The following is a 72089-nucleotide window of genomic DNA, read 5'->3' as shown; positions in this document are numbered from 1 at the left end:
GGGTTGTCAGAGACCCGACACACTTAGGCCGGTTTCGGCCCATTGTGATACCGCATGTTTCGTTCCCTTCTCCCTCGTGAGACCCTATTTTATTCATTATCCCATCCGGATGCCCTTATGAAGCCTGCGATCCGTCTGGGACTTTTTGTAGACATGTCCGAAATGTCATTTAGAAAAGGAGCGCCCAAGTATTGGAGTCTCCTTCTACTGAGAGCCGGGCAGGAGCAGAACAGGTGTTCCACAGTCTCCTCCTCGTCCTCGTCTCTACAGCTTCGACAGAAGTCGTTGTATGGGGCGCCCAGCCTGTTTGCATGTGTGCCTATTAGCCAGTGTCCCGTAAGGGAGCGTGTGATTGAGCTGCACCTACTCCTACTGAGTTTGCAGAGCTCATCGGTGCGCTTCCTATTAATGTTAGGCCATGTTTGCCGAGTTATGCGACATAGTGGCACAGTTTGCCATCTGTCATTTATTAGTTGCTTAAAATGTTCTTTTATTTTGAGCTTGCAGGTGGCCATTGGCATACGAATATCCTCCTTATCATTGAAAAGGGGGATTGTTTTTCCAGCTCTGGCCAGCTCGTCTGCTATACAGTTGCCTTCAATGTCCTGGTGGCCCGGGAACCATATTAGGCTGATGACGAACTGATAAGCCATCTCATGAAGAGATTTGCGACAGTTTGCCACGGTAGCCGAGCTTGTTGTTATTGCATTCAGTGATTTGATTGCAGCTTGGCTATCACTATAGATATTTATGTGAGTTGCCGCAGGGGTTAGTTCCTGAAGACAGCTCAAAGCTTCCTTGATCGCTACGACCTCCGCTTGGAAGACACTGCAGTGATCCGGGAGCCTGAAGGAGTAACTTATGTTCAGCTGTTCGCAGTAGATTCCTCCTCCGACCTTGTTGTCCAGCTTTGAGCCATCAGTAAAGATTCGAATGGCTCCCTTTGGACCAGGTGGTCCCTCAAGCCAGTTGTTTCTGTGAGGGATGATTGTTTCAAAGGGGGTATCTGTATACTCCCTCGGAACGCAGTAGTCCGTTTTTGAGGGGACGATTTTGTTTCCATTTAGGATGGACGCATGGCCGGTGTGATGTGACACCCATTGGTCAGAGTCTCTAAGACGGATTGCTGCCATTTCTGCCTGCTCCTTACCTGCAAGGTCAAGGCTCTGCAGGCATAGTATAGCATTTAGCGCATCCGTTGGTGTTGTGGTCAGAGCTCCACTGATGCTTAGGGCTGCAGTACGCTGCACCTTGCCTAGTTGTTTAGTGATGGTCCCCTTCGATAGGGCAGTCCACCAAACTGCGACTCCTTCCCTAAGGAATGGCGTTTTTATACCCGGTACTCGAAGAGTAAATAGGGTATATTGTATTTGTGCACAAAGTGAATGTATGTAACGCACAGAAGGAAACGTTTCCGACCCCATAAAGTATATACATATATTCTTGATCAGCATCAATAGACGAGTCGATTGAGCCTGTCTGTCTGTCCGTCTGTCTGTCCGTCCGTCTTGTTTGTCGGCTATGTATTTCATGTATTCATGTATGCTCATGTATTTTGATGAGCAATACCTTAAACGACGCCGAATGAATGCACCAATGCAGAAAAAATAGAAGACACAATATATAATTGTATTTCCACTTTTCCTGAGTTTTTAAAATCGAAATTTTCTTAAAAATACCTCAGGACCTTTGAAATGCAATACTGTTGATTTGTTGAGTTATGTGAAAAAAACCGCTACCTCTGAAAAAAGCTTACCAAAAAACTCCAGATTTTAAAAACTCTTAAAAAAAAGTTCTGTCAAAAAAAAAAATGAGAACAGCTTTTATACCCGGTACTCAGGGACATCTGTTCATTAGTGGTTTTTTCTGAAATTGTAAATTTTTGTTGCATGTGTCATCTACATCTACATACATCACTTCTCCCGCCAACACGCCCTTTTAGTTCGCCAACCTCTCCCTCTCTCGCACATTGCATGAGGCAGTGTGTGCGAGCGAGAAAGAATGAATACAACAAACAAGCATAAGCAAAGCTGCTGGAAAGGGTGGGAGGAAGCCACTGCAAATGAATTAATTCATTTTGGCTATAATAATGATCTGGGCCGATCTTAATTCGGGGATCTGATAGATATGGCCATTCTCTACTGAATTACGTTTTTGTGTTTCTCTTCTCTTCAAATTTTTAGAAATGAGAGATTTTCGCCCTTTGCGGGGGCGGAAGGAGGCGGGGCGATATCACACCAGTCTGAATGCAAAGGAGGAAGCCGGAGGAAGCCACATTTTTTTTTTTTTTATGCAGAAACTTTAGATCTTATGAAAAACGACTACCAAATGAAAATCACAACCCTTTGACACATATTTATATCTAATAATCATGCTGAAACAAGAATCATGGTATGCGCATGCCTTTAGTATTATGGAGGTGGCTTAGTACCCGTGCTGGAATCGATGATGAATCAACGCGGCTTTGTTATTATATAATAAAACAGTAATGCTGCCTTATATGCAATAGAAAATGCCGTTGATTTGTGTCTTTTCATCAGGGAAATGACCCAAAACAGACCAGAGAGAGAGCTCTAAGGGGTTGGAAAACACTGACTTTTATGCAATGTTTTGTCTTGCTCAGTCCCCAGATATGAACCATTGGGAAAATCTTTGGAGAACAGTTAAGGAATCTGTTTCTAATACGAAATCAAAGAAAAAGCTTAAAATTTTGAGGTCCTGCCAGATTTGTGGAGATGAATCCCCCAGGAAAGACGCGAACAGAAGGTTACATTTTATTTACAGGACTCTGAGTCCTTTTTTTTGTTGCCAAAAGTTTTAAAACAAATTATTAGGTTAGGTTAGGTTGAGGCGGCTGTCGGGGTTGTCAGAGACCCGACACACCTAGGCCGGTTTCGGCCCATTGTGATACCGCATGTTTCGTTCCCTTCTCCCTCGTGAGACCCTATTTTATCCATTATCCCATCCGGATGCCCTTATGAAGCCTGCGATCCGTCTGGGACTGATTGTAGACATGTCCGAAATGTCATTTAGAAAAGGAGCGCCCAAGTATTGGAGTCTCCTTCTACTGAGAGCCGGGCAGGAGCAGAACAGGTGTTCCACAGTCTCCTCCTCGTCGAGGTTTCCGGGCCTTCACTTGGGGTGTCTGCCGGCTCGATGGTCGTACACCCAGGAAAATGAGTATCGAGTAGAATGTGTAGGGAGTCCTCCCTAGAGTTTGTCCACGTACCATCAGTTCTGTTGAGATATCCCACCGAGTGGGATGTTTTTGACAGGATCTTGCGTAGCCTTTCGGCTTCTGACGTGTCCTCAATTTCGGAGCAAAATTTTTGCCAAGAGGCCCTTTTTGCTCTCCTTGTTTCTTTTTTGTATAGGGTTAGCTTACTTTTGTAATTTTCCCAATGCGCTACCTCGCTGCTGCTTTTGGCTCTGTTAAAGAGAGTCCTGCAGTCTTTCCGGAGGGTATCTATGTATATGTTTAGACCACCAGGGCGGTTTCCGTGAAATTGTCCACAAGACGATGAAGATCGTCTTGTGTGTCCGGGCATTTTGTGGCTAGGGGAGTAATTCCTCCATTTTTGCACTATACGTATCCCAGTTGGCTTTTCTTGGATTTATATAGCTAGTGGGTATGGTGCTTTCGAGCGATAGGATTGTCTCGATGTACCTGTGGTCGGAGAAGGAGTGGTCCTCTAGGACTCTCCAACTGTTCATTATGTCTGACAGTTTGTGAGACAATAGAGTGAGGTCAATAACCTCTTGACGGTTTTTTATGATAAAAGTGGGGTCATTACCCCGATTACCAATAATTAGGTTGGAGTTTAGGATGAAGCTGAAAAGTGACTCACCCCTTACATTTGTATCCGAGCTCACCCATTGGGTGTGATGAGCGTTGGCATCGCAGCCTATTAGTAGGCTTGTATCCGACCTCTCGCTGTCGCTGGCCATCTTGCGAACGAGGCCACTGGGAGGATCGCTTTCCTCATGAGCCATGTAGGACGACACCAGGTTCAGGCGTGTCCCTTGTAGCTCTAGGCTAGCCGCCGTGTTGTCGCCATTGCTAAAATTGTGGAGCAGAAAGATATTTAGGTGCTTTCTTGCCAATATGCAGGTTCTAATTTTACCTTCCGTTTGGGCTACAATCAGCTTGTAGTCCTTCGTCGCTAATCCACAGACCCTGCCTCCTACCACCCAGGGCTCTTGGATTAGGACTATGTCCCCTCCGCTCGCGACTAAGCGGAGTATCAGGGCAGCGGATGCTGCTTTACAGTGGTGGAGATTTATCTGCAGAAGCCTCAGAGACTTCATTAGAGTCATTCTCCACCACTGTTATATCGGCGTCCGAGTCGTCGAGGATCTCGTCCCGACACAGCGCCTCAAAATCGAGCATCAGCTCCGTCTCCGAGGAGTAGCTCTCCAGGGCCGGCTCCGGCTCCGGCTCCGGGTCTACTTCGGGTGCCTCGATCTCCGAGACAACGTCCTGCTCAACTGGGTTGTTGACAGAACGCGCCTCGGCCGCTGCATCCGACTTATAGACCTTCATGGTCACCGAGCTGAGCCCGAAGTTAAGCTCTCCCCTGGCTGCCTCGATCGGGGCTAGCGATTCCTTGTTCAGGATAACAACCGCCTGATTTGTGGGGCCCTTTGATGCCTCCACTTTAACCACCTTCCAGTCTGAGGTTGGCAGTATGGGGTTGCATCTCTGCAACATCGTGAGGATCCGCTCTGGCTCCTTGAAAGTGGCCGGTACCCATATACGGGCCCTTGGTCTACTGGGCACCTCGCTCTAGTCCACAGCGACGAGCTTCGCCCCGGCGTAGACCTCACCGATTTGCGCCACCGCAGCTTTGTATAGCTTTACGGAGCGCTCATCCTCGCAGGCTACCAATTTGATGCTCCCCTGGAACAATCCCATGTCTTTGCAGACTGGGGGTGGCCCGGGATCCTTCAAATTATTAACCTTTGAATACAATTAAAGGAAACTATAGTAATGAAAAATTGGGAAATTTTCTTATAAATTTGAAGTTCTTTGAGCTTTTATAAAATTGGTGCTATTTGTGTTGCCGCCCAAATACCGGAATAATTTCCTCTTCCTTCCAAATATTTCCAACTTAAGCCATCAAAGCATACCATTCCTTTCGGATAAGTTGAATTAAGCCTCAAAGTTGATATAATAGTTATAAAAACTTTCATAAGAACCACTGTTTTAACAAAATATCTCAAAGAAAAAAATTATTTTCATGGTGCTATTTTAAACGCCGCAGGTGTACTTACATACATATGTACATACATATGTATACTGTCGAATGTACTTAAATCTGAATTGGAAGTTCAGGCTTCCTTCTCTTTATAAAATTCGGCTGCAGGCTGCGCGTCTCGTCTCGGTTCCAATTCTGTCGATAACTAAAGTCGTTTAATTCAGGCAGCATGGCTTCATAATATAGGATTTCTTCGTGAAAGCCTGCTTAAAACTTAAGGTGCCCACCACTTTATTTCAATGTCTGTGGGACGTTCGGAGCCAATCTAAAGCGTAAACAATTTACCTTATACTGAAAAGTATCATTTACTTGAACTCATCGTTGAGCTCGAAGAGTTTTCACTCCCAACATAGTCGTTTTACGAGCTCTTGTATTTGAGAAGCACAACGTCGATTTCACTCGCTTGGGAATTTTTACAAGCGCTACAAGCACGTCATGTTCATGCGGTAGCTGATTTTTAACGATTGAAGTCTGAAGACAAAAAAAGCAATATACATACATATGTAAGTGAAAACAGGCTTCATAGATAGAACGAGTTTGATATGCACATGTATAGAAAATAATGATAACACGATTGATTTTTTGTATTGTATTACTTTTATTATTTCCATTGATGGTGTGTCTGGCATAATTTATTAAAAATAATTTTGTTAATTGTTTTTGGCTTTTGGGGTTTCTTATTTAAATATACATACATACGTACATACATACAATATATAATATATGTATTTTAATTGGTTTCCTGTTTTAGGCTTAGTTTAGTTTTACAATTTATTTTAACGTTTTAGTTCATTTTTTAGCTAAAAAAAAAAAAAACCGTTAGATTAACTAAGTCGACACATCTTAATATATTTCAAAAGTTTCATAGTTTTATATAATATCTTGGTTTGGATTTCTTGAGCCTTATCTTTCGCTTACCTTGGTCAGCAGGGAGCACGAGTCGTATGATAGTAGAGTAGGTTACTGTGGAGGATACTATGATCGTATGCTACATGACCAAGTATTCAATATTTAGTGTATAGTGGGCAGGCAATTAAAAATCGTTGAAAGAATGGTGGTTCAAGTTTCAGTGTGAGCACTGCCCCTTGACTGAGTAGTAAATTTGATCAGACCAGAATTGTCTGTTTGTGAAGAGTTTAACATGCTTAATGATATCGGTAATATGTATTGCTTAAAATAAATATATATTTTTTTATTTCTGATTCACTTTTTTTTTTATTTTTCACGCTAAAATCTCAATACACAATTCAATTAAATCCTATGACGAGTTCCTTATTGAAATAGGTATATTCCATTTATATTTGTTTACCTTCGAGTCTAAATCGGCTTATTCGCCTTCTAAGACGTTTGGTGCACAAAAACAGGATTTTATCAACAAGTCTTACAAGTACGTCTAGCATAGAGCTAGAAGTGCAACCGAGCGATTTGACCCAACTGCGATCTGCTCGACTCGGTTTTCTTTGCGGATCTGTTTTCCAAAGCCTGGACGAGCCGGGAATCTACCGACTGTCATAATCTCGTATATGACTATATATGTACATATATACACAGATATATGCATGTATATATACAGAAATATTCACGGTTACATGCGTGTGTTGCGGGACACCATTTGACGATCTTTTAAAAGAAGTCGTCAAAAGTTTTCGATTATGTCTGATATTGAAGCATTGGTGCCGATAGGTTCGGATGATGCGACGAGTTCATCCGTAGGGTAGATAGACTCTTGTTGTACCACTCAGCTTCCGGGGACATGCCTGAAAAAAGGGCAAAGAGAGTTAAAAATCGTTCATCATTTTCAAATTAGTGGTGACTGCCAAAGACAATACAGGAAGGGTCGAGACGGCGGGCGGGTGAGACAAGGAAATTCATTTCAGATGCTAATATCCTGGTAAGCTCTTCGCCACGGCAATAACTATCTTTACGGCCACGTAAAATCACCCAATTTCGTTCCATGCTCTTCTTCGATTTAAGTAATCCGATAAAAATTACGTTTACGGAAGCGACTTCGCTCATAAACAAAAATCAAATTGTAACTTCCAAACCTTCGCATCCACAGCGGTAATTAATTTACATAACACATTAAACATGAGATCCACTGATAAGTGGTGATTCAAAACGAGGAGGGGATGCAATTTACGTGGGATCGTAAATTTGTTCTTGTATTTTTTTTTCAGCCTGATTTACGTGTGCTTTACGATAACGAAAACCAATAGTCGAACTCTAAAAAGACTTCAAATTCCGTCTTGACTGTCGATGAAGTATAAAGAAAATATTGCAGAATAGTCGATTATAAGTACCTCCGACGCTGGCTATTCTATCATGAAATTAGCTGATTTGTGCTTGATGACGATGAATGAAACCACATTTTGTAAAACAAAAGAACTATGGAAGAAGACGGGAATGGAACAAAGGGATTTGTTGCTCTATTTTTCATTTTTTTATAGAGCTTTTGGGTGCTCTTCATCGCACCATCAAAACCCTCAATGTTCTCCTCCCATATGTCGAGCAGTATTATCAGGAATTCAAAACAAATTGCTCATCTAATGATAGGATTAGTCTTAATTTTAAACTTTAAACTATTTATGTTAACCTTTACAGTGCTCAACCAGACGAACATTTTTGATTGATTTGGAGCTTTGAAAAGTCTTACCGACTTTTTTTGTTCTATGGCAGAACTTTTCTACGAGTAATTGAAATGTAGTAGTGTAGTATGTAGTGTGTATTGTTTATAAGCTTTTATCACAGGTAGCGTTTAGTGGTTTTTCGTTGGTCTTTATATTTTTCGTGCATAGTTGCATCAATTAAGCGTCGTTTATGGTATCTTTCATAATCCGTTTATCAACGCAGACGTCAAAATGTTGTATCCCTAAAAAATTATCCATTTCTAATTTCAAAGCCAGAGGAAAAAGCAGGAAAGCGTTTATGCAAAACTATTTTCAGAATGACAAAGTTCTTTACAACTATATGTAAGATACTTACATAAGCTATGTAAAATCGAAGAAGGACGTGTGATTCGCTTCTTAAGCGTCACAACTTTTATACACCGTACTCTTTGTACCTTAGTGGATTTTTCTAAATTGTACATTTTTACTACATATGTATATATGTCATCTACATATCTACATCACTTCTCATGCCAACACTCTCTCTTCGCTCGCCCCCCTCGTCTAGAGCCACACATTGCACGAAACAGAGCGTGGAATGAGGGAACAAAATATTTCTGCCAAACTTCATATAAAAAAACCGAGCCAACAATTTTTGGCTCGACTTTTCTCTTGAGTATCCAGCAACATTGACAAAATCTACAGATTCTTATCGATATATCGATACAAAGTGCGTGTGTGGAATGAGAGAACAGCTGGTGCACAGGCCCAAAAGATTTGGTTGACAATTATTCCGGGGGTTAAGAGTGAAAAATGGAAGAAACAACTGTGCGCAAAAACGTAGATGAGAGTCGAAATAGATCGAAAAAATAATTCTCCTATGACTTTATTGAAAATTATATCGTTTCACTGAAAAGGTTTAAAAAGCCATTTAAAAAAAATGCTGCCGACGTTGTAAAAAAATTCTCAGGAAAATTCAGCTGAGATCTAATGTGGGCATGACTACTGTATGATACTGGGGAGAAATACCCCAACATATGTAAAAATTTATGTACATAGATATGTATGTACAGTTGCGGCGAAAATAATAGCACCGCGTGGTACAACAGTTTTTATTGTTTAACAAAATGGGTTCTATCACTAAGCAAACAACATATAGAGTGGTCAGAGCACAGAAAAACCTGCTGCCTAATCAGTTTAGTGGATTGGCTCCCAGAGAGAGAGAGCTTGGCGTTGGCTCTCTTGAGCATTGAACGCAAAGCGACTCTCGCAAAAACAAAGTTTTGTTTCCTCTTCAAGTCTGTTTCGCAATTTCATGTGTGCGGTGACACATATGTATGTATGTACATACATACATACATGATGGCAATGCGTATATCCATTCTCGACTTCATATGCTTTTTTATTTTTAGCGCTTGAGACGTTTTTGGCATTTTTGTCTTGCTTCTGAGATCACATACCCTTCCTTCAAACTTACGACTTTATGAAGCAGCTTGCCCCAAATAAAAATAAATGGATTTTGTGTATCCTCTCTATGCTCATATATGTATTTCTTAAATACATTTAGGATGAAAGGGATTAACGGTTATAAACATCTAAATATGTATACATATAACGACAATTGACTTGCGTTGCAAATATTTTCCATTAGAGTATTCAGCGTACACTGTGTGAATGATGATTTCTTACAACTTTGGCGGCTCCCAATAATTTAGGCAATTTTTCGAAAAAGAAGCGAAATTGAACGGCAACAAAAAGAGCACCAACATTTTTATTTCATGAAAACTTTTACTTTTACGAGCTTTTTGATATATTATGTTTTTGATTGATATAATATTCGGTAGCTTAAGTCTTTTGAAAACAGACAGCTACAAAATATTAGTTGTTTTGGGTCGTCGAAAGCACTTTAGGGTAGAAAAAAGCCAAAGGAAAATAGTAGGTTCCTCATCTAAAATGACTCGTATTGCTTTAAAACATGTATCCAACAAGAAACTCGTGAAAGAATTGGCGCAATATCCACATTTCCGTTGAAAATGCTGGTTTCTCAGTGCAAGAGGGGTCCTTTAAAGCCTGGCCGGCTTTAATGCTGCCTTATATGCAATAGAAAATGCCGTTGATATGTGTCTTTTCATCAGGGAAATGACCCAAAACAGACCAGAGAGAGAGCTCTAAGGGGTTGGAAAACACTGACTTTTATGCAATGTTTTGTCTTGCTCAGTCCCCAGATATGAACCATTGGGAAAATCTTTGGAGAACAGTTAAGGAATCTGTTTCTAATACGAAATCAAAGAAAAAGCTTAACATTTTGAGGTCCTGCCAGATTTGTGGAGATGAATCCCCCAGGAAAGACGCGAACAGAAGGTTACATTTTATTTACAGGACTCTGAGTCCTTTTTTTGTTTGCCAAAAGTTTTAAAACAAATTATTAACCTTTGAATACAATTAAAGTAAACTATAGTAATGAAAAATTGGGAAATTTTCTTATAAATTTGAAGTTCTTTGAGCTTTTATAAAATTTGTGCTATTTGTGTTGCCGCCCAAATACCGGAATAATTTCCTCTTCCTTCCAAATATTTCCAACTTAAGCTATCAAAGCATACCATTCCTTTCGGATAAGTTGAATTAAGCCTCAAAGTTGATATAATAGTTATAAAAACTTTCATAAGAACCACTGTTTTAACAAAATATCTCAAAGAAAAAAATTATTTTCATGGTGCTATTTTAAACGCCGCAGGTGTTACATATGTATACTGTCGAATGTACTTAAATCTGAATTGGAAGTTCAGGCTTCCTTCTCTTTATAAAATTCGGCTGCAGGCTGCTCGTCTCGTCTCGGTTCCAATTCTGTCGATAACTAAAGTCGTTTAATTCAGGCAGCATGGCTTCATAATATAGGATTTCTTCGTGAAAGCCTGCTTAAAACTTAAGGTTCCCACCACTTTATTTCAATGTATGTGGGACGTTCGGAGCCAATCTAAAGCGTAAACAATTTACCTTATACTGAAAAGTATCATTTACTTGAACTCATCGTTGAGCTCGAAGAGTTTTCATTCCCAACATAGTCGTTTTACGAGCTCTTGTATTTGAGAAGCACAACGTCGATTTCACTCGCTTGGGAATTTTTACAAGCGCTACAAGCACGTCATGTTCATGCGGTAGCTGATTTTTAACGATTGAAGTCTGAAGACAAAAAAAGCAATATACATACATATGTAAGTGAAAACAGGCTTCATAGATAGAACGAGTTTGATATGCACATGTATAGAAAATAATGATAACACGATTGATTTTTGTATTGTATTACTTTTATTATTTCCATTGATGGTGTGTCTGGCATAATTTATTAAAAATAATTTTGTTAATTGTTTTTGGCTTTTGGGGTTTCTTATTTAAATATACATACATACATACATACATACAATATATAATATATGTATTTTAATTGGTTTCCTGTTTTAGGCTTAGTTTAGTTTTACAATTTATTTTAACGTTTTAGTTCATTTTTTAGCTAAAAAAAAAACCGTTAGATTAACTAAGTCGACACATCTTAATATATTTCAAAAGTTTCATAGTTTTATATAATATCTTGGTTTGGATTTCTTGAGCCTTATCTTTCGCTTACCTTGGTCAGCAGGGAGCACGAGTCGTATGATAGTAGAGTAGGTTACTGTGGAGGATACTATGATCGTATGCTACATGACCAAGTATTCAATATTTAGTGTATAGTGGGCAGGCAATTAAAAATCGTTGAAAGAATGGTGTTTCAAGTTTCAGTGTGAGCACTGCCCCTTGACTCAGTAGTAAATTTGATCAGACCAGAATTGTCTGTTTGTGAAGAGTTTAACATTCTTAATGATATCGGTAATATGTATTGCTTAAAATATATATATTTTTTTTTATTTCTGATTCACTTTTATTTTTATTTTTCACGCTAAAATCTCAATACACAATTCAATTAAATCCTATGACGAGTTCCTTATTGAAATAGGTATATTCCATTTATATTTGTTTACCTTCGAGTCTAAATCGGCTTATTCGCCTTCTAAGACGTTTGGTGCACAAAAACAGGATTTTATCAACAAGTCTTACAAGTACGTCTAGCATAGAGCTAGAAGTGCAACCGAGCGATTTGACCCAACTGCGATCTGCTCGACTCGGGTTTCTTTGCGGATCTGTTTTCCAAAGCCTGGACGAGCCGGGAATCTACCGACTGTCATAATCTCGTATATGACTATATATGTACATATATACACAGATATATGCATGTATATATACAGAAATATTCACGGTTACATGCGTGTGTTGCGGGACACCATTTGACGATCTTTTAAAAGAAGTCGTCAAAAGTTTTCGATGATGTCTGATATTGAAACATTGGTGCCGATAGGTTCGGATGATGCGACGAGTTCATCCGTAGGGTAGATAGACTCTTGTTGTACCACTCAGCTTCCGGGGACATGCCTGAAAAAAGGGCAAAGAGAGTTGAAAATCGTTCATCATTTTCAAATTAGTGGTGACTGCCAAAGACAATACAGGAAAGGTCGAGACGGCGGGCGGGTGAGACAAGGAAATTCATTTCAGATGCTAATATCCTGGTAAGCTCTTCGCATGGCAATAACTATCTTTACGGCCACGTAAAATCACCCAATTTCGTTCCATGCTCTTCTTCGATTTAAATAATCCGATAAAAATTACGTTTACGGAAGCGACTTCGCTCATAAACAAAAATCAAATTGTAACTTCCAAACCTTCGCATCCACAGCGGTAATTAATTTACATAACACATTAAACATGAGATCCACTGATAAGTGTTGATTCAAAACGAGGAGGGGATGCAATTTACGTGGGATCGTAAATTTGTTCTTGTATTTTTTTTTCAGCCTGATTTACGTGTGCTTTACGATAACGAAAACCAATAGTCGAACTCTAAAAAGACTTCAAATTCCGTCTTGACTGTCGATGAAGCATAAAGAAAATATTGCAGAATAGTCGATTATAACCTTCAGAATTCTATCATGAAATTAGCTGATTTGTGCTTGATGACGATGAATGAAACCACATTTTGTAAAACAAAAGAACTATGGAAGATGATGGGAATGGAACAAAGGGATTTGTTGCTCTATTTTTTATTTTTTTTATAGAGCTTTTGGGAGCTCTTCATCGCACCATCAAAACCCTCAATGTTCTCCTCCCATATGTCGAGCAGTATTATCAGGAGTTCAAAACAAATTTCTCATCTAATGATAGGATTAGTCTTAATTTTAAACTTTAAACTATTTGTGTTAACCTTTACACTGCTCAACCAGACGAACATTTTTGATTGATTTGGAGCTTTGAAAAGTCTTACCGACTTTTTTTGTTCTATGGCAGAACTTTTCTACGAGTAATTGAAATGTAGTAGTGTGTATTGTTTATAAGCTTTTATCACAGGTAGCGTTTAGTGGTTTTTCGTTGGTCTTTATATTTTTCGTGCATAGTTGCATTAATTAAGCGTCGTTTATGGTATCTTTCATAATCCGTTTATCAACGCAGACGTCAAAATGTTGTATCCCTAAAAAATTATCCATTTCTAATTTCAAAGCCAGAGGAAAAAGCAGGAAAGCGTTTATGCAAAACTATTTTCAGAATGACAAAGTTCTTTACAACTATATGTAAGATACTTACATAAGCCATGTAAAATCGAAGAAGGACGTGTGATTCGCTTCTTAAGCGTCACAACTTTTATACTCCGTACTCTTTGTACCTTAGTGGATTTTTCTAAATTGTACATTTTTACTACATATGTATATATGTCATCTACATATCTACATCACTTCTCATGCCAACACTCTCTCTTCGCTCGCCCCCCTCGTCTAGAGCCGCACATTGCACGAAACAGAGCGTGGAATGAGGGAACAACATATTTCTGCCAAACTTCATATAAAACGAGAAGGGACGTGTGAGACGCTTCTTACGCGTCACAACTTTTATACCCGGCACTCAGTACTACATCTGTACATTAGCGGTTATTTGTCAAATTTTAAATTTTTTTCTTCATCTGTCATCTTCTTCTACAACACTTCTCACACCAACACGCTCCTTTAGCTCGCCCCCCTTCCCTAGACCCACACACTGCAGACTCACGGCAGAGGCAGAGCCAGCGGCAGAGGCAGAGCCAGCGGCAGACGGCCAGTGTTTTGCTATAAGCTGCGGGACGGGGTGGGTTTGGCCACTGAAAAGTAATTTCTTCATTGTGGCTATAATAATGATCCAATCGTATCCCAATTTGGTGATCTGATAGATATGGTCATTCCCTACGGAATGGCGTTTTTAGTTTTCTGCTATCTTCAAGGAGGCGGAAGGGGGCCAGGCTCATTTTTGAAATACACTTGGAACAGTGTGAGCATACAGAAGTCTTGATGCAAAATTTGGTGGCTCTAGCTCTTATAGTCTCTGAGTACTAGGCGCTCATCAGGACGGACAGACAGACAAACGGACAGACAGACAGAGACTCGGCTATTGATGCTAATCAAGAAAATATATACTTTATGGGGTCGGAAACGTTTCCTTCTGTGCGTTACATACAACCGTTATGTGCACAAATACAATATTCCCTATTTACTCTTCGAGTACCGGGTATAAAAACCGAGCCAACAATTTTTGGCTCGACTTTTCTCTTGAGTATCCAGCAACATTGACAAAATCTACAGATTCTTATCGATATATCGATACAAAGTGCGTGTGTGGAATGAGAGAACAGCTGGTGCACAGGCCCAAAAGATTTGGTTGACAATTATTCCGGTGGTTAAGAGTGAACGAGAAGGGACGTGTGAGACGCTTCTTACGCGTCACAACTTTTATACCCGGCACTCAGTACTACATCTGTACATTAGCGGTTATTTGTCAAATTTTAAATTTTTTCTTCATCTGTCATCTACATCTACAACACTTCTCACACCAACACGCTCCTTTAGCTCGCCCCCCTTCCCTAGACCCACACACTGCAGACTCACGGCAGAGGCAGAGTCAGAGCCAGCGGCAGAGGCAGAGCCAGCGGCAGAGGCAGAGCCAGCGGCAAGACGGCCAGTGTTTTGCTATAAGCTGCAGGACGGGGTGGGTTTGGCCACTGAAAATTAATTTTTTCATCGTGGCTATAATAATGATCCAATCGGATCCCAATTTGGTGACCTGATAGATATGGTCATTCCCTACGGAATGGCGTTTTTGGTTTTCTGCTATCTTCAAAATTGTAGATTTGGGAGGTTTTCGCCCTTTTGCGGAGGCGGAAGGGGGCGTGGCTCATTTTTGAAATACACTTGTAACAGTGTGAGCACACAGAAGTATGGATGCAAAATTTGGTGGCTCTAGCTTTTATGGTCTCTGAGATCCAGGCGCTCAACAAGACGGACGGACAGACGGACGGACAGACAGACATGGCTCAATCGACTCGGCTATTGATGCTGATCAAGAATATATATACTTTATGGGGTCGGAGACGTTTCCTTCTGTGCGTTACATACATTCACTTTGTGCACAAATACAATATACCCTATTTACTCTTCGAGTACCGGGTATAAAAATGGAAGAAACAACTGTGCGCAAAAACGTAGATGAGAGTCGAAATAGATCGAAAAAATAATTCTCCTATGACTTTATTAAAAATTAAATCGTTTCACTGAAAAGGTTTAAAAAGCCATTTAAAAAAAATGCTGCCGATGTTGTAAAAAAATTCTCAGGAAAATTCAGCTGAGATCTAATGTGGGCATGACTACTGTATGATACTGGGGAGAAATACCCCAACATATGTAAAAATTTATGTACATAGATATGTACATATGTACAGTTGCGGCGAAAATAATAGCACCGCGTGGTACAACAGTTTTTATTGTTTAACAAAATGGGTTCTATCACTAAGCAAACAACAACACAACATCTTGAGCATTGAACGCAAAGCGACTCTCGCAAAAACAAAGTTTTGTTTCCTCTTCAAGTCTGTTTCGCAATTTCATGTGTGCGGTGACACATATGTATGTATGTACATACATACATACATGATGGCAATGCGTATATCCATTCTCGACTTCATATGCTTTTTTATTTTTAGCGCTTGAGACGTTTTTGCATTTTTGTCTTGCTTCTGAGATCACATACCCTTCCTTCAAACTTACGACTTTATGAAGCAGCTTGCCCCAAATAAAAATAAATGGATTTTGTGTATCCTCTCTATGCTCATATATGTATTTCTTAAATACATTTAGGATGAAAGGGATTAACGGTTATAAACATCTAAATATGTATACATATAACGACAATTGACTTGCGTTGCAAATATTTTCCATTAGAGTATTCAGCGTACACTGTGTGAATGATGATTTCTTACAACTTTGGCGGCTCCCAATAATTTAGGCAATTTTTCGAAAAAAAAAAAAGAAGCGAAATTGAACGGCAACAAAAAGAGCACCAACATTTTTATTTCATGAAAACTTTTACTTTTACGAGCTTTTGATATATTATGTTTTTGATTGATATAATATTCGGTAGCTTAAGTCGTTTGAAAACAGACAGCTACAAAATATTAGTTGTTTTGGGTCGTCGAAAGCACTTTAGGGTAGAAAAAAGCCAAAGGAAAATAGTAGGTTCCTCATCTAAAATGACTCGTATTGCTTTAAAACATGTATCCAACAAGAAACTCGTGAAAGAATTGGCGCAATATCCACATTTCCGTTGAAAATGCTGGTTTCTCAGTGCAAGAGGGGTCCTTTAAAGCCGGCCACAGAGCTTAAAATTAATCTTAAAACATTTCCGAAGAATATAAATTAAGTTTTCGAAGTCTGAGGAAAAATCCAGTTTAGCAAAGGCACAATGGGTAAATACAAGCAAAGTAAATACAAGGTCGAAAAAACACTGGAGTTGTCCCAAATATATATGGATATATGTAGATCCTGTGATCCGGAGGAAGCCACATTTTTTTTTTTTTTATGCAGAAACTTTAGATCTTATTAAAAACGACTACCAAATGAAAAACACAACCCTTTGACACATATTTATATCTAATAATCATGCTGAAACAAGAATCATGGTATGCGCATGCCTTTAGTATTATGGAGGTGGTTTAGTACCCGTGCTGGAATCGATGATGAATCAACGCGGCTTTGTTATTATATAATAAAACAGTAATGCTGCCTTATATGCAATAGAAAATGCCGTTGATTTGTGTCTTTTCATCAGGGAAATGACCCAAAACAGACCAGAGAGAGAGCTCTAAGGGATTGGAAAACACTGACTTTTATGCAATGTTTTGTCTTGCTCAGTCACCAGATATGAACCATTGGGAAAATCTTTGGAGAACAGTTAAGGAATCTGTTTCTAATACGAAATCAAAAAAAAAGCTTAAAATGTTGAGGTCCTGCCAGATTTGTGGAGATGAATCCCCCAGGAAAGACGCGAACAGAAGGTTACATTTTATTTACAGGACTCTGAGTCCTTTTTTTGTTTGCCAAAAGTTTTAAAACAAATTATTAACCTTTGAATACAATTAAAGGAAACTATAGTAATGAAAAATTGGGAAATTTTCTTATAAATTTGAAGTTCTTTGAGCTTTTATAAAATTGGTGCTATTTGTGTTGCCGCCCAAATACCGGAATAATTTCCTCTTCCTTCCAAATATTTCCAACTTAAGCCATCAAAGCATACCATTCCTTTCGGATAAGTTGAATTAAGCCTCAAAGTTGATATAATAGTTATAAAAACTTTCATAAGAACCACTGTTTTAACAAAATATCTCAAAGAAAAAAATTATTTTCATGGTGCTATTTTAAACGCCGCAGGTGTACTTACATACATACATACATATGTATACTGTCGAATGTACTTAAATCTGAATTGGAAGTTCAGGCTTCCTTCTCTTTATAAAATTCGGCTGCAGGCTGCGCGTCTCGTCTCGGTTCCAATTCTGTCGATAACTAAAGTCGTTTAATTCAGGCAGCATGGCTTCATAATATAGGATTTCTTCGTGAAAGCCTGCTTAAAACTTAAGGTGCCCACCACTTTATTTCAATGTCTGTGGGACGTTCGGAGCCAATCTAAAGCGTAAACAATTTACCTTATACTGAAAAGTATCATTTACTTGAACTCATCGTTGAGCTCGAAGAGTTTTCACTCCCAACATAGTCGTTTTACGAGCTCTTGTATTTGAGAAGCACAACGTCGATTTCACTCGCTTGGGAATTTTTACAAGCGCTACAAGCACGTCATGTTCATGCGGTAGCTGATTTTTAACGATTGAAGTCTGAAGACAAAAAAAGCAATATACATACATATGTAAGTGAAAACAGGCTTTATAGATAGAACGAGTTTGATATGCACATGTATAGAAAATAATGATAACACGATTGATTTTTGTATTGTATTACTTTTATTATTTCCATTGATGGTGTGTCTGGCATAATTTATTAAAAATAATTTTGTTAATTGTTTTTGGCTTTTGGGGTTTCTTATTTAAATATACATACATACGTACATACATACAATATATAATATATGTATTTTAATTGGTTTCCTGTTTTAGGCTTAGTTTAGTCTTACAATTTATTTTAACGTTTTAGATCATTTTTTAGCTAAAAAAAAACCGTTAGATTAACTAAGTCGACACATCTTAATATATTTCGAAAGTTTCATAGTTTTATATAATATCTTGGTTTGGATTTCTTGAGCCTTATCTTTCGCTTACCTTGGTCAGCAGAGAGCACGAGTCGTATGATAGTAGAGTAGGTTACTGTGGAGGATACTATGATCGTATGCTACATGAGCAAGTATTCAATATTTAGTGTATAGTGGGCAGGCAATTAAAAATCGTTGAAAGAATGGTGGTTCAAGTTTCAGTGTGAGCACTGCCCCTTGACTCAGTAGCAAATTTGATCAGACCAGAATTGTCTGTTTGTGAAGAGTTTAACATGCTTAATGATATCGGTAATATGTATTGCTTAAAATAAATATATATTTTTTTATTTCTGATTCACTTTTATTTTTATTTTTCACGCTAAAATCTCAATACACAATTCAATTAAATCCTATGACGAGTTCCTTATTGAAATAGGTATATTCCATTTATATTTGTTTACCTTCGAGTCTAAATCGGCTTATTCGCCTTCTAAGACGTTTGGTGCACAAAAACAGGATTTTATCAACAAGTCTTACAAGTACGTCTAGCATAGAGCTAGAAGTACAACCGAGCGATTTGACCCAACTGCGATCTGCTCGACTCGGGTTTCTTTGCGGATCTGTTTTCCAAAGCCTGGACGAGCCGGGAATCTACCGACTGTCATAATCTCGTATTTGACTATATATGTACATATATACACAGATATATGCATGTATATATACAGAAATATTCACGGTTACATGCGTGTGTTGCGGGACACCATTTGACGATCTTTTAAAAGAAGTCGTCAAAAGTTTTCGATTATGTCTGATATTGAAGCATTGGTGCCGATAGGTTCGGATGATGCGACGAGTTCATCCGTAGGGCAGATAGACTCTTGTTGTACCACTCATCTTCCGGGGACATGCCTGAAAAAAGGGCAAAGAGAGTTGAAAATCGTTCATAATTTTCAAATTAGTGGTGACTGCCAAAGACAATACAGGAAGGGTCGAGACGGCGGGCGGGTGAGACAAGGAAATTCATTTCAGATGCTTATATTCTGGTAAGCTCTTCGCCACGGCAATATGCTCTTCTTCGATTTAAATAATCCGATAAAAATTACGTTTACGGAAGCGACTTCGCTCATAAACAAAAATCAAATTGTAAAATCCAAACCTTCGCATCCACAGCGGTAATTAATTTACATAACACATTAAACATGAGATCCACTGATAAGTGGTGATTCAAAACGAGGAAAGGATGCAATTTACGTGGAATCGTAAATTTGTTCTTGATTTTTTTTCAGCCTGATTTACGTGTGCTTTACGATAACGAAAACCAATAGTCGAACTCTAAAAAGACTTCAAATTCCGTCTTGACTGTCGATGAAGTATAAAGAAAATATTGCAGAATAGTCGATTATAAGTACCTCCGACGCTGGCTATTCTATCATGAAATTAGCTGATTTGTGCTTGATGACGATGAATGAAACCACATTTTGTAAAACAAAAGAACTATGGAAGAAGACGGGAATGGAACAAAGGGATTTGTTGCTCTATTTTTCATTTTTTTATAGAGCTTTTGGGTGCTCTTCATCGCACCATCAAAACCCTCAATGTTCTCCTCCCATATGTCGAGCAGTATTATCAGGAATTCAAAACAAATTGCTCATCTAATGATAGGATTAGTCTTAATTTTAAACTTTAAACTATTTATGTTAACCTTTACAGTGCTCAACCAGACGAACATTTTTGATTGATTTGGAGCTTTGAAAAGTCTTACCGACTTTTTTTGTTCTATGGCAGAACTTTTCTACGAGTAATTGAAATGTAGTAGTGTAGTATGTAGTGTGTATTGTTTATAAGCTTTTATCACAGGTAGCGTTTAGTGGTTTTTCGTTGGTCTTTATATTTTTCGTGCATAGTTGCATCAATTAAGCGTCGTTTATGGTATCTTTCATAATCCGTTTATCAACGCAGACGTCAAAATGTTGTATCCCTAAAAAATTATCCATTTCTAATTTCAAAGCCAGAGGAAAAAGCAGGAAAGCGTTTATGCAAAACTATTTTCAGAATGACAAAGTTCTTTACAACTATGTATATGTAAGATACTTACATAAGTTATGTAAAATCGAGGAAGGACGTGTGATTCGCTTCTTCACAACTTTTATACACCGTACTCTTTGTACTTTAGTGGATTTTTCTAAATTGTACATTTTTACTACATATGTATATATGTCATCTACATATCTACATCACTTCTCATGCCAACACTCTCTCTTCGCTCGCCCCCCTCGTCTAGAGCCGCACATTGCACGAAACAGAGTGTGGAATGAGGGAACAACATATTTCTGCCAAACTTCATATAAAACGAGAAGGGACGTGTGAGACGCTTCTTACGCGTCACAACTTTTATACCCGGCACTCAGTACTACATCTGTACATTAGCGGTTATTTGTCAAATTTTAAATTTTTTTCTTCATCTGTCATCTTCTTCTACAACACTTCTCACACCAACACGCTCCTTTAGCTCGCCCCCCTTCCCTAGACCCACACACTGCAGACTCACGGCAGAGGCAGAGCCAGCGGCAGAGCCAGCGGCAGACGGCCAGTGTTTTGCTATAAGCTGCGGGACGGGGTGGGTTTGGCCACTGAAAAGTCAAATTTCTTCATTGTGGCTATAATAATGATCCAATCGGATCCCAATTTGGTGATCTGATAGATATGGTCATTCCCTACGGAATGGCGTTTTTAGTTTTCTGTTATTGTAGATTTGGGAGGTTTTCGCCTTTTGCGGAGGCGGAAGGGGGCGTGGCTCATTTTTGAAATACACTTGTAACAGTGTGAGCACACAGAAGTATGGATGCAAAATTTGGTGGCTCTAGCTTTTATGGTCTCTGAGATCCAGGCGCTCAACAAGACGGACGGACAGACGGACGGACAGACAGACATGGCTCAATCGACTCGGCTATTGATTCTGATCAAGAATATATATACTTTATGGGGTCGGAGACGTTTCCTTCTGTGCGTTACATACATTCACTTTGTGCACAAATACAATATACCCTATTTACTCTTCGAGTACCGGGTATAAAAACCGAGCCAACAATTTTTGGCTCGACTTTTCTCTTGAGTATCCAGCAACATTGACAAAATCTACAGATTCTTATCGATATATGGATACAAAGTGCGTGTGTGGAATGAGAGAACAGCTGGTGCACAGGCCCAAAAGATTTGGTTGACAATTATTCCGGGGGCTAAGAGTGAAAAATGAAAGAAACAACTGTGCGCAAAAACGTAGAAGAGAGTCGAAATAGATCGAAAAAATAATTCTATGACTTTATTGAAAATTAAATCATTTTACTGAAATTAATGAATTAATTTATTGCTCTTTTGGCAATAATGGACGTTTGGCAAACCATATGCAAAATTGGCAAATGCCTAATGCATTCTCAGTTCAATTTTAATTTCAAACTGCCACTGCAGTACACATACATACATACATACATATATGGCAAATTTTTGGCTAGAATTTTTTGTGATGCTGGATACCAAGCCTTAAACCTCAAAATTGGATTTGAAAAATTGGTCAGGGCAACAAAACTTTTAAACAACTGTGTGTACATATGTATGTACATACTACATATGCATGTACATATATTTCCAACTCCACCTCCTACACACCAAAAATAATTGTCAATCATTATTTCTTGCCTGTCTACCAGCTGTTCTCTCAGTACACACACGCACTTCGTATCGATATATCGATAAGAATCTGTGGATTTTGTCAACGTTGCTGGATAATCAAGAAACAAAAAGTCGAACCAAAAGTTTTTGGCTGTTTTTTTATATGAACTTTGGCAGACATTTTTTGTTTTTGTGGTGCTGGATACCAGCCTTAAACCTAAAAATTGGATTTGAAGAATTGGTCAGGGCAACAAAACTTTTAGGCAACTGTATGTACATACCTACATATGTACATACATGTGCATGTACATACATACATATGTATATTTTTTTTTCCCATTTCTTTGCTTCTTTTTTGTTCTACTACTTGTTGTTTATTTTAGTTAACTTTTAATTATTTCACTGATTGGAAAGTGAAATCATGCTCTTTTAAGCGCAAGAGCAGTCGATTGTTTTGAATAGACACATCATATATGTACATATGTACATACATACATATATACATATGTAAATAAATATGTACATATGTATGTACATACATAAGTACAATAAGTGAACTTCTGTTCACTGCGATACTGCGAAACCAGCTTACCCATCGAGTCCTGACGCACGCCAACAGAACCCATATTTGTGCTATGCGCCATTGAGAACGGTTGCGCCATTCCCGGATACGAAGAGGCGCCCATTTGGAAAAGATCCTGAAATATATATGGCTTTAAATATGGTTTTATATATGTACATACATACATATGTACATACATATTATGTATATGTACAGTACATATGTTTATGGTTCTGTATACAGATATAGTTCGTCTTTATTTGATTTATTTCCCTATCTAGCCTACCTGAGGATACCGATTCATGGTATTGTGATGGGGATATGGCTGATACCCGCGCGAAACACTATAGCCCTGAATATTTCGCATCATTCCGTTGCAAGATGGGATTACAGATGGTGCCAATGCCTTCTGAAGCTGTTTTTCCTGCTTGCGATACTTGGCGCGTCGATTTTGAAACCAAACCTGCGAATGGAAACATGTAATGGAAATACATACATACATATGTACATATGTACACACATAAGTACATTTATTTTCAAGTTTCGGTCCCTCCATCCCAATTTTCGGTCTTGCCTTCCCGTTCCACTTTCAAAACTTCTTGGGTAAGCCTGCGGTTCGTGTACACTGTACATAGCATGCATGCATATGTACATATGTACATGCAAATGCACATATGTATCTATGTGTGTGTGATGGATACATATGTATGTATGTATGTATGTTTTTGCCTCTGGCTTCGTCTATGGCCCTGGCTCGATACGATGCCGACGTTCTCTAAGTAAAAAAAATCTTCTAAATTGAAATTTAAAACAAGTTTGCTTGCTATTTGCTCCGAGGGCCCGGTTCTACATACATATGTACATACATACATATGTACCTCTGTCAGGGAGTGCTGCGGATGGTAGAAGGGACGACTCCTCTGCTTAGATATTAATAAAGATGGTTCTCATCCTGACGAAGCCGTTATATGTACACTGTCCTTATCTTGGACGGCAAAAAATAAATTGCTAAGATGAAAGCTGTGCCTCTACCTAGAGCCCAACCAGTGTTACCATAGAGGGTGTATGATTGCTTGGGAGTCAGGGGCGGTGTGATAAAATGTCCGACATTTTGAAACATGCCAAGCTTGCTTTGAGTTACTTACATACATACATATGTATGTACATATATGTATGTATGCATGTATAGACAGAAAAGTGATTACGATAAAGCGAGGAGGCAGAAGTAATGGCGGCACTGAGGCAAATCGTCCAGGAGGTAGTCTTGAGTGCGGGGGTGGAATTCGAGCGGATAATGCGGGGCATCACGGTGGTAAATGATTCTATCTTTTCGTCTTTTCGTTTTTTTTTTTTCATTTATTTTATTATTGTTATTATCTTTTTACATGGCTACATACATACATATGTACATATATATGTACATACATATGCACATGTATGTATACATGTACATAATTGCATGCATGCATTTGTATTTATGTACATACATACATACATACGTGTGTACATATGCTTATGGGTGTGTGTATCATCATGTCCTGGCCTTGCCTGGTTTTAGGGGTTGTTTTCAGTGGCCACTTTATTGTTTGTTCGGTATCATTTGGTTGGCTGCCAGCATAAAAATGCCAGTCAGAGCGTAATCGTATGTATGTATGTACATACATATGTATGTATGGTTGTTTGCTTTGCTGTGCTCATGTTGTGTGTATGCGAATGTGCTGCTGCTAAATAATGCTCTTAACCATGAGCCCATGGATGGTACTGCCTGACTACGTCAACTGCTCGAGGGATGAAAAGCGTTGTCTGACTGATTCCCTGTCCGAAAGTCTATATGCCATTAAATTTCTAGTTACTTGTGTGCAGAGTGCGAGTGGGCGGAGTAACTCAATTAGGGATCCATTTGATGGCACACATATGTATGTATGTATGTGTAAGTGTATATACATACATATGTACATATGTAAATATATACATAGCACACGTATGTATGTGTGTATGTACAGTTGCGGCGAAAATAATAGCACCGCGTGGTACAACAGTCTTTATTGTTTAACAAAATGGGTTCTATACAACATTTTTTGCACTTTGAAGTAATATAAAGTAGGTTGAGATGTCTCCTATCTGAGAGAAGTGTCCTTACTCTTACAACTATGGCGGCTCTTAATTATTTAGGCAATTTTTCGAAAAAGAAGCGAAATTGAACGGCAACAAAAATAGCACCAAAATTTGTATATCATAAAAACTTTTACTTTTCCGAGCTTTTTGATATATTATGTTTTTAATTGATATAATATCCTGTAGCTTAAGTCGTTCGTAAACAGACAGTTACAAAATATTAGTTTTTATGGGTAGTCGAAAGCACTTTAGGGAAGAAAAAAGCCAAAGGATCAAAACTTTAACTCCAAAAGGAGAAAGCTATCCTTATGTGCGGAAAATAGTAGGTTCCTCATCTAAAATGATTCGTATTGCTTTAAAACATATATCCAACAAGAAACTCGTGAAATAATTGGCGCAATATCCACTTTTCGGTTGAAAATGCTGGCTTCTGAGTGCAAGAGGGGTCCTTTAAAGCCGGCCACAGAGCTTAAAATGGATCTTAAAAAATTTCCAAAGATAAGCAAAGCCAGATTTAGCTCAAAAGAATATAAATTAAGTTTTCGAAGTCTGCGGAAAATTCCAGTTTAGCAAGGGCACCATGGGGCAAAGTAAATACAAGGTAGAAATAACACTGGAGTTGCCCCAAATAAATATGGATATAGATCCTGTGATCCGGAGGGAGCCAAATTTTTTTTTTTTTTTTTGATGCAGAAACTTTAAATCTTATGTGAAACGACTACCAAATGAAAAACACAACCCTTTGACACATATTTATATCTAATAATCATGCTGAAACAAGAATCATGGTAAGCGCATGCCTTTAGTATTATGGAGGTGGTTTAGTACCCGTGCTGGAATCGATGATGAATCAACGTGGCTTTGTTATCATATAATAAAACAATAATGCTGCCTTATATGCAATAGAAAATGCCGTTGATTTGTGTCTTTTCATCAGGGAAATGACCCAAAACAGACCAGAGAGAGAGAGCTCTAAGGGATTGGAAAACACTGACTTTTATGCAATGTTTTGTCTTGCTCAGTCCCCAGATATGAACCACTGGGAAAATCTTTGGAGAACAGTTAAGGAATCTGTTTCTAATACGAAATCAAAGAAAAAGCTTAAAATTTTGAGGTCCTGCCAGATTTGTGGAGATGAATCCCCCAGGAAAGACGCGAACAGAAGGTTACATTTTATTTACAGGACTCTGAGTCCTTTTTTTGTTTGCCAAAAGTTTTAAAACAAATTATTAACCTTTGAATACAATTAAAGGAAACTATAGTAATGAAAAATTGGGAAATTTTCTTAAAAATTTGAAGTTCTTTGAGCTTTTATGAAATTGGTGCTATTTTTGTTGCCGCCCAAATACCGGAATAATTTCCTTTTCCTTCCAAATATTTCCAACTTAAGCCATCAAAGCATACCATTTCTTTCGGATAAGTTGAATTAAGCCTCAAAGTTGATATAATAGTTTTAAAAGCCTTCATTAGAACCACTGTTTAAAAAAAAAATATCTCCGAAAAAAAATTTTTTCATGGTGCTATTTTAACGCCGCAGCTGTATGTATGTACATAGTTTATACTGCATTTGTATTTATGTACATACATACATACATATGTACATACATACATACATATGTACATACATAAATATGTACATAAATATGTACATAAATATGTACATAAATATGTACATATGTATTTATTAACTTGTATGTATGTATGTATGCATATGCAAATAGAAAACACGCTCTCCAATATTTGTTCATGGCGAGTGGATTCTGATTTCTTAAGGCTTTACTTTATCCTGCTTAAAGCTGTGGCCATGATGAACATTTACAAATAGCACATACATACATAAATATGTACATACACTACTCCAAAGGAAATACATACATATGTACTTAAGTACATACATACATTAATACATATGTACATATGTACATACATTTAACAGTGGCTCCATCGTATAATCGGACAGCAGTTTCCTCTGTACGAATGTGCTCAAAAAGTATAAAGAAATGTGTTCAACAACCCGTTTTTTCACTTTTTATACAACTTTATCGTATTACCCATCCAAATCATAAACAAAAACTCATACTTTTTAGTGAGAATAGTTAGTTTTAATCGAAGAACCAAAACAATGTCATGATTTGAGGCTCAACGCATAATCGGACAGGGCAAAAATGCAAAAAAGAAAATCCCGTTTTTTTCTAAAAATCTTTTCAAAGTCCCGGTTTTTCTTATCGAATATATGCCATGGGTGCCTGGATATATACCAGACAAATCATGCCCCCTCCAGGAGAGCAATCCTTTTTCGAAATTACGCTTGCTATAGACATAGAACACGGAAGGAAAACTGCTCGTAAAATCGCCGAATGGGTTGGAAAAGGATAATCTATGGTTCACTACATGAATATAAGGTTCCATTCTAAGTTTAGTCTGGTGAAAACTATTCGGGAAGGCCGCGGCTTAATTTTAAATGAGCCAAAGGGCATTCGATATTATAAAAACTAGTCAAAATAGATTAAAAAATTAAAAAAAAATCACAAAGAGTGGGTCTAATACATTGAAATAGTAAAATTTCATGAGAGATTTCCCCGACCATAGTCAAGACCTTAGTAAGCTCAAGCAATGAAATAATTAGGTCGAGAGCTTGTACTGAGAAAATTAATTTGTCGAATAAGGTGTTTTCATGCTATAAAGTAAGAAAACGGTTGGTTTAACGTATTTCTTTGTACTTTTTGAGCACATTCGTACAGAGGAAACTGTTTTCCGATAATGCGATGGAGCCACTGTGTGTATGGTAAATTTTCTGACGCCGAGCAGGACGTTCGCAACCATTCGTTTTCGAGACTTTTACAAAAAACAAAGCCATTCGCATGGGACAATGCGGAAGTTGTTTTTCCGGCGATCGATTGAAATATTCCGATTCCGATAAATATGGTACATTGATGTCTCTATAAATTGGCAAACATATTACATTATGATTTGTACTTAAACAAATTAATTATAGCCTCTGTCGTACGGGACATGTCGGTACGGTACCAAAAATGTCTTGGTTTTTAGCAACTAAAAATACACAAGTTCGGGGAGGTTGCACCATTTATCTTGTATTTCTTATATGTATATATTTAAATATGTTAGACAGACTTTGAGGAAGAACTTTTCTCAAGAATCACCGTTCATATAAAATAAAATTTTTATAGCAAAGACCAGTACCCAGATGAGCAAAATTTTCTTGCGACAGAATCAGGGATATGGAGCTTGGAACACAACAATGTATAGAGAAAGGACCGAATTATGGGACAACTGCAATACACATGTGTTTTATCTCCGGTTTTGAAATTTAAACTGCAAATAAACGAGAAGGGACGTATGAGACGGTTCGTACGCGTCACAACTTTTATACCCGGCACTCAGTAGAACATCTGCACCTTAATGGTTTTTTTCAAAATTTACATTTTACATTTTTCTACATCTTTTACCAACATCACTTGTTGGCGTGAGAAGTGATGTTGGTAAAAGATGTAGAAAAATGTAAAATGTAAATTTTGAAAAAAACCATTAAGGTGCAGATGTTCTACTTTCTGCCCCATCCGATTATCCATATGTAGATGAAATTACTCCCAGCTCAACCTTTCCGGGTTTTATGCAATAATTATAATTACCTGTACCATGTAATATCCCACGAATTGTCCCTTGAAAAAATTATATTGAACATATGTACATATATCATTACCTTAGTTTAGAAAATATGTAAATTGTATCTTTCCTTTCTCTCTTGTACATACATACATACATATATAATTAGTTTGTTTTTATTCCTATTCCATAATAAGCAGATAATTGTTAATTGAATTAATACATAAATATATTTTGGGCCTGTGCACCAGCTGTTCTCTCATTCCACACACGCACTTCGTATCGATATATCGAAAAGTATCTGTGGATTTCGTTAACGTTGCTGGATACTCAACAAACGCAAAGTCAAACGAAAAGTTTCCGGCTCAGTTTGTATACCCGGTACTCGAAGAGTAAATAGAGTATATTGTATTTGTGCACAAAGTGGATGTACCCCATAAAGTGTATATATTCTTGATCAGCATCAATAGCCGAGTCGATTGAGCCATGTCTGTCTGTCCGTCCGTCTGTCCGTCCTTCTTGTTGAGCGCTGGATCTCAGAGACCATTAGAGATAGAGCAACCTTATTTTGCCTCCAGACTGCTGTATGCTCACACTGAAACCAGTGTGTTGCAAAAATTAGCCCCGCCCCCGCAAAAGGGCGAAAACCTCCCAAAGCTACAATATTGAAGATAAAAAAACTTAAGACGCCATTCCGTAGGGAATGACCATATCTATCAAATCACTTAATTGCGATCAGATTGGATCATTATCATAACCAGAATGAATCAATTAATTTACAGTAATTTCCCATTCACACTCAGCTTGGTGTAGTGTGCGGCTCTAGGGGAGTGGGGTACAGGTAATTATAATTATTGCATAAAACCCGGAAAGGTTGAGCTGGGAGTAATTTCATCTACATATGGATAATCGGATGGGGCAGAAAGTACGGGTTGTTCTGGAGGGAACCGAAAAATCGATTCGTCCCAAAAGCGTTTGGGAATCCACAATCCCGAGAATGAGCTTATGCATGAATACCACCCCATTGCAAATTCTGCGATGGTGGTTCAGTAGTTTTAGCCTAGATAGGTATGGTGGAAGGAGTCTGTTAGAGTCCCAGTTTAGATGTCTAAGGGCGAATATTAAAAATTTTTTTTGAACGGATTCAATAATAATTTGTTGCTCCTTGTGTTGTGTACTCCACACACTAGAACAGTACTCCAATATCTGGCGAACCAACGAGACGTACAGTGCTTTAGTTATATACGGATCGTCAAACTCTTTTGACCAACGCTTAATAAACGCTAGAACTCCCTTAGCTTTGTTAACGGTTGAAGCAATATGGCTATTAAAACATAGCTTGTGATCGAAAAGGACTCCTAAGTCATTTGATGTGGAGATTCGGTCCAGAACATGGTGTCCTAGAGAATAGGAGACAAAGTGTGGTGCACGGCGGTGAAAAGTCATAAGTTTGCACTTAGAATGGTTCAAGAAAAGTAGGTTATTTGAACACCAAATGCTTAATTTATCAAGGTCAAGTTGTAGGCGAGTATGCAAGTACCAGTCGGAAAAGGAAAAACAAATTTTAATGTCATCAGCATACATTAAAGTAACTGAGTGCAAAATAACTTGGGGCAGGTCGTTCACAAACAAATTGAAAAGAAGCGGACCTAAATGACTTCCTTAAGGAACTCCAGAGGATACTTTCACAACATTCGACAAGACATTGTTAAACAAAACACGCTGTGTGCGATTCGACAGGTGCGATGATATCCAATTTACAAGATTTGTGGGAAAACCTAATAAAGAGAGCTTATGGATCAGCAGAGTATGATTAACAGAATCAAAAGCTTTACTGAAATCTGTAAAAATGACGTCAGTCTGCAAGCCACTTTGAAATCCTCGGATGATTAGAGACGAGAATTCTAAAAGGTTAGTAGATGTTGATCGATGTCTAAAAAAACCATGTTGCGTCGGTGATATAATGCTAGAACATGCATGTTGCAATTGACGAGTGACAAGGTGCTCGAGCAACTTCGGAATGGCAGATAGTTTAGCAATACCACGATAGTTTTCGATATTAGATCTGGACCCTTTCTTGTGAAGAGGAATAAGGTAGGATTCATTCCAGATCATGGGGAGGCGAGAACGCTCCAGGGATAAATTAAATAAGAAGGTCAAGGGATGAGATAGGGCTTGAGCGCAATATTTTAAAATACAGCTCGGAACTTTATCTGGACCCGCAGAGAAACAGATGTCAATTGATGCCAACCCTTCGAAGACCGTACTTTCTTCAAGGAAGGGAAGAAACACGTTATTGACATGAGGTAGATGGTATGGATAAGGGGTGGAGGAGTCATAAGTATCCGAGGAGTGCGTCGATTGAAAGAAGGTGGCAAATAAATTTGCAATTCCTTGATCTGAACTTTCTGTTTTAGACTGTAACTGAAGGGAGGAAGGGAACGCGTTAGACTTGCGTTTTGAGTTGACGAAAGATAATAATTGTTTGGGATTACTACGGAAATATGGTTGACAATTATTCCGGGGCTAAAGGCTGGTATCCAGTACCGCTGGATTTGCTATATATTTCTCTTGTGGGTGGAACGTAACTAACACAGGCATTCAAATCAGCTGTGTTTTGTAAACATGTGTACTGCAGTGGCAGTTTGAAATTCAAACTGAAAATACAAAAGTAACAAAAAGAGCTGGTAGTTGAATTGAGAATGCATTTGGCATTTGCCAATAATGCATATGGTTTGCCAAACGTCCATTATTACCAAAAGAGCACAAATATTAAATAAGTAATTTATTAATTTCAGCAAGATTATTTAATTTTCAATAAAGTCATGGGGGAAGTATTTCTTTGACTCCGACGATCTATTTCGACTCTCTTTTACGTTTTTGTGCACAGTTGTTTCTTCCATTTTTCACTCTTAGCCCCAGGAATAATTGTCATCCATATATTTTAAAGCCTGTGCACCAGCTGTTCTCTCAGTCTCTCAGATATATCGATAAGGAATTGTGGTTTTTGTTAACGTTGTTGGATACTCAACAAACGAAAAGTCAAACGAAAAGTTTCTGGCTCACTTTTTATACCCGGTACTCGAAGAGTAAATAGGGTATATTGTATTTGTGCGGATAACGGTTGTATGTAACGCACAGAAGGAAACGTTTCCGACCCCATAAAGTATATATATTCTTGATCAGCATCAATAGCCGAGTCGATTGGGCCATGTCTGTCTGTCCGTCCGTCCTTCCTCCGTCCGTCCGTCCGTCCGTCCGTCCGTCCTTATGAGCGCCTGGATCTCAGAGACTATAAGAGCTAGAGCCACCAAATTTTGCATCCAGACTTCTGTATGCTCACACTGTTACAAGTGTATTTCAAAAATGAGCCACGCCCCCTTCCGCCTCCGCAAAAGGGCGAAAACCTCCCAAATCTACAATTTTGAAGATAGCAGAAAACTAAAAACGCCATTTCGTAGGGAATGACCATATCTATCAGATCACCAAATTGGGATACGATTGGATCATTTTTAAAGCCACAATGAAGAAATTAATTTGCAGTGGCCAAACCCACCCCGTCCCGCAGCACTAACACTCTGCATCACGCTGTTTATGGCCTCTCCCCATGACACGTCTCTGCCTTTGTCTCTGCCTCTGTCTATGCCTCTGCCGAGACTCTGCAGTGTGTGTCTATAGGGGAGGGTGGCGAGCTAAAGGAGCGTGTTGGCGTGAGCAGTGTTGTTGATGTAGATGACAGATGAAGAAAAAAATGTAAAATCTGACAAATAAGTTGCAGATGTAGTACTGAGTGCCGGGTATAAAAGTTGTGACGCGTAAGAAGCGTCTCACACGTCCCTTCTCGTTTTATGTAAAGTTTGGCAGGAATATTTTATTTCGCGGTGCTGGATACCCGCCTTTACAATGCACTATGGGTAAAAAGCCCGTTTTTTTGGCATCAATCCAAAAAATACAGCTAAAACTCTACAAATTGGCATGAGTGTTCGTTAGACTAAAGTAGAATTTCGGAAAAAAAATGTTGTCATTTGTGACCCCGCCTACCTCCCGCCCCCATACGAACTGGAACCCATTTACGTCGTATTTGCTATAAAAAAAGAGGTACTCAAAAAATTAATTATGATAAAAGATCCTTTAAAACATTTTAGAACTTTAAAAAAATATATTTGATTGACTGATTGTTTGATTAAAAGTAATTTGATTGGAATCGCTCCAACATGCGATTGCATTTTCCTTGGTACTTGTTTAACTAAGCAATAAATTGGATAATTTTCGTTTGAATTGTAATAGTTTCAGCTTTAGTTAGTCAGGTTTTGTCAATACTCCTTAAAGAACAACATTTTATTGGGTCTGCTTCACGATTGTTGTTGGTCCAGACCACCAGCAGCGCTGCATGAGTGAACTCATAAGCATCTGCAAAATTTAATATTTTCCGAAAAGATGCAAAAACGGGCAAAAAGCATTAACACCACATGATTCTATAATAATTGGTTAATAACATGTAACTTGAACCTCTGTGCAGTGGTGTGCTGTGCATAAGTAATATTCTACAGAACACACGTGCAATTGATAGTACCAAGCTAAAAATATACACGAACAAAACATTGGAGAATCAACAAACTACACACAACTATCAAAAAACATGTATTAGCCATGAATTTAAATGTCTCGACCTATTGTTGGAAATATTTTTACTTTTATTTAAACTTTGAAATTGAGTTACAATTAGAGTTGCAAGTTGCTCAATGTTTCCCGCACTTTTTCACATGTCAAATCATCTCAAAATCAGCCGACTTTGAAAGCGCGAAAAAAATGTATGGTACTCTGCAAACATCTTCTAAAACCAGTTTTATTCTATCTTGAAAATCAGGAATCAGAAAATTTAAGTCGCATTCAAATATTTTACAAAAAAAAAATTACATAAATGCCAAAAATTCTGGATTTTTACCCATAATGCAATGGTGAAATAAAATTAAAAATTAAAGGTAAATTAAAAAATTATACGAACTATATAAATTTGAATGTGTTTGATAAAGGGGGTATTTGTTTGCATTCAGTAAAGATTTGTAATTGGGAAACAGTTTTGCTGGACAGATATTCCAGGCAGATGTGTTAAATAACGCCCTTTCATCTCCACCAAATGAAGTGCTCCCTGTCAGGCAACCCTCCTCCTTACCTACATACATACATATGTACATATGTATGTACATAAATACATACATATGTACCCGAGTCCAATTTCGTCAGGCGAGACGACCCCATGGCAGGCCAGGCCAGGCCAGAATGAACCTCAAATTTTTCAAAAAAATTTATTTTACAACTTTTCAACAACAGCAACGCAAATTATGATGTACCCGTAGGTATGGATTTTGTTAGTGTTTCTTCTCTTGTTGTTGTAGAGTGCTAAGTGAGTGCCAAAGTTAAGTTGCAAGCGAAGCGACGTCGAGAACTAGTCAAATTACCAGCAGTTCTCCACGAGGGGACAAGCTATGCATGTCACAAAAGCGGGGAAGTAAGATGTCAAGGAGTAAGAGAGAGGAACACATATCGCCCTGCGGTCGCGCTGGAACGAGGGTTGCATTGACTCGTTCCACTGTAAATATTTGAACATTTGGAGAAAAATATGGTTTATGCTTTGTTAATAGGCACACAGTGTCTGGGTCCGGAATCTGGCACTTGCTTGTCATTTGATCGTGAACAGTTGTTTGGAAAAGGAGAAGGGGTAAGGGTAGCGGTAACGGACAATGGATAGACTGAGATGTACTAGATTCAGATTCCAAAGTGCATCTGTATATATATTTGTAATCCCCTTTTTTTACAGTTGTCGTAAGACTCGATATTTGGTAGAATATTCATTAATATTTAAATATTTTGTAAACATACATTTGTAAGTTTCAAGTCGACGCTTTTTGAGTTCCTCTATTTTAATTCATCCATAAAATTACGGATTATAACATTAACATAAAGATCCTTATCTTTAATCGTTCCTTGAAAAAAATCAAATCCAAAGTCTGCCAAATTAAAAACTAAGTAAATTATTGTGTTAATTTACATAATGTACTTAGTGTAAGTACATATATACATATGTATGTATATCCTTGATGAGTATCAATAGCCGAGTCGATATAACTAACTGACTAACTATAACTGAGCGACTAGTTCTCAGAGACCATAAAAGCTAGAGCAACCAAGTTTTGCCTCCAGACTTCTTTAAAACCACACTGTTACAACTGTATTAGACAATTTCGTCACGCCCCCGCAAATGGAAAAATCTGTTACAAAAAAAAACACAGTTTCGTAGAGAAAGACCATATATACCATGCCCAGATTTTGATCATTATTATAGCTAGAATGACGAAGCTCATTTGCAGTGGCAAATTTCAAACATGTACATATAAGGAAAACTGCATAAAACTGCATACATAGATACAATCTGTGGATAGTTTGAGATATTTAAGTACATAGATAAAAATTTGAGACGATGAAAAAAAAATCTGAAAACCCTACACTTAAATTCCCCGGACGAACCCACCCCGTTATCACTGGTAGCCACCCCCCGCACTCACTTATTTCGCAGTCATGATAAAACTATAAATTAATTATTGGCGCGGCGCACTTGAAAGCCAAGCAGAAGAGGGGCAGGCAACGAACCAAACCAAATCAAGCCGATTGAAACAGGGGGAGGTCCTGAGCAAGTTGCTGAGAACCCCAGGGGTTTTGGACAAGCACTTAAGAGCAACACCAGGCGTGGGCCGAAATCAGTCAGTTGGAATAATCGCACACTAAGATCAGCCTCATCATCATCTTCATTGGGGGCACAATTCTCAATCCGATTCTATTTCAGATTTCGATTCGAATTATGATTCTCAAAGCAACAACTGTTGAAATATAAGTAATTGGCTTCATTCAAGGAGACACGGTGAACCTGTTATTGCTGATTTCAGGGTACTACTCACTTGAATCCGCGCCTCGTTCAGCTTTGTGGTACGCGCGAGCTCCTCGCGACAGTAAATGTCCGGATAATGCGATTTGGCGAATGCTGCTTCCAGTTCCGCTAATTGTTCCTGAAAGCAAGCTTTTAATTAGGCTCATTTGATGTGCAGTTCTAGCTATTTTTGTTTACTGGATTTTCTTGAACGGTTCTTTAAACTCTTTTTTGTTTCGCATTCCTTTCACTCCGAGAACGATAAATGGTTGGTCAAGGATGGCGAGTAGTGATCAGAGAGAGACGGCTGGAGAATGTGAAGCATAACCTTTTGCTAATGGGGTATAAAGTTCAATTTGCCAACGGAGCTAAATTACGCTACCCAACACGATTTTTCCTCAAGGAACTAACCCAATTTTTCGGAAAGATTTGGGGCTTAAAAATTGTCTGACGATATTTATTTTTTCTACGGCTGAACTGTTTTCCCACAAAGTGTTTGGATCCTATTTATATTAATTTGCCTAATTGATGCAGAGTAATAAAGTTCTTTGAACCCAGATGCAAGATACTTAAGCTTTGTTTAAAAAGGACCGCTACATCTAAAAAAAAGCATACAAACAACTTTTTTTTGTTAATTGTTAATAAAAATTGAATTTATCATATATTAAAAAAAGTTCAATGACCAAAATCTTTCAGAAAAAGTAGGTTTTGTTTTTTGAGGAGCACACATTGTATAAATGGGAATGAAATGACATTCGATCAAATCTATGTACAGCTGCTCCCAAGCCTAATTGGATAGCCAAGCTCTTAGCCTAGCTATATCGCTTCCAGTTCATATACATTCAATACATGTGTATGTATGTATGTATATCCCGTAAGCATATCGACCATATGCGGGTCTACATTTCTCGGGCAGGTGCACTATTCACCGCATTCTAAAGTTTCCCATAGTTTCCCATTGGGTTTCACTATGTTACAAAATATCTTCTTTTTTTAAGAAAAAAACTTTTTTTTTTTGATTTTCTTCAAAAAGGGTAAATTGAATTGTTCGACTTTGAGCTCAGGTAGTGTCATAAACTAGTTTTTTACTTTTTTGTATTTAATTGGTACTGGCGCTAGTCTAGTCTAATCTACGTTGTTAGTCCAACTACCAACGTTTTGGATAAGCAAGCGAAAGGGTCTTTGAGTATGGCTTACAGATGCAATTACACTACAAAGTATACTGGCTTAATTCCATATCCATATTTATTTCTAGTTATATATGTCTAGACTCTAGAGATATACGAATACATATACATACAAACATATATACATACATATGTTTAACCTCTTCTTCAGTGCAGTTCGGTCTTCCACTGTAAATCTGCGTTTCTTGTAAAAAGTACTTGTATTTTGTGGGTAAGTGAACTTATTTTCAAACATATTTTGAGTCTAAATGTTTAACACAGAAAGAACAACATATTTTTCTTCCTACTATTAGATATGTATGCATATACATACATACATGCATATAGTAGCTTTCTCTATTTAAGAGTATATGTACATATATGTAAATATGTATGTATGTATGTATGTATGTATGTACATATGTACAAATAAGCGATAATCAGCTACATGAACAGGAAAAATAGGATTGAGTTACTCGAACCTGACCTTCGTTTTATTGTTGCTTCTACTTCTGAAGTGTTTAAGTTTTAACTACAAGAGTAACCTAACAAAATCGAATTAAAATGTATAATTTAGGTAGGTTGGAAATGAAGATGGGGCAGAGTGAAAAGGGTTCCATGAATTCTGACCTGTGTGAATGTGGTTCGATGTCTCCGCCTGGCTGGCGTAGGGCAGGATGCTGTGGTTGGGGTGTGGCCAACGTGCTGACTCAGCGTTGATAATCCGCTTCCGGGCGACGTGATGCCGGCGGAAACTGTTGAGAGCCCGTTGTTGGGTTCCGGCTTAAGCTTCTTGAATGCACCTTCCGCTGCGAAAAATAGCACACACGTAAAGGAGAGCGCGTAAATTAATATTATAAAATGTCAACTACATTTAGAATCCTAATCCGGTGGCCAAAAGTGGGAAACGAAATCAGTTTAATATGCATAAAAGTTTAACCTCAGTGCGGTGGCCAGTGTCTCCTGACCCCTGACCTCTGACCCTGACCTCTGACCCTAAAATGTTTCATAATGGCCAAAGACAACAGCAACCGCGCTGCGGCCACAAGATGCTGACGCTGTCGTATCTGGTTGACTACGGCAAAAAGGTGCAAAGTTTTGAGCTTGGGTCACGTCGTTCACGTTGGCGTTGACACTAGTGTCGATGATGACGGTCGCATGAATATGCAATATGGGATAATTTATGCAAATGTCTAGGACATTAATATATGTAGGTAGAACGCCTGGGTGCCAGCTCCCAGGACTCCGACTGGCTAGATCTGTGGACTTCTTCTGTTGATGTTTACCAAAAAGGCGGTAAATAACATGCAAAGGTCACAGTAGGGACACAGGACTCCGGCCACTGAACATCGAGGACGTAGACCCGGACCTGTTGCTATTGGCGTTTAATTGGCTCGCTTAGCTCGTTAACAAGGAGTAAACTACGTAGAATATTTTGAATGTCGTTTCACTAATTAAATCACATATAATCTCCGCCGATACCTCGAACCAATTTTTTAATACCTTTATTTATGCCAGACAATGCAAAACAAAAAAAGGACACAGGATTTCATTTTTTCGACTTTTCCTGAGTTTTTAAAGTCAAAATTTCGTAAAAATGTCCGCATTTGCATAATTTGTATGTACATACATTGTATATTTCCTCTATTGGGGTTAATGGTACCTTTTTCGCTTTCCAGCTAACGAGAAACGAACCTCAATTTAAAATTTTAAAGATACATCCATATGTATGTACATACATACATACATACATGTGTACCTGTTTGTTTCTTTGGTTGTTTATTTCATATATGTATGTAAATATTCCTAACGCTACAGTTATTAGTATTATACATATTAACGGTTATACATATGAACAGGTATTCCTCTAATCATAGATAAATGTCATATTTCAATGGCAGAAACGTGTTAATGGACGCCTTCACTGGGACAACTTGATCACCTGTTCACGATCCATTCCATCGATCGGGTTTTGAGACCTAGTAAACACGTGCCGGTAGTCATATCAAATTTAAACATTTCTTCCATAAATCCAAAATATTTAACGGAATTCATGAGTTTTTAAATAATTTGTTTTTGCCTTTTGTCAATATATCGAGCTATCGATATGAGCACGAGGATCGGGCACGAGTTCAATTGCTCTTACTTTTTTTACGATCAATTTCTTTCATCCGATCTTTGAATTCTTGCATCAAAAACGTTTAATATGTGCGTTCACCAGGACGATCACAAGAAATTTATCATGGATTGGTGATCAAGTTGTCCTGGTGACCGCGCACAGTGAATGAAATAAAATAGCGAGGAATGAGCCAACATTTTAAATTAATGATGACTTTAACAATGTGCAAAATGTTCGTTCTTATGGCAGGTTTTATGAAAGTAAGTACATATGTATGTATGTATATGAGTATATTTATATGTATGTATATGTACATACATATGTATACGTAAATATGTATGTTTGCACATGAACACCTACAGAAGTACTTACATAGTACATACATATGTACATATGTACAGCGTTGTAACGCAGTAACCAACTTTCAAAAGAGGAGGGACGTGTGAGACGCTTCTTACGCGTCATTACTTTTATACCCGGTACTCAGTACAACATCTGCACTTTAATGGTTTTTTTCCAAATTTAAATTTTTCGGACAGACAGACGTAGACACGGCTACTGATGTTGATCAAGAATATATAAATGTACTTTGTGGGGTCGGAAACGTTTCCTTCTGTGCGTTACATACTACATCAACTTTCGAGCACAAATACAATATACCCTATGAACTCTTCGAGTACCAGGGATAAACGAGAAAAGACGTGTGAGACGGTTCGTACGCGTCACAACTTTTATACCCGGTACTCAGTAGTACAGCTGTACCTTAGTGGTTTTTTCAAAATTATACATTTTGAAACGTCGGAAACGCTTCCTTCTGTGTGTTACATTTTTCCCCACTAATACAATTAAACCCATTTACTCTTCGAGTACCGTGTATAAAAATTCCTGCTTTTAAAGTTAATGTAATTCTTGCCAGACCCGAATATAACAGAAAAAGTCTGTTTGGTTTGAAGAGTAAAAGAAGAGTTCAATTTTGTTGCATAATGTGATAGGACAAAACAGAAGCACCAATAAAAAAACCCTAAAAAATCTGTTGTTGCCTAAATGTCTGCCTGACAGAATAAATATATTAATTTTATAAAAGTGGCTCCCCAAGTAAAAGCCTACCGAAAAGTTATTTTCAATGAACATATAATTTCATGAGCTTTTATGTTAAAAGCTACCAAAACAAGATCTTTAAATATTACCTCCTAGAAAAAGGATGTTTTTTAATGTCAACTATCTCGTCTACCGATCTATTTTTATACCCGGTATTTGAAGAGTTCAAGGTGTAAATTAGATTTTTGCTCGAAGGGGATGTAGTACATATGCAACGCACAGAAGGAAACGTTTCCGACCCGATATATATGTACATACATACATATGTATGTATGTATATAAATTTATATAAATACATATATTCTCGATCAGCATCAATAGCCGAGTTGTTTATGAATGGAGGCGGTTGTATAATGGTCTGGGGCTGTTTTTCGTGGCGTGGAACTAAGCGAAACTATCGAATTCTGGGAACTACATATGACCAAATTCGGGGTTTAAAACCTATTGACTGACATTATGAAACCATGTGCTAAGGAAACCATGCATTTGAAATTGGACTTTCAAAAGGATAACTCAAGACTGATCAATGAAAGGATTATACAAAACAAGGTGAACGTACGCTATGTGTTAGCCAAGTCAGTTTTCTCACTCAAATCGAATTTAAAACCGTTGGGAAGACTTAAAACGTCGAATTGGTTTAAATGTGTTTCCAAAATTTCCAAGAATTGCATGAATTTGGCCAAAACATTTGGCATGAGATTCCTGTGAAGGCTTGCGCAAACTTTTCGGTGGCATGCTAAAAAGAATCACCAATGTCATGCAAAATAATGGTTTCTATACCGTACTAACACGGGATTTCTGATGACACAACTAGACAAAATCCACCTTTTTTTTCCGCTTCGAACCAAACCGACTTTTTCTGATAAACTGAGGTTGAATAATTAGCTCAGCCATCTCTCCAAAGATTTTGACGAGCAATACCTCAAACGACTCCCAAATGATGCACCTGTTCATAAACAAATAGTGGACACATGATTTTTGTACTTTTTTAAGTCAAAATTTCGTACAAAATACCTCACAAAAAAGAACATTTTTGCATTTCATAGCTTAATATTTTTCAAACGGTAAGCTGTAAGATGTAAGATACTTACGTTGTATAAAAAAAGGAGCGCTACCTCTAAAAAATTAACACGATACTAATAATTCATAAAAAAAAGATCTGCCATAGAAAAAAAATTATCATCAAACCATTTTTAAGCCCCATATCTTTTAGAAAAGTTGGTTTGGAGCGAAGCGGCAAAATCGTGTCAAGTACTTAGTGTAATAAGAAAATAGTAGAAAAATGTTGATACATACGTTTTGAGCTTTTGGCTTTGTAGAAGGGCTGTACTAATTATTTTGACCAACCCGAGTTAATTCATTTTAGCTTTAACGGCCTGTCTCCAGCACAGTGAAAAATTCTTTCCGGGAATTTGCTATATATTTCGTTTTTACGTGGAACTTGATTAACACAGGCATAGGAATCAGCTGAGTTTTGTAAACATGCTTACTGCAGTAGCAGTTACTTAAACTGAAAAAAAACGAGAAGGGACGTGTGAGACGCTTCTTACGCGTCACATACAACCGTTATTCGCACAAATACAATATTACCTATTTACTCTTCGAGTACCGGGTATAAAAAAAGTAGCTGGTAGTTGAATTGAGAATGCTTTTGGCATTTGCCAATAATTTTGCCAAACGTCCATTATTGCCAAAAGAACAAAATGAATAAGTAACTATTTTATTAATTTCAGTAAAATGATTCCAAAAAGACATGGAAGAAGAATTTTTCTGGCTCCGACGATCTACTTCGACTCTCTTTTACGTTTTTGCGCACAGTTGTTTCTTCCATTTTTCACTCTTTACTCCAGGAATAATTGTAAGCTGTTCTTTCAGTCCACACACGCTGTTCAAATAGATATATCGATAAGAATTTGTGGTTTTCGTTTACGTTGCTGGATACTCAACAAACGAAAAATTCCTGGACCAGTTTTTTTTAAATAAAGTTTGACAGGAATTTTTATTTTCCGCGGTGCTGAATAACTGGCTTTAATCTATCACAGACTACATAGTTGAAATGAAAAATGATTTTGTTAAACTGTTTTATAATCAACTTTATTTTAGAAAGCCATGAGCGAATTGGATTTTTCATTTGCGTTTACCAAACAATTTGTAGGAGTCATGAAAGAAAATCAAAAGCGTGTACTTATTTTTTGGCCAGTAGTGTACATATGTAGTATGTATGTATACCAGATTTCCTAGTTAGGATCAGACCGGATCATTATTATAGGTTGGTATCCAGCACCACAAAAAATTCTAGCCAAAAATTTGCTATACATTTCTTTTGTGCGTAACGTAACTAACACAGGCATACGAATTAGCTGTGTTTTGTAAACATGTGGACTGCAGTGGCAGTTTGAAATTCAAACTGAAAATACAAAAGTAACAAAAAGAGCTGGTAGTTGAATTGAGAATGCATTTGGCATTTGCCAATAATGCATATGGTTTGCCAAACGTCCATTATTACCAAAAGAGCACAGATAATAAATAAGTAATTTATTAATTTCAGCAAAATTATTTAATTTTCAATAAAGTCATGGGGGAAGTATTTCTTTGACTCCGACGATCTATTTCGACTCTCTTTTACGTTTTTGCGCACAGTTGTTTCTTCCATTTTTCACTCTTAGCCCCAGGAATAATTGTCATCCATATATTTTAAAGCCTGTGCACCAGCTTTTCTCTCAGTCCACACACGCACTTCGTATCGATATATCGATAAGAATCTGTGGATTTTGTCAACGTTGCTGGATACTCAAGAAACAAAAAGTCGGACCAAAAATTGTTGGCTCAGTTTTTTATACCCGGTACTCGAAGAGTAAATAGGGTATATTGTATTTGTGGGGAATAACGGTTGTATGTAACGCACAGAAGGAAACGTTTCCGACCCCATAAAGTATATATTCTTGATCAGCATCAATAGACGAGTCGATATAGCCATGTCTGTCTGTCCGTCCGTCTTGTTGAGCGCCTGGATCTCAGAGCTATAGCCCCCAAATTTTGCACCACCAAATTTGTTTTTGTTTTTGTGTTGCTGGATACCAGCCTTATAGCCAGAATGAGGAATTCATGTTTAGGGCCTTCCCTCCACCCCCTCCACGAGCTAAAAGGGAGTGTTGGTGTGAGAAGTGGTGTAAATATGTGCACAAATGTAAAAAGCCCGAGTTTTTGGCATTAATGTAATTTTGATTGTGTAAAATATTTGAGTGCGGAGTCCAGCTGATTCAGAGAGGATTTGACTTGTGAAAAAGTGCAGGAAACATTGAACAGCTTGCAGCTTTAATATTAGCTCGATTTCAAAGTTTAAATAAAAGTGAAAATATGGAAATATTAGGTCGAGGTATTTAAATTAATTGGTAATACATGTTTTTTGATAGTTGTGTGTAGTTATTAAATTGTCCAAAGTTTTTTCCGTGTATATTTTTAGCTTGGTAGTAAAAATTGCACGTGTGTTCTGTGGAATACTACTTTTGTTCAGCACACCACTTCACAAAGGTTCAAGTTACATTTTATTAACCAATTATTATATAATCATGTGGTGTTAGTACTTTTTGACCGTTTTTCCCCCTTTTCGGAATAATTTAAATTTTGCAGATGCTTAGACGCAATAAAATGTTGTTTTTTTTAGAAACTATTGACGAAAACTGACTAACTAAAGATGAAACTATTACCATTTAAAATAAAATTATCCAATTAATTGCTTATTGCACGTTGGAGCGATCCCAATCAAGTTACATTTAACCAGTCAATCATTCAATCAGTCAATCAAATATATTTTTTTTTAATTTCTAAAATGTTGTAAGGGATCTTTTATCATAATCAATTTTTTGAATACATTTATTATACCCGGTACTCGAAGAGTAAATAGGGTATATTGTTTCCAACGAGTCCGACCCCATAAAGTATATATATTCTTGATCAGCATCAATAGCCTAGTCGATAGAGCCATGTCTGTCTGTCCGCCCTGATGAGCGCCTAGTACTCAGAGACTATAAGAGCTAGAGCCACCAAATTTTGCATCCAGACTTCTGTATGCTCACACTGTTACAATTGTGTTTCAAAAATGAGCCCCGCCCCCTTCCGCCCCCGCAAATGGGCGAAAACGTCCCAAATCTACAATTTTGAAGATAAAAGAAAACTAAATTCCTTTCCGTAGGGAATGACCATATCTATCAGATCACCAAATTGGGATCCGATTGTATCATTATTATAGCCACAAGAAGAAATTAATTTGCAGTGGCTAAATCCACCCCGTCCCACAGCTTATATTTGTTTTTTGCACATTCTCTCATTCACACTCTGCTTCGCGCAGTGCGCGGCCTCTGCCTCTGCCTCGGCCACTGCCGTGGATTTGCAGTGTGTGGCTCTAGGGGAGCGTTTTGGCGTGGGTAGTGTTGTTGATGTAGATGACAGATGAAGAAAAAATGTAAAATTTGACAAATAACCGCTAAGTTGCAGATGTAGTACTGAGTGCCGGGTATAAAAGTTGTGACGCGTAAGAAGCGTCTCACACGTCCCTTCTCGTTTTTTAAGGATTTGAACACTAATCTGGTGTCTGTGAACGCCAAACCTATTTTTTTTTGTTATTTCTTACCATATTATACAACTTTACACTCATCAGTCAAAAGTATTTTTTTGTCACTGCGACACAGCTCAGCCACATGCGTTCTTGCAAACTTTAGCTGTATACCCCTATACTCTCAGAGACAAACGCGTAGCTTTCTGGGACTTCTTGCAATTAAATAATATGAAGTCATTCTTCAACGAGCTGTCATAACACTTACAGTGTGATTTAAAATTTTTTTCATAATTTTTGAGGATATTGAAGACCTTGACCTTGCCTTCGACCATCTTCGACCATCTACTAAAAGACAATTTTTTCGCATAAAAAATCATTTTTCAGTTTGCTTTTTTTAGTTTAAACTATTAAATATAACAGTAAAAGCACATTCAAATTAGTTTTGAATTCCATTATACCTCCTGATTTTAGTTTTTAGTCTAATTCTAAAGTCTCCCATATTAGACCGTTCAATGATTACTTCTACGCTCCAAAAACAAAAGTACCGTTACATTTAAACATTTCTTTCATCAAAATATTCAATATATAAATTAAGCTTACTGATGGTAACTTTTTTGAATTGATTTAATTTGTTTTTTAATGTTTTTTTAATTTTTGCACCCAGCACTACTATTTTATTGAACAGCATTTTTCATGGGTATTTTTCTAAAGTCATCTAAAACAAGAAGATGGAATGCAAATGTTCCAGGATTCTTTCTGGGTTATAATGTGTACATTTCAGGCTTTCCAAAAAGGTATCACTTATTCAATTCGAAAGACTGGAAGGGTCTCAAAAATAGATGTGAAAATTGTGTGGCGCGGCACTACTATTTCATTGAACACAACTGTATGTACATATGTACTAAAAAATTTCAAACTTCTGTTTTTGTCTGTTCGATTTCTGCTATTTTTGGTGAATATAGAGTTAGACAATTACAACTCAAATAGAAAATTTTATTTTCTTAAATTGAAGTTTTTCACTATTTATATTTTTGTTTTCTTACGAATATAACGTAACGCCTAAATATGCGATGACAGGGAAAACTAATGGATTACTCAGGCAACTACTCGTTCGAGTATGTGTACACACCACAAAAGTCTTCATTCAACAAAACTTACAACAAATAATTGCCAAAAAATACTTCATGAACTGGTATTAATAGTATTAGTATTAGTACTAGTAATATTAGCATTTTAGTAATACTAGTGTATTAGTAGTAAACACTGCAGCGTCGAAAAGCAGGAACGAAATTATTTAAGAATTTAACATGTTTAGGTTCTTTTAAAAGTACTTCTAATTAAAAAAAAACAAAATTAATAAAATATTCAACATAAGAATTAAACAAGTTTAAATGGACGTATTTGGTATTGCAGAAACACTTTAAATATGATTTTAGTCGATTATTTTTTTTTAATGGCCTTAACATAAGAAACTTTTGTAGGATAGTGGAATAAATAAAAAGACACATACATATGTACATATGTACATAGGTAAGTAAATATTTTAAGTGGGCTTAGCTCCAGTTAGGAACTTTCAAAAACATTGAGTTCAAAATCATGTAAACCAGGTCTACAATTTTTTTATCGACTGCACAATTCCCCATTTCTTAAATTCACAGAGTATATCTATTTGATCAATATTAATCCTGCGTACTTATGACTGAAGCTCTCTACGAAACTACGAAACGGGTCAGCCGAGTGTACATCTGAAATTGTGGGCCGTGAGTCAACCGGTGAGTTAAGGCTATAAGCCCGGAACAAAAGGATTAGGAGTGCTGGGTTACAGTAAACCAAAAATAACCATAGGTATAAGGACAAAAGCAAATGAATAGGCAATAGCAAAAGTAAGGATAAAGCTGAAGGCATAGGGTTTCAGGTGTTAAACGATAATTGTATGGCAACGTCCATTAGGCAATTGTGTGGCTACATAAGGAGGGAATTAGTGGACACTTACAGAAGCACTCACCCGATATTGTGTGGTCGGAGAGTCGTGAGGGTGGCGTGTGGGCTGGAGTGTGGTGATGTGAGGATGAGTCCATTCCAGGTGTGGGTAGGCCAGAGTATAGGGCACTGAAGTCCTCTGGCGTACTGCTGCACTTCCTTTGGTGGTTTAATGAGGACGTGGACGATTTGTCCAGTGGGGTGATGGGCGAACGCGTGTCCTGTACTGACGTAGCGAGGCTGAGCAGACGGTTTTCATGGGCGCCGCCGATACCCATTAACCGCTGGTCCTGGAACGACATAAATTTGGAGTCCTGGACGGCTCCATGCTGCATACTGGCATGATCCTCGAGCAACCCCTGCTGCAGCCCCAATAACCCGCCTACCAGATTTGGGCGAAGTTCATCCATGCTCAGCTTGCCTGTCTGCCCTCCCGACGAGAAGTTCAGTTGCCGACTGAAGATCGCCGGGAAAATGTTAAACTGCTGCGAGTCAGCGCTGGACTGCGGACTGAGACCAAGGCTGTGTGGCGCCACTTGTGGTATCGAGGCGACTGCGGCTGATCCTGATCCCGTTCCGGATGAGCTCGGTCCGTTGCCGATCAACAGAGTCGGACCAACGGAGACTCCGCTGCTGTTGATCAGCTGTTGTTGACTATGCTGCTGCTGATGCTGCAGCAGAGGTGCTCCCACTCCTGTCGATAGCTGTTGCGACTGTTGTTGCTGGGGAACCGAAACGGATACCGACGGCAACAGGGCGTGATGTCCGTGTGTGATCGCTAGGGCTTGTCCGTGAGTGTGGGCGTGACTGCTGTGGACGTGCGTGTGGTTTTGGGTCAGCGACAGGGCCGAACTGTTACTACTGCCGTTGCTTGCGCTGTTGCCGCTGCTGATTACTAGTTGCTGATGTTGTGTGGCTGAGTTGGTATTGCCGCCGACGACGACTCCTCCAGCAGCGCCACCACTACCACCACCGGAACCAGGGCCGCCGGCACAACTTTGATGTTTGAAATCCAACTTGTGGCCGGCGTAAAACCTCTGCGTATCGATATACGTTTTGAAGAAGTCAATTGAATAATCCAACTGAAAGCTGTCTCGCGGCGAACGCGGTTTCGTGGCGTGAAAAAAAGAGGGGAGAAGTGTAGATTGTGGGGATGGAGATCGCCCTGAAGCTGATTACGCTGAAGCTGATTATTAGAATGTTTCGATTTTTTTTGCCGTTGTTTTTCGATTTATTGCACATCAATTATAATCCCACTCAAGTCAACACTTATTTTGTTGTTGCTTTTTCTGTTATAGTGGGAGCACTTGAAAAAACTATACGACACAAAAAAAAAATAGCCGCCGGTAAAGTTTTCCTTCTTGTGGGTGACACGTGTACCGTACGCAGATCGTGGACAGAGTGCTGTTCACCGTTATGCCGAGATTATTTAGAGCCACCGTGTAAATTTGGTTTGGCACACGAACAAATCGAAAAATTTAAAAGCGAAAGCTAAGGGATTGACAACAAATATTTTCAAATGCTTTTGTTTGGCTATTAGTGTTTAATAAAGTCGACTCGTCTTGCCTCTCCTTTCCCGCACCTTTTCCCAAATGAACACTGGAATCGAGTGACCTGCTGTTGTTTCTGTAGCTTTCTGTTTGTTGCTGGTGGCTTAGACACGACGGTACGTATTCGCGGCCGATCAAACTTAAAATGATATACAATTTCAAGCAGCATACAAAATTATAACGAAATTAAGGATCATGCTCGGCCACGGCAACGGCGGCGCCGACGCTGGCGTTGCTGTCGCTGACTTTGGTCCATGGCACTGCGCTCTGATTCTGTTGCTGTCTGCTTTTACTGATGCCGAATTGCTGGTGGTTGCTGTTGCGGGCGATTGCGGGATACGCGCGAACGATTGGTGGTTAGCCCTCTCTCCGGTAAGCATGCGTATGCATGTGTCTGTGTAGTCGAGACCACGAATCGTTAGTCGTACTATTAATTTTCGAAAAATGAAACTTGTGTTGGTGGAGTGTCTTTATGGGAGTGTTAGTGCGTGTTTTTGTAAGTGTTTGTGCTTTGGGTTGCAAAGGAACACTTTGCATGAATGCGATAGCAGAACATGCTACGTGTTCCCTGAAAGCGAAATATATTGCTTGCCCACTTGCGCATCGCTGTCACTTGTTGTCTCGCTTTAACTTGTTTGATTAATTTTGTTAGCTGTTGCCAATGCTGTCGCCATTTCTGCCTTTGTCAAAGAAGCCGCCCTACCTTTGTTTGTTTGCGATGTACATACACATGTATGTACATATTTATGTGTGCGCCCGTGTGTTAGGTATGTACGTATAAAACACGTATGCTTGCAATTTCATGCATGTGCGTATGAATGTATGTATGTACATGTATGTATTTATGTACATAAAAATATAGCTTCATATCTATCTTTTAAGGCTGGTTAGGGTGCAACCAGGCTGCCCCGTACCAGTTCCATCGATGCTTCTCTAGAAAAATAAACCAACACTTATCCCATTACAGGAAAATTATTTGTAGAAAGCGTCAAGCATGTCTGATGACACACTTACAAGCGCAGACCCGAGCGGAGCACTAGTGTACAGTGAAAGTGACACGCCTTCATAGCTGGCATTCAATAAATACACACTACCTCGTTTAATGCTCGCTCCTGAAATGTATGTACATATGTATGTACATACATACATATGTATGTATTAAGAGAAAGGCTTGGGGAGTTATTTCTGGTGCATTACATTACAGTCGCTCCAACAGTCGCTAATACTTCTTCTCGAATGTGACGGGTAGCTGCTGGTTGATATCGAAATGCAAGCTTAAAAAGAAGTGAGTCTGAATTCGAGGCTGCCTGTAAAAGAGAGCGAAAGAGTGCCGGTCGCAGATAGAGACAGAAGTAAAACGCAAACACAAAATCAGAAGCAAGAAGGAAACGTTGACTATGACATTTGGCAGAGCAGGGTCGAACACTGGTTGCCACTATGTTTGTCTCGCTCAAGCGCATGCTCGCGTAGTGCGAATGGTGCCGCACCAATCGCTGAGCATCAAAACAAAGATGTCGTTTTTGTTGCTGCTGCTGCGCAATGAATTAGTCTTCGTTAAATGTAGCGCCGAGAGTGTGGGCAGGGAAGGAATCAGAGGAAGAGAAGCGGCAGAAGCGGCACTTGACTTTATGCGCTGTTGCCCATTTTCTTTGCCATTTTGTTTCGGCATACTTGCAGCTGCACACCTCCGTCCTGTTAACCATCTGTTTCTTTAAGGCTTAAAGTTTAAACCTTGGAACAACACATACATGCATACATACATATGTATGTACATACATGCATACATACGAATGAGATCCTGAAAATGGTTCACCACTGCTCCATTTTCATAGAATCAACTCCGTCGCTCATGTTGACGGTATGTACATACATATGTATGTACATACATACATACATATATACCGTCAACATTTTTAGTGGGCGTGTCTGGCCCATGTACAAACATAGCACGATTCATCTATAGCCACTGCCCCGACCCCACACTCACTCCTATCAGATGGTTCGAAATGATTGCAGCGAGCACAGTAGTGTTGGGTAAAGATTCTTCACTTTAGTGAACAAGCTCAGTTAGTCACTTTTAAGTGAGTGAAAAAACTCACTCACTTTGCTCAATTGCTCACTGTTTACTCAGTTGTGCAGTTGATCACTCAGTTGTTCTGTGACTCACTTACTTGTTCAGTTTTTCGATTGTATGAGCGGCGGGGAAGCTTTAGTTTAATTTAAAGAAGAAAAGTGTTAAAGGATCATTTAAGTACGAAAGCTATAGTAATAGCAGCCAGACTGTTTACCCTAATGAAATATTAAATGACAGGTACCTGCAAACAATTTGGCGATAAGTATTACACTCGCGTATCTCCGAGATGAGTCTTCTGGGAGTCGGAAGGGAGATAGCTTGAAGATGAATCTTCAAGCGATTCAGGGCGATTGTTTAGCGATAGCAAGCGTTAAAGCGAAATGGAAAGAATAAAAGAGTAAGCAACTAAAATAACGGAGCCACCCAGCGTGTGGGCTTCAACAAAAACACATTGATTAAGATTAAGAGCTTAATCCTCTTGCGTGCGCAAAGATCATTGATGGTTTTACCTATGAGCAGTTTGGAAGTGCAAACAAAAACTGATTAAATGAACATCTGGACGTTTGTATGTCTGTACATACATATGTACATATGTATGTACATACACACAGTGGGGAGCAATGATGAGTACATGTTCACATTAACTGACTTTCGTCGCCCATAACTTCTAAACGCATAATGCAAACGTAACCAATTTTTTTGTAGATATCAATCACTTTATCCTTAACAAATAGGCAATACCAGAAAAATACAAATGTGTCAATTGTCTCAAAGGGTCCTTTTCAAAAACTCCTTATCTTTACCTGTTATGGTTACTTCTGGAGTACCACAGGGTAGCCATTTAGGCCCCTTACTTTTCACACTCTTTATTAATGACCTGCCTTCTGTCTTAACAAATTCTCGAATACTTATGTATGCGGATGATGTTAAGCTCTGTGTCCAGTATAAGGACATTTCATTTCACTCTCGCTTGCAATCTGATCTCAATAGCTTTCAGTCATGGTGTTGTGCAAATATGTTACACCTTAATGCCTCGAAGTGCAAAGTAATGACTTTTCATCGCTCCAGCCCCTTACTGGCACCTTACACCCTCTGCGGTAGTTCTCTTGAGAGAATTACATTAGTTGATGATCTTGGTGTTAAACTAGACCCCAAGTTAAAGTTTTCTGAACACATTTCTACCATGATAAATAAAGCCATGGGTATGCTTGGGTTTATAAAGAGGTGGTCAAAGGAATTTGATGACCCCTATATAACGAAGACTCTCTATATCTCGCTTGTTCGTCCGATTTTAGAATACGGCTCATGTGTATGGTGCCCTCAGTAAAACATACATCAGGACCGTATTGAATCAGTACAGAAAAACTTTTTATTATTTGCCCTACGGGGCCTCAACTGGGATGCAAATGTGAGACTGCCATCCTACCGTAGTAGACTTCTTTTAATAAATCTTCCATCCTTAGTTAGTCGTAGAAAAATGCTTGGTGTAATTTTTATGCACAACTTGATCAAGGGGGATGTAGACAGCCCTGACTTGTTAAGCCGCGTAAACTTTACGATTCCCATTAGACCCACTAGAAACTATATTCCTTTGTTCCTTCCAATGTGTAGATCGAATTATGCCTTGCACGAGCCCTTTAGAGTGTTATGCTCGGATTATAATTCCCTCTATCACATTATATCCTCGACTCACTCCCTTCCTCTTCTTAAATCTCTTATACTAGCCTACCTCTCCCGTAGTTAATTCAATTTTTGACTTTGATAATTTTGCTTGCTTAACTATAGTTGCTCTAGTTTAGTTGTGTTTAGTTCTAATTTTCCTCGAATATTAGCCTAACATCTATCTTTCTGCATGCTCGCGACCGGTTCGGTTACTCGCGCCCTCGCGCCCCTCGGTCGGTTGGGCGAGAGGAGGGCTGCGTTCTGCTGGGTTCCGCGCGTAACAGGCTTTGGCTTGGTGTCGCATGGGCCACTTGATGGTGCAGTCATTGCATATCAACGTCCAGACAAAGAAACAGCAAAGCCAAGGTCGCCTAAGACCAAGATGCGCCCTAAGGCGCTAGCAGGCCCAAAAGCCACACTTATAATGTTGCAAATTGGGAACAACAACTTTCTAAGTCCAAAGGATGCTCTTTTCGCATAATACTATCAATTTTGGTCTAGATAGACAAGTATGGCAATCGTACCAAAACCTGAAACATCCTTACATCATTTTACATCTACCGGCATGTTTCATGGTTTGCTTGATATGATGTCCTTAAAGCCTTTTTTCGGACTTACGCTAACATTACTGCAACCCATATGATTATTTGGACTCATCAGACCTGATAACACGCTTTCAATCATCCGTGGTCAAATTGTTATGCTAATATGAAATTTTCGGGTTTGCTTTACCATTATTTACCTACCACGTGAAAGTTGCCGGTAGATGTTAAATGGTGTAAGGATGTTTCAGGTGGTGGTACGATGGCCATACTTGTCTATCTAGACCAAAATTGATAGTATTATGCGAAAAGAGCATCCTTTGGACTTAGAAAGTTGTTGTTCCCAATTTGCAACATTATAAGTGTGGCTTTTGGGCCTGCTAGCGCCTCAGGGCGCATCTTGGTCTCAGGCGACCTTGGCTTTGCTGTTTCGGGACAAAATTTCGCGTCTTTTCCACTCTGATCACCACCGATTGACTAATGCCATGTTTTTCAGCAGTATAAGCTGTCGTATAGCCATTTTCAGTAAGCTACACAATAATATTTAAATTTTCTAGATATTGTTTCTTCTGTCTCAGGTACAACATAGGCACTATTTAATAAATTCATGAAATCTGCTTCGATTATTATGAGAAATGTCTTAATTTGATGTTAGTATTACTAGAATATAACCAAACAAATATTTAACATCAAATCTGCAGGCATATTGTTGATTAGAAAATTTTGAAATATTAAATAAGTGAAAACAACGAAAAGTGCATAAATGAGTACATGCGACTTTTTTTTTTTTTTTTTTTTCGCTATTTAAAAGCTTCACATTTGTATTTTCTGGTATTGCCTATTTGTTAAAGATAGAGTGATTGATGTCTACAAAAAAATTGGTTACGTTTGCATTATGCGTTTAGAAGTTATGGGCGACGAAAGTCAGTTATTGTGAACATGTACTCATCATTGCTCCCCACTGTAGATGTTTGGATTAGATTCGAGGAAAACATAAAATGGTTTGTAGCGGAGAGCAAAGAATGAAAATTAAATGATAGTGATCAATTTAATATTTTTTGTGATTGTCTTAGTTTCAACGATCAGTGAAAACCAGGAATGAATACAAGAGATAAAACATAAACATCAGCACAAGCATGTGATGCATTAAATACAGACCCAGCAGGAAGTGCCTCAGGGTTCTAATTGCGTTAGTTTCGTAATTTATATAAATTTAATGGTATCTAAATATGTATTAACAGCCCTATTTTAATTCAATACACTTAAAATTTTATAATAAATAGCAATGTTTTTGTATTTAGGAAACTCTTTTATGAGTCTTCTGGGCGACGCTTTTGCGACACATTCAGGAGACTTTTCTACGACACTTCCGAAAGACTGCTCGGCGACTCTTCTGGTAGTGTCGCGGAAGTGGTTCACTTTCTCCCGACATAAGATAAGAAAAAGATAATAAAGCGATATCGCTGGCGATCATTTTTATCTTCTTGGCGAGTCGCCTGGGACTCTTCCGCGATGGAGATTGTTTTTAGGGGTGGCACAAAAGTGTGTGCATACATACATACATATGTACACATGTATGTGTGTATGTAAACACTTGTATGTACATACATGTGTATACATACATATGTATATGCAAATACATATTCAGTCTTGAGGGAACAGTACATTCCCTGCAGTGCGGGTCATCGATGTGTAAGCGGCAACACACCGTTACCTTTTACCTATCTGACATAAACAATGTTTTTCCATACAACAATGATTTCCATAACACGGAGATGTCCTAGGAGCGTTAGTGATGACGAGTCATCGAGAGCAAACCGGTTTATAGGCTTATACTTATACTTTATACTTTATACTTATTTCTAATGCATTAATAAGTAATGAATTTACCTAAGAAGTAATGCTTTAATAAGTGATGAATTTCCCTAAAAAGTAATGAATTAATTAGTGAAGGTTTTTCTAAAAAAAAAGAGTTGTACAAATTGAGTATAAAAATGTTTTATTTCTAGTGTTCGTTCGGCAAACAACTCTTTTTTGAGTTCTAAATTTTTAGTAACATTTGTACCTGGTCAATGCGGACTCATCGTCTGCGACCAACCAATTTCGCTAGAGCGATTAAATTCAAAAAAAAAAATAAAAAATTATTTATTAAATTTGATATATAAATTCAGTTTTGATCTGTGTTATTTCACAGAACCTTTTGGTTATTGTGTAATTTGTATTTTCGAAAGCCAGAATATTTGTTTTTCGTTGAACTTAATTTAAAAGTCCTTCCAGGATGTTCTGTATTTTGGGGAATTGTGAGATGCTTCTTACGCGTCACAACTTTTATACCCGGTACTCAGTGGTACAGCTGTACCTTAGTAGTTTTTTCAAAAATTTAAATTTTATATTTTTCTACATACATACATATGTATGTCATTGACATCTACATCTGAAGAGGGCGGGGCTCATTTTTTAAATACACTTGTAACAGTGTGAGCATACAGAAATATGGATGCAAAATTTGGTGGCTCTTGCTTTTATAGTCTCTGAGATCCAGGCGCTTATAAGGACGGACGGACGGACAGACAGACAGACAGACATGGCACAATCGACTCGGCTATTGATGCTGATCAAGAATATATAGACTTCATGGGGTCGGAAACGTTTCCTTCTGTACGTTACATACAACCGTTATTCCCCACAAATACAATATACCCTATTTACTCTTCGAGTACCGGGTATAAAAAACGCCATTCCGTGGGAAATGACCATATCTATCAGATCACCGAATTAGGATCTGATTGGATCATTAATATAGCCAGAATAAAGAAATTTATTTCCAGTGGCTAAACCCACCCCGTCCCGCAGCTTTTATTTGTGTTTTGCACATTCTCTCATTGACACCATGCTTCTGCCGTGAGCCTCTGCCTCTGCCTCTGCCGCGTCTCTGCCGTGACTCTGCAGTGAGAGGCTCCAGGGGAGGGTGGCGAGCTAATAGAGTGTGTTGGCGTGAGAAGTGTTGTAGATGTAGATGACAGATGAAGAAAAAATTTAAAATTTTACAAAAAAACCGCTAGGGTACAGATGTAGTACTGAGTACCGGGTATAAAAGTTGTGACGCGTAAGAAGCGTCTCACACGTCCCTTGCCGTTTTATATGTTAAGCTTGGCAGGAATTTTTTGAGTTGAAAAATAGAAGCAACAACTGTGCGCAAAAACGTAAATAAAAATCCAAATAGATCGTCGGAGTCAAAGAAATACTTCCCCCATGACTTTATTGAAAATTAAATAATTTTGCTGAAATTAATAAATTAATAAATTACTTATTTATTATTTGTGCTCTTTTGGTAATAATGGACGTTTGGCAAACCATATGCATTATTGGCAAATGCCAAATGCATTCTCAATTCAACTACCAGCTCTTTTTGTTACTTTTGTATTTTTGAATATTTTTGATGTTTAAATTTCAAACTGCCACTGCAGGACACAAAGCACAGCTGATTTGTATGCCTGTGTTGTTACGTTTCACCCAAAAGCAAAATATATAGCAAATTCGTGGAATTTTTTTGCGGTGCTGAATACCCGCCTTAACTACAATAACTATACTCTGCTGCCTCTCTAATATTAACTTAAATTCCACTAAGATATCTATAGGTAGTCTCAAAGGTGCGCGAGGTGGCCCTGCTATCGGAAATGTTCGAAAACAAAAATATGCGTATCGCAATTGGTAATGGACGAGTCCAAACCTAGCAATGACCATAAATTCCTTTCTGAAAGCAATTCATAAATTTCCCTACAGCAACCTGAAATCGAATGTAGACATAAATTAAAATCTCCTAACACTAAAGATTTGCTTCCTAAAAACTGATTACTCTGAACTAAGTCCTCAAATTCTTGCTTGAACTTCTGCAACGGGGTTCTGTAGCAGATTTGCACTTAAACAAGGCATGCTCAAGCACTGGAGATGCAATGTTTCCGGAAACAATAAAATCGATTACTGTCAACCGTACTAAAATCAGCTAAAATTTCATTCCTAATGAATTTTAGAATGCCTCTTTTCGGTCTAGCTCCGCTGGCTACTAACTGGCAATCTAACCGCACTGCTGTGGAATAGCCAGGAACATTATAAGCTTTTTTTGAGTAAGTGGAAGCCTCAACTAAGCCCAAATTGAAGATTTAAGCATCAGCTCATCGGAACAGACATCGGTAAAATGGCAGTGCAAGATTTCCGTATTATGGAAGAAAATATCAAACTCGGACGGATTGGGTAAACAATCAAAGTGGGTTTGAAGTAACTAAGCAAGAACGTAAGTTCTCCATCTCTCTCGCGGTAAGACAGTTCTGCTTGGGCCTCGTAGGGATGAGAGGACGATATAAAGTCCTTTCACACTGGTGGCCACACTGCAAGCTGCATGCAATGCTTCCCTTTGCTTATTGAAGAAAGTGGGGACGACAACTTTACTGTATGTAGCTCCCTGACTTTTATGATTAGTTATAGCTTCTGCAGCTACAACTTTTAACAGTTTAATAGTAACTTGTTCGTTTTGGTGATATTGAAAAATCTTTGTGGTTTTTATACCCTTTACTCGAAGAGTAAACAGGGTATATTGTAATTATGTGAAAAAGGCCATGTATGTAACGAAGGCGACCCTTTTCAGTATATATATTCTTGATCATCATCAATAGCAGCGTAGATATAGCCATGTCTGTATGTCCGTCCACCAAATTTTGCATCCAGATGGCTTCATGCTCACACTGCTACAAGTGTATTTCAAAATGTTTTCTACATATGTCATCTACAACTACAACTACATCTACATCTGAATCACTTTTCACGCCAACACTCTCTTTTAGCGTAGACCCAAACACTTAATGGTTTTAGTGTACCGTGTGGGAAATATTAAGCTTTGAAATGGAAATATGTTGATTTTTGTGCGGTTTTTTTAAACGAAACTTTGGCTTTAAAAACACGGAAAAGTCGATAAAAAGTATATAAGGTATAAGTCGTTTAGGTATTATTTCTCACAAGAGAGACGGCTGATCTAAAAATGCTCGATCAATCCTAAAAACCAAAAAAACCCGTATTTTTCCGTTATATATGTACCTATGGACATATGTACATATTTTAGGAATTTTTTGGATTTCAGTGTTTTTGTTGTTGTATTTTTCGAGTACTGATGCCAGAAATACTATGGCAGTTGGGCGCGAAACCCTCCAAGTCGTCCAAAAAATAGAAAACCTTTCCCGAGTTTTTACCCCACAAAAATCAACATTTTTGCATTTTAAAGCTTAATACTTCCCAGACGGTAAGCCAAAAACACAAACTGTTGGGGTCCACTTTTTAGCTGCATCAATCAGCTTTTCAGAAAACAAAGTTCTTTATTAAACAAACCGCTAACTCTAGAAAAACCTTAAAAATAAGATAACAGACCTTACCAAATTCTTTAAAAAATGCTGTGCCATAGAAAAAAACCATTGGTTAGGTTAAGTTGAGGCGGTTGTCGCGATTTCACAATCCCGACACACTTAGGCCGGTTTCGGCCCGTTGTAATTCGACTAGGATCCACTCCTCTTCTCCACCCATTTGGCACGGTGTCAGCAGTGCTCCCATACAGATGCTCTTACAAAGTTTGCCATCTTCCTGAGGCCTGTAGTAGCCATTTCTGAAATGTCGTTTAGAAAACGTGAGCCTAGATATCTTAGCCTCCTTCTACTGAGAGCCGGACAAGAGCAGAACAGATGTTCCAATGTCTCCTCCTCGTCCTTGTCTCTACAGCTGCGACAGAAGTCGTTATAGGGGACACCAAGCCTATTTGCATGGATGCCTATCAGCCAATGCCCTGGAGGGAGCGAATGACTACGCTGCATATATTTCTGCTGAGTTCGAGTGCGCTTTTTCGAGATGTCTGGCCACGATTGTCGGGTCATCTTGACATCTTGGGGCCATTTGCCATCTGTTGTTTGTTTGCAGGGTAAAATACTCTTTTATAATGAGCTTGCAAGTGGCCATTGGCATACTTATTTCCTCCTTATATTGGTAAAGGGGGAGTGTAGTGCCGGATCTGGCCAACTCATCTGTCATGCAATTGCCTTCAATGTCCTTGTGGCCCGGGACCCATATTAGGCTAATAACATATTGCTCTGCCATCTCATGTAGAGATTTGCGACAATTTGCCACTGTTGTCGAAGTTCGAAGAAATCGCGTTTAGCCCCTTTGGGCCAGGTGGGCCCTCGAGCTTTTCTGCGGGGGATGATATCATCAAAGGGGGTTTCCGTGTACTCCCTGGGAACTGAATAGTCCGTTCCATGAAGTACCATGTTGTTGTCCTTAAGGATCGCCGAGTGACCATAGTGCTGTGACGTCCTCGCAGACGTATTGCTGCCTTTGCTGCCTGTTCCTTGCCTGCAAGGTCTATGCCCTGCAGGCATAGGATGGCCTTTAGTGCATCATTTGGTGTGGTGCGGAGAGCGCCACTGATGCAAAGAGTGGCAGTTCGTTGGACTTTTGCCAGTTGAGCGGTGATTGTCTTTTTTGACAGAACCGGCCACAATACTGGGACTCCGTAGAGTCAGCTTGGTATATTCATTGAACTATACGTGGGTTCATGCCCCATTTTAGTCCGATGGCTTTTTTGCAAGTGTATAGGGCAATTGTAGACTTCTTCACTGTTTCTTTAGGCTCCAATTTAACTTCTTGTCTATTACCAACCCAAGGTAACTGGCACTGTCGCTAAAGGGTAACCTACATTTTTAGTGTTTAGTGTTGGGGGGTTGAGCGGCGGAATTTTGTACTTTGGGGGGGTGGTGAGGCTGGGGGAGCTAAAAGGGAGTGTTGGCGTGAGAAGTAATGTAGATGTAGATGACATATGTGGAAAAAATGTAAAATTTGTAAAAAAAACCACTAAGGTACAGATTTCCTACTGAGTACCAGGTATAAAAGTTATGAAGAGTAAGATTCGTCTCACACGTCCCTTCTCGTTCCCTCTAGGTTTAATGGAGGGACATGCAGCCTTGAAGGCTTTGTTGCATGCCTCCTTGAATCTATTTACAAGACTGCTAAGGTCGTCTTGTGTATCAGGGCATGAAGAAGTTATTCTAAGGCTTTAGAGTATATCTCCCAGTTAGCTTTCCTGGGGTTGATATAACTATCAGGTATTGGGCATTCGAGAGATAGTGTCGTCTCTATGTGCCTATGGTCGGAAAGGTGGTGTTCTTCTAGGACTCTCCAACCCTTAATTGAGTCTAGTAAGTTATGGGACCTCCTTTCGGTTCTTTATAATGAATGTAGGGTTATTTCCCTGATTACAAAGGACCAGATTCGAATTTAGGATGAAGGTGACTCACCCCTTACATTTATGTCCGAGCTTCCCCATTGGCTATGGTAAGCGTTGGCGTCGCAGCCTATCAAGAGGGCTGTATTTGACCTCTCGCTGTCACTGGCTATCTTGCGGACTAGGTCACTGGGAGGGTCGCTTTGATCGTGAGCCATGCAGGACGACACCACTCTGAGGTGGCTCTAGGTGGCTGCTGTGTTGTCGCCATCGCTAAAGTTGTGGAGCAGAAAGATGTTTATGTGCTTTCTAGCTAATATGCAGGGGCGAATTTTACCTTCTTTCTGAGGTACAATCAGCTTGCAGTCCTTCATCGCTTATCCACAGACCTTGTCTCTTATCACCCAAGGCTCTTGGATTAGGACTACGTCGCCTCCGCTCGCTTCCAAGCGGAGTATGAGGGCAGTAGTAGCTGCTTTACAGTGGTGGAGATTTATCTGAAGAAGCCTCAGAGGGATCCTTGCAAATCTCCTCCATTGTATTGTCAGCGCCCGACTCGCCGGAGCTCTCGTTCCGAAACATCGCCTCGAACTCGAGCATCAGTTCCGTGTCCATGGAGTCACCTGCACGGGCCAACTTCAGCTCGTTGTCGGGTGCTTCAATCTCAGAGGCCACATCCTGCTCGACTGGGTTGTCGACAGGACGCGCCCCGGCCGTTGCACCCGACTTGTACACCTTTATGGTGACGAAGCTGAACCCGAAGTTGAGCTCTCTCTTAGCTGCCTCTATCGGGGCCAGCGACTCCTTGTTGATGACGACCGCGGATTGGTTTGTGGGGCCCTGTGTCGCTTCAAATTTGACCACCTTCCAATCTGCTGTTAGAAGGTTCGGTTTGCATCGTTGAAACATTCTCTGGATGCGTTCTGGCCGGCACCAAAATTCTCGCCCTCGGTCTACTGGGCACTTAGCTCCAGTCCAGCTTCGCCCCTGTGTAGACCTCTCCAACTCTCCGCTGCTTTATATAGCTGCACGGAGCGTTCGTCTTCGCAGGGTATTACTTTTGTCGGTCTCTGGAACCACCCCATGTCCTTGCAGACTGGAGGTGGGCCGGGGTCCTTGTCCAGGAGCTCGAAGCAGCGGTCGGCCAATGCCGCTTCCACCCACTTCCATTGGCTCCTCGGGATTCTGCCCTCCGGTCTGCCTCCAATCTGGGCAAAGGACACGTTCGGCAATATTCTGGATCGCTTTGCAGCTGGTCCAGGCGTCTCTTGCGAGCGCTGACTTTTGGGTTGCTGGGGCGGTCTTTGAGGTTCCAGACTGAAGTTGGGAAGCACTCCAGAGGCCCATTTCACCTTCTTCAGCCAGTCCTCAGATGCGCTGGCTTCCGTGTTCGCATACTGCCGACGGAGTATGTCCCCTCCACTCCTCTTTTCGGCGTACGTTAACCTTTTGGCTTCCGCGCTGGTCGATGGCATAACTTCCGCCCCTACTTTGCCAGAAGGTCGCGCAGCCGCAATGTTGCTTATCTGCCTCTACAAGGCTTCAGTATTGATTGGTGTGCCACGCACCCAAGGATTGGGGCAGGTCTTTCCTGGTGTCGAGCGGGTAAGGCCAGGCCTTTGGGCCGCTGCCTTCTCCTGTTTGGGATTACTCCCTGTAGGCATTTGTTTTTTTATACCCGTTACTCGAAAAGTTAAAAGGGCATATTGTATTTGTGGGGGATAACAGATGTTTGTAACGCACAGAAGGAAACGTTTCCGACCCCATGAAGTATATATATTCTTGATCAGCATCAATAGACGAGTCGATTGAGCCATGTCTGTCTGCCCGTCCGTCTGTCTGTGTGTCCGTGTGTCCGTCTATCCGTCCTTATGAGCGCCTAGTACTCAGAAACCATATGAGATAGGGCAATCAAGTTTTGCATCCAGACTTCTGTATGCTCACACTGTTACAAGTGTATTTAAAAAATGAGACCCGCCCCCTTCCAATTTTAAAGATAAAAGAAAACTAAAAACGCCATTCTTTAGGGAATGACCATATCTATCAGATCACCGAATTCCGATCCGATTGGGATCCGATTGGAAAATTATTATAGCCCTAATGAAGAAATTAATTTGCAGTGGCCAAACCCACCCCGTCCCGCAGCTTTTTGTTGTTTTTTGCTCATTCTCACATTCACACTCTGCTTCGTGTAGTATGTGGTTCTAGGGGGGGGCGAGCTAATAGAGCGTGTTGGCGTGAGAAGTTATGTAGATGACAGATAAAGAAAATATGTAAAACTTACAAAAAAACCGCTAAGGTGCAGATGTAGTACTCAGAACTATATAATAAATGTTGGTATAAATGTTGTGACGCTTAAGAAGCGTCTCACACGTCCCATCTCGTTCGGATTTTTTTGTTTGTATTATTATTGTGAAGTGTGTGAGCTACTTATAAGAGGCGGCACCACAAGCGCATCGTCAGAGTTGCTTCTGCGCGAACACCAGCTGGCTGTCCGGGACTGCTTATTTCGGTACTTTCCCTCAGAGACAACTGTGTTGAGATTCTTTGGGATCCCCGCTTATTCGCAACTGACCTACCTACCAAGGTAGGCCGTTCGCTATTTGCAACCTGCGACCCGTCCGGTAGCTTGGCCCCCTTGCGCCACCTCACGCTCATTGAATACCGGAAAAAAACATAATTCGTTAAAAAAATGTAACGCCCGATACTTCTATCTTGGGCAAAAAAAGGTCAAATTTTGTCGAGTAGTGTTTTAAGAATTTTAAGAATAATAAATATTGAACGCAAGGTATTAAATAAATCTGGACCCAATGGTTTAAAACAGGGCTCGGCACCCATACCCTGATATGTTTGCAGTGAGCTTGTGTGTGTGGCTAAACCGAACATGTCTACGCAGAAAACGGTTTCTTGCTTTACACTGCACGAAACCAATCAACCGAACTAATTCCTGATGATCTCTGTAAACATCCTCGCAATTTTTGCCTCTTCACGGAAAAAACAGCATTACTAATGCTCTCAAATAATTAGACCTATTCGTGTTTATATTAAACTTAAAATGCTTAATAATAGAGGGCTTGCTACGTTCCCTCATAAAACCAATACCATCGCGGAGAGGGATAAAAAACTTATACCAGGGCCTCATTTTCTTCGCCCTCCTCATCATACTTTTTGGCCAGCATTTGAACTCGTTGTTCTCCAGACCTCTGGAAGGAAAGTATTTATCTGAACACATTTGTTGCTAGTTCCGGACAATGCAATGCCTAGACAATAATATACGGCTTCCTGAGCAGATATCTCAGTGCCTGAGATAAATCTATGACCAATGTGCTGAAGCTTTTCTCTGATCGTATAAGAGAAGCCCTAATAAGACGAGCTTTTTCGTCATATACTAAACCTATTGATAACTCTGCCGAGTCAATGTCTAATATCATATTGAGTGGTCTTTGGCCTTCGCCTGGTGCTATTGCTAGTTTACTAGGGTTTATTGAGGTGTTATTTTGAAGAAGAGTTTCTTGACATCCGTGGTTAAGCTGTTCAGCTTCCAAATCCTCGTCAGGATGGGATGGCTCGGGGTCTTCATTCCTATCTCTATGTAAAACTAGACATCCATTGCTCGTTAACTATGACATTTTGCTTTTTATAAAAATCTGTGGTAATTGAATAACGAATGGCTTCAAAAACTTTTAAAGGTCTCTTGGTTTCAGCCATTAAATCACGAAAAAAACACTTTCTACGTTTCAGCTGGAGCTGAAGAACCTGGGCTTCATGGAACGCTCTCGGAGGATCTTTCACCCAAGTGTCTATCGAAATAGGGACGTTACTACTGCTCCACTAATGCCATTTTGCCCTTTTGACGTGTCATCGAGAGCAAACCGGTATATAAGTGATGAATTTCCCTAAAAAGTAATGCATTAATAAGTGAAGGTTTTTCTGAGAAAAAAGACTTGTACAAATTAGGTATAAAAATGTTGTATTTCCATTTATTTATAAAATTTGAGATTTACATTCAGTTTTGCTCTGCGTTTTTTCAGAGAACCTTTAAGTTAAAGTGCTATTAGTATTTCCGTAAGCCCGAATAGTTATCTTGCGTGCTCTTTACCTGAATCACCTCTGAAATTAAATAAATTATTAAATGTATATTTGTTTGTTTGCTTCTTTTGTTTAAACTTACTTTCAAAGTCCTTCCAGGATCTTCCCGTCTCTAAAATGTTCTGTATTTTGTTGATCCAGTAATAAAAAAAAAACAGAATTTACAAAAACAATGACAAAACAGCCGTCAAAGTATGTACCTGCTCGACTTTAGGGTTGTTTTTTCGGTTTTTGTTGATGGACCGTTTGCAAATTAAAATTTCGTGTGAAACACAAATAATTCAGTTACTATTTGATACAATTATTTAAATGAAACACTGAACTTACCTGATAATAATGCATTATGTTTGTTCATACATATGCAAGTAATATATTATTTATCCAAAGTCAGCGACTCACTCTTTACTGCACAATTGTTGTTACGTCGTTGACGCCAACAGCAAACCAAAATTCCATTACGCACCGCGAGGAAAGTAAAAAAAAATAAGAAAAACGAAAAGGGACGCGTGAGAAGCTTCTTACGCGTCACAACTTGTTCTCGTGCAATTTCAGATAATTGACTCGCGATATTCCGTTGCCTAATTGCACTACGGCTTCGCTCGGAAAGATTAGATCTTCTAGGACGCGGCATTGTTATTAAAATGATTAATACAAAATTAAACAAATTAATAAAACAAATATTAAATATGATTAAACAAATACAAATGAACAACAAATGAACTTTTTAGACAAATTTCTGAACACACATGATGTCTTCAGAAAAAAATAAAGTTTTGGCTTTAAGGCCGCAACAAACAGGCCATAAGTTGTTTTTAAGATGTATTCTGCTACTCGCAACGGAAAGAAATCCAACAAATCAAAAACCATGGCAATCGGTCCAGCCGTTCTCGAGTTATAAGTGTTGAACCAATTACGACTTTTTTTTATATATGTATATAGATACGACGTAAATGGGTTCCACTTCGTATGGCGGCGGGAGGTAGGCGGGGTCACAAATGACAACATTTTTTTTCCGAAATTCTACTTTAGTCTAACGAACACTCATGCCAATTTGTAGAGTTTTAGCTGTATTTTTTGGATTGATGCCAAAAAAACGGGCTTTTTACCCATAGTGCACTGGTCCGATTCTTATTTGTTTTGAAAATATTTTTATACCCGGTACTCGAAGAGTAAATAGGGTATATTGTATTTCTGCGAATAACGGTTGTATGTAACGCACAGAAGGAAACGTTTTCGACCCCATAAAGTATGTATATATACTTTAGCATCAATAGCCGAGTCGATAAAGCTTTGTCTATCTGTCCGTCTATCCGTCTTGTTTTTCAGCTAGTTCTCAGAGACTATTAGAGCTAGAGCCACCTAATTTTGCATCCAGACTTCTGAATGCTCACACTGTTCCAAGTGTATTTCAAAAACGAGAAGGGACGTGTGAGACGCTTCTTACGCGTCACAACTTTTATACCCGGCACTCAGTACTACATCTGCACTTTAGCGGTTATTTGTCAAATTTTACATTTTTTCTTCATCTGTCATCTACATCAACAACACTACTCACGCCAACACGCTCCTTTAGCTCGCCATCCTCCCCTATAGAGTCTATAGTATAGACACACACTGCAGAGTCGCAGCAGAGGCAGAGAAGTGTCAGGGTCAGAGGCCATAAACAGCGCGAAGCAGAGTGTGAATGCTGCGGGACGGGGTGGGTTTGGCCACTGCAAATTAATTTCTTCATTGTGGCTATAATAATGATCCAATCGTATCCCAATTTGGTGATCTGATAGATATGGTCATTCCCTACGGAATGGCTATCTTTTCTGCTATCTTCAAAATTGTATATTTGGGAGGTTTTCGCCCTTTTGCGGAGGCGGAAGGGGCGTGGGCTCATTTTTGAAATACACTTGTAACAGTGTGAGCATACAGAAGTCTGGATGCAAAATTTGGTGGCTCCAGCTCTTATAGTCTCTGAGTACTAGGCGCTCATCAGGACGGACAGACGGACAGACGGACAGACAGACATAGACTCGGCTATTGATGCTGATCAAGAATATATATACTTTATGGGGTCGGAAACGTTTCCTTCTGTGCGTTACATACAACCGTTATCCGCACAAATACAATATACCCTATTTACTCTTCGAGTACCGGGTATAATGAACCCCGCCCCCTTCCGCTCCCGTAAAAAGGGCGAAAACCTCCCAAAACTACAATTTTGAAGATAAAAGAAACTAAGCATTCCGAACGAACAAAAATAAATATAATCGACATTCCGTAGGGAATGACCATATCTATCAGATCACCAAATTGGGATCTGATTGGATCATTATTATAGCCACAATGAAGAAATTCATTTGCAGTGGCTAAACCCACCCTGTCCCCCAGCTTTTGTTGATTTTTGCACATTCTCTCATTCACACCCTGCTTCTGCAGTGTGCGGCCACCAAAGTTTATATCCAGATGGCTGTATGCTCCAACTGTTACAAGTGTATTTATATAAATATATTTATATACATATAAGTATATTTATTTATAAATATATGTATATACATATAAGTATATTTATGTGTATATTTATCTAAAGCGAGAAGGGAAGTGTGAGACGCTTTTTACGCGTCACAACTTTTATACCCGGTACTTAGACCTACATCTGTACCTTAGTGGTTATTTTCCAATTTTAAATTTTTTCTACATCTGTCATCTACATATACATCTACATCACTTCTTACGCCAACACGTTTTTTTTGCCCGAACCCCTCGCCCCCCTAGAGCTACACACTACACAAAAGCAGAGTGAGAGAGAATGTGCAAAAAATAAAAAAAACTGCTGCACGGGGTGGGTTTAGCCACTGCAAATTAATTTATTCATTCAGGCTATAATAATGATCTAGTCTGAGCCCAATTCGGTGATCTGTTAGAAACCTCCCTATCGAATGGCGTTTTTAGTTTTCTATTATCTTCATAATTGTGAATACAGTAGATTTTTGCAATTTGCGTGGGCGGACAGACGGACGGACGGACAGACGGACAGACGGATGGACAGACACGCATGGCTCAATCGACTCGGCTATTGATGCTGGTCAAGAATATGTATACTTTGTGGGGTCGAAAACGTTTTCTTCTCTGCGTTACATAAATCCACTTTGTGCACAAATACAATATATCCTATTTACAGTTATTGTAAAAGTTATTATTGCTCTCTTTTTCGCCCGGCCAGATAAATTATTAGAGCAGGGCTCGGCACGGCCCTACCTAAAGGGTATAGGACAAGGCGCTGCTGCTGCGCTGCTGCTGCGCTGCCGCTGACGTACACGCGTATTACAGTGATTCGTACCAATACCAGTATAGTGAAATGTTCCATTTTGCGTGCGTCTTCACACACAAACTCAAAAACGGCTCCTTAATTGTATGGGTGCCGAGCCCTGGATTAAAGGGTTCGATTTGCAACCTATGCGGCGGGATATTAGCACAGAATATTGGTTGCAGGCGCTTCGTCAGGTGCAGAGCGCACTTTCTCGGGGAGAGCGCAGCAGCGTTACCGAGCTTATACTTACATACATAGCGATCTTATATTAATATATGTTAAACTTATGTTGGAAAACAGCTAGAAGTTACAGCGTTACGGTTATTAGATAAAAGAACTGCTGGCCCGAACATAATCCCCCGTTGGAAGCTCGTATTTCTTCTTCTTCATCAAGGGGCAGCAAGCATAACCGAGTAACGGCCCTCCTGCTGTTTCATGAAGCCGTCTTGACGACATCGACCACTCTGGCCAGTGGCCAATGCATTGGTGGAAGATTCTCGTCCTTAATCAGGACGTAAGTTTTGCGCGGCCATACGCCAGTTTGAGCGCTCCTGCAAGAGGGTGAAATACTCTTCCCGCCAAGACCTCCAGAAGGTTTGCTGCGGCTGAGTGACCCGCAGCCAACCATCCAGTCGATTAAAGTTGGTCTTCGTTAGGTCAGACTCGAGAATCGTCTCAAAGCAGATGAGGGTTTAAAAAGTCTAGGTCATCGGGATTTGCTGAAAGCGAGAGCAAAGGGCGAGAATTAACGATTGCCTTGATCTGGTAGATCAAAGTACGCAGCACGTCGAAGCTAAGGATGGATGCCCCAACTGAGCGGTACAGACGATGCTTAGCAGTCTTTACGGTCGCTTCCCACAATCCACCAAAGTGCGGAGAGCGCGCCGGGATGAAGTGCCAGTCGATCGAGTCAATCAAACAGGATTCATGGACCTCCTTCATGTGAGAGTTGCTCAGATAAAGCTTCCTTAACTCAAGCTGCTCAAATTTGACTTGGGCTTCCTCGAGTAGAAGTAAAACGCATTAGGGCGCCCAATAACGAAGCGGTGGTCAGGTCCATTACGAGCTTCATGTGCATGGCCCTAGAGGTGAAGCAGATAAACACGCTAATACAGAACTTGATCGGAGACCTCGTGCAGATTTTTGATCGGTAGAAGAAGGGTCCACAGTAATCCACTCCTGTAACTTCAAAAGCTTGAGATCCTTGCAGACGATCCTTCGGCAGATCTCCCATGATGTGCTGAACCATGCGCGGCCTAGTCCTGAAACATCACACGCACTTGCTGACTACTTTCTAAACGGCTTTGATTCCTCCAATGGTAATATTCCAATCGAATTTTGGCAAACAAGGCGCGAGGTCCGGCATGGAGGTTGCGTTCGTGATAATATCTTATCAATGCAGAAGTTACGAGATGTCCCTTGGGCTAAATAAGCGGGTGCTGAGCATTGAACGGGAGCGATGAGTGGCCGAGATGACCTCCAGTTCGAAGTAACCCAGTGGGATCGATGAACGGAGAGAGCGAACTGAGGGAACTGGATTACACGACCTGCCCATTGCGTTTGATCTCCTTCATGTCTGTCCACAAATATGGCAGCTGAATGTGCAGTACAAGAAGATGCATTGCTTGCTGAATATCAGAGACTGTGAGCCCAGAATGCCTAAGACGATGAACAAATTTGTGTAGGTTGGCGAATGTGTGCTGCATGCCAAAGAACGAATTTGCCAACTTGCATGAAGACGTGAGATCGGCATGCGGAGACGTGATCAGCAATACTCGCTTCCGAAGCTCTATGACCGTCGCTCCAGTAACAGGAGAGACAGGTCACTTATGCTTACCAAACTGTTTCTCAAATCCATCCAAGTTGCATGCATCGCCGAGGGTAGGCTCTCATCCCAATCTAACTGTTCTCTCCAAAGCTGCTGAAGGAAAATCTTGCACCTGACAAAAATATGGTCGTGGAAACGAGCTATCGTTGATATAATCGATCGCTTTAAGTTCTTTGAATTCATGTCCGACGCAGACAATGCAAACAGCCGATCCAATGCAGTGGATCCCACGTTAAAACGAGAAGGGACGTGTGATACGCTTCTTACGCGTCACAACTTTTATACCCGGTACTCAGTACTACATCTGTACCTTATAGATTTTTTGTCAAATTTTTTCTTTATCTGTCATCTACATCTACAACACTTCTCAAACCAACACGCTCCTTTAGCGGCAGAGGCCGCACACTGCGCGAAGCAGAGTGTGAATGAGAGAATGTGAAAAAAACAACAAAAGCTGCGGGAAAGGGTGGGTTTAGCCACTGTAAATGAATTTCTTCATTGTGGCTATAATAATGATCCAATCGGATCCCAATTTGGGATCTTTCTTTTATCTTCAAAATTGTAGGTTTGGGAGGTTTTCGCCTTTTTGCGGGGGCGGAATAGGGTGGGGCTCATTTTTGAAATACACTTGTAACAGTGTGAGCATACATAAGTCTGGATGCAACATTTTTTGGCTCCAGCTTTAATGGTCTCTGAGATCCAGGGGCTCAACAAGACGGACGGAACGTTTCCTTCTGTGCGTTACATATGTACATTAACTTTTTGCACAAATACAATATACCCTATTTACTCTTCGAGTACCGGGTATAAAAATAGTTTTGCTTACGTCGCTTGCATCAGGAATTCCTTCAAGTACCTTCTGGTGACTAGAGCACCATTTCCGAAGCTTAAAGTTACCTCGAGACTGGAGACTTAAAGTTTGATGCTTCTATTCGATGACCTCTGCGACTGAGTTACCGCAAGAAATGAGATCATCCACGTAAAATTCATGCTGCAGAGCACCTGTGCCAAAAGGTGAGGTACTCACCCTCGTCGAAGGCCAGCTGGTGCATTGCGCGGACAGCTAAAGACGATGCAGCCCTCGTACCGTATTTTACGGTGTCTAATGCGTAGACCTGTACATCGGGCTTGATTGACACTCGCCATAGTATTGCGATCCAGTTTTCGTTCCAAACTAAGAAATCGTCGATAAACCTGAGTGTAAAATTCTCCTAAGCGATCAATAGCATGCTTTAACGGAAGTCGAACCATGTAAGTACTCTCCTGATGACAAACGTGAAAGGTGGCTTGCGAAATGAACCTCACAATTTAATTATTCCCTTGTATTTGAACTAGCCTCTAGACATACGAAGAGTCTCATCCAACCTTGCATTCATCCTGGATTCCGAATCTAGAGAATCGCTCGTTGCCAAGAGAGCCGAGCTTGCTACCTTCTGCCCATCGCCCAAAACGGGTCTTCTGTAGAAGAGGCAAACCATCGGTGAGCTTTATTTGCTCTACGAAGAGAAGGTCGTAGAATATGCTCGAACCGATGAGGAGATCTACCCGCTGGGGATGGAATAATGCAGGATCGGCAAGCTGAATATTTGTGGGAATGTTCCAATCGGCTGCATTAACTGCCAGACTTGGGTGGCTATCGATGATTGTGGGGGTGATGAGAGCAGTAAGTGTGTTCGAGTACTCCGAAGTGCGAGGCTGCTTGCAAATGCCCACGGTGGATCCTTCTGTGGACACGAAAGTATCGCAAAGCCGAGCAGAGCATAGAGCTCTCCTAAGTTGAGCTGATGGGCGAACCTGGAAGTGATGAGATGCAATTTTGATCCAAAATCGAGGATGGCACGACAAGGAACTAGAAAGCCAGAGCACAACATCAGAGTGAAGACCTTGGGCAGCAAGAGAGGTAGACGCATGGGACGGCGCCCTCCTAGCAGAATTCTGAACAGTCGGAATAACTCCTAATTGTAGTGGTCGTTCTGGAGTAGAACCAGCTGGGGAGTCTGGCGCAGTAAGGTATGATGCCTCCTTCCGCATACTCTACATTGGCCCCTGTGCATGCACGAGTCCGATGCCCCGATTTAACCCAGTTAAAGCAGAGCGACAGCTCAGCAAGGAAGTGAAGACCTTGTGGCGAAGGAAAGGCGACAGATTTGTGAAGATGTTGCAAGAGTATATTCCGTGGCCTACCGAATGGCAGAAAGGGCATCCAGACGGGTCGGCAGAAGAAGAAGAGGCAACAAAGGTTTTCCTTAAATGGCTTTTTCCCACCTGAGGGCTACCAGCGGGAGTCGCTATGGCGTATTGCACGTTCAACATCTTCTGGCACCGTTTCTCCAGGAAATCGTAGAACTCCCCAGCTGTAGGTATCTTGTCCGGTGACGCAGTCTCCTCCCATTTGGTTTGGGTCTTCTAATCTAACTTCTGTAGCAGCATGTGGATAATCATGCATCCTGATATCTCCTCAGCACTTCCCAATGTCTGCAGGGCACGCGTATGCAGGTTGATTGCGTCCGAAAACTCTCGAAGCCTTTTAGCAGAAGACGAATCCATCTCCTTGAGCCCAAGAATCTGCTTGATGTGAGCCTAAAAAACAAGACGTTTGGTATTAAAACGCTGACTGAGTATATCCAGACCCACACGATAATTGACACTAGAAAGCTCCAACGATCGAACCGAATCCAAAACCGCATCCGAGAGGCAGGAGCGAAAAGGTTGAAACTTCTCGATTGCACTGAGATCTGTTTCCGCTTCGATGACCGTGTTGAACATGGCAATAAAGTCCACAAATTCCACATAGCCAACAGGAAAGCTAGTTAGCTTTAACTCGAAAAGCCTCTGTTTATGAGCCATGATGATGGCTCAAACCATGGCAAATCATTTCTGGAATAGTTTGGTATTGTGGTCGAATGAGCAGCTACTCGAGAATGTTTCGCCAAGACGGTGCAGCCGATCATATAAAGATTGAACTTTACGCTTGTAAGGACTCAGACTTTTATCGACCATAGCAATATTTTCGCCCGCGCCCCTATTCGGATTGTTGTCCGTGATACAAAAAGTCAAGAGCCGCTGCTGAAGCTGCGCAGAGGACGTGACATTCGACAATTAAAACGAGAAGGGACGTGTGAGACGCTTCTTACGCGTCACAACTTTTATACCCGGCACTCAGTACTACATCTGCACCTTAGCGGTTATTTGTCAAATTTTACATTTTTGAAATACATTTGTAACAGTGTGAGCATACAGAAGTATGGATGCAAAATTTGGTGGCTCTAGCTCTTATAGTCTCTGAGTACTAGGCGCTCATCAGGACGACTCGGCTATTGATGCTGATCAAGAATATATACACTTTATGGGGTCGGAAACGTTTCCTTCTGTGCGTTACATACAACCGTTATTCGCACAAATACAATATACCCTATTTACTCTTCGAGTACCGGGTATAACAACGGAATCTCAGATGGCTGCACTCCCACTGTACTTGCAGT

General features: G+C 39.6%; 1 protein-coding gene across 1 annotated transcript; it reads right to left on the bottom strand.

The window, feature by feature from the left end:
• Positions 1–19090: 19090 nt before the first annotated feature.
• On the bottom strand, positions 19091–47452 carry LOC117902127 (homeobox protein orthopedia). Its single transcript, XM_034813259.1, has 6 exons — positions 46323–47452; positions 37188–37366; positions 35423–35530; positions 23017–23193; positions 22761–22866; positions 19091–19411 (listed from the first exon to the last, which is right to left on the bottom strand). The coding sequence occupies exons 1-6, from the start codon at positions 46717–46719 to the stop codon at positions 19305–19307; spliced, it is 1074 nt and encodes a 357-aa protein (XP_034669150.1). The 5' UTR covers positions 46720–47452; the 3' UTR covers positions 19091–19304.
• Positions 47453–72089: the final 24637 nt, after the last annotated feature.

The sequence above is a fragment of the Drosophila subobscura genome, chromosome A (genome assembly GCF_008121235.1).
Source record: "Drosophila subobscura isolate 14011-0131.10 chromosome A, UCBerk_Dsub_1.0, whole genome shotgun sequence".
NCBI lineage: Eukaryota > Metazoa > Arthropoda > Insecta > Diptera > Drosophilidae > Drosophila > Drosophila subobscura.
This window is presented reverse-complemented; position numbering and strand designations above follow the sequence as displayed.

Coding starts and splice junctions, on each gene's coding strand:
- LOC117902127 (XM_034813259.1), bottom strand. CDS start 46,719: ATGGATGAACTTCGCCCAAATCTGGTAGGCGGGTTATTGGGGCTGCAG. Junction 37,367..46,322: donor AATATCGGGTGAGTGCTTCT/GTAAGTGTCCAC, acceptor TATTTTTCGCAG/CGGAAGGTGCATTCAAGAAG. Junction 22,867..23,016: donor CCATGAATCGGTATCCTCAG/GTAGGCTAGATA, acceptor TATATATTTCAG/GATCTTTTCCAAATGGGCGC.